General features: G+C 43.8%; 1 protein-coding gene across 1 annotated transcript; it reads right to left on the bottom strand.

Moving 5' to 3' along the window:
• Positions 1–15,778: 15,778 nt before the first annotated feature.
• ISX (intestine specific homeobox) lies at positions 15,779–41,664 on the bottom strand. The gene is made up of 5 exons (XM_054987731.1): positions 41,495–41,664; positions 21,947–21,954; positions 20,629–20,780; positions 17,255–17,371; positions 15,779–16,009 (listed from the first exon to the last, which is right to left on the bottom strand). The coding sequence occupies exons 1-5, from the start codon at positions 41,662–41,664 to the stop codon at positions 15,779–15,781; spliced, it is 678 nt and encodes a 225-aa protein (XP_054843706.1).
• Between the last annotated feature and the right edge of the window lie 30,425 nt (positions 41,665–72,089).

The raw sequence follows: 72,089 nt of genomic DNA, 5'->3' as shown, positions 1-72,089 counted from the left end.
TTTTCTTCAATGACTCTGTGTATATTAAATTGCTGGGCACAGCATATAAAAGGGTCTGCCTTTTCTACTAAGCTTGCACCAATTGCTTTTAACAATAGATGCGACCAACCCAATGCTGGACTGTATTGTCTAGCTGCAAAGGATAAACTTGGATCATTACTACAGTTAAAACAAGCATTGTAGGTTTGCCTTGGGGCTGCCACCCAGAAAGTTAAAAGCCTTTCTGAACACTAGGGTGTTTGCCAGATCAAGAATGAAGCCCAAGGGCTCAGTGATGCCCCCATCCTATTTGTGGGAGGAGGCCAAAGAAAGCATTTTATGTCAAATCTTTAAAAAGGCAGGAAACCATCAATATCTGGGGTAAGGACTAGGTGGGGTGCATAACAGGAAAAACAAGCAGAAAATACAAACAGAAATTGCTGCTTTGGCTTATTAAAGCAACTTCTGAAATGTTTAATTGAATCTGTGAAAAAAAATTGACAAGTCCCTCCCTCCAAAAAGTTTCATTTCATACCTTCCAGCAGCATGGAGGCCCTGGGTTTTTCTCGCAGGGTAGCAGCTTGTTTCCCAGAATAGCAGTCACCAATCAGATCCCAAGGGGAGAGAGCCCTTACAGGAAGAATTAACTCTGTTGGTGAGAAGGGGGAATGAGACCAATGTGCATCTCCCCACCCCCCACCCTGTAGCTACTCAGGAAAAGGCATTTTCTCCCTCCTTGCCAACTGGGCCCTCACAAGGGGGGACCCCTCCCTCCTATCGGCTTTGGAAATGTTTGGAAGGGAGAGTTCAATCATAGCCTCCAATTTAAAAGACACTATTGAATAACATGGGACTTACATCTGAGTAGACCTGTTTAGGATTGCTTCCACAGTCTTTCAGGGCTCTCTCTTTTTCTGAGTCAAATGGCAAACACGTATTTATTATTTATTTATTATATTAGATTTTTAGTCCGCCCTCCCCGCCAAGCGGGCTCAGGGCGGAGTACAACATTTCAATTTACATAAATAACAGTTAAAAACAGATAAAACATTATACAAATAACATTAAAACAACTGTATACAATAAGCTTCTCTTCAGATGGCGACGATAAAATACTGCTTTTCATGCCCTGGCTCATATGTAGGGTGGTGGACAGATCTTTAGTGTGGCCAGTGGGGGCCCAACCTAGCCTCCATTGTATGCCTGGCGGAACATCTCTGTCTTACAAGCCTGGCAGAAAGATAACAAATCCCACCGGGCCCTGGTTTCCTCAGACAGAAAGTTCCACCAGGTCAGTGCCAGTACCGAAAAGGCCCTGGCTCTGGTCGAGGCCAGGTGGGCCTCCCTTGGGCCAGGGACTAAGGGAGCGAAGCATCCTCTGGGGTACATATGGGGAGAGGCGGTCCTGCAGATATGCTGGGCCCAGGACGCATAGGGCTTTATAGGTCAACACCAAAACATTGAACCGGACCCGGTACTCAACTGGTAACCAGTGCAGCTGGCGTAGTATAGGTGTTATATGTTCTCTAATCGCGACCCTTGCAATTACTTGTGCAGCTGCATTTTGGACCGGCTGTAGCCTCTGGATTAGAGATGGGCACGGACTGAAATATGAACCAAAATTAAGCACAAACCAATCCGGTTCATGGTTCACGAACCATGGTTCGTCAGATCCCATTTCTGTCGAACTGTCATGAACTTTTAGGCTGGTTTGTTTGGTTAGTTTTTTGGTTTGTCATTGCAGACAGCCTGGTGCCAATCAATCAGTTTCCTAGGCAACAAGGGATGGACTTCCTGCAGACCTTCTGCTGATCAAGAAGTGAACTTCTGCTGGCCTGGACATGACCTTCTGTTGACCCGGAAGTGATGATTTTCTAACCTGGATGTGCCATTTTCACAAACCAAACGAACAGGTTCGCGAACCAGGGGCAGGTTCATGAAAGTTCCTGGTTTCTGGTTCATGAAATTTAACAAACTATGAACCACATGGTTTGGGATTTTTCTGGTTCATGCCCATCTGTACTCTGGATCAGGCCCAGGGGAAGCCCTGCATAGAGCGAGTTGCAGTAGAGGTGACTGTTGCATGAATCACTGCAGTTAAGTCATGGGTTGATAGGTAGGGGACAAGCTGCCGGGCCTGTCTTAGATAGAAAAATGAAGACTGGGCAACCGCTGCGACCTGTGCCTGCATAGTCAGGGAGGCATCCAGGATCACCTCCAGGCTCTTAACTCTTGAAACCGGTGCAAGTAGCACTCCATCAAGAGCGGGGAGCCAGAGTCCCGGGCCCATGGCCCCGAGACCCACATGCAGGACCTCCTTTTTGTGGGATTTAATGTATCTACTCTGCCCTTTCAAAAACAAACCTGCCTGTCCCCACAACAAAAGGAAAACTTGTGGGGAAAATGTAAGTCTCTTTGGGCAGCAGGGAAGGGTGGGGGGAGGAATTCAGACAGTCATTCTGCCTGCCTGTCTGCCTGCATTTGGGTGATGGAGAAGATTGGCAGTGAGAACACCCCATTTTGCTGCAGAATGCTGAGCGTCAAATGAAGGATTTGGATTCCCCCCTCATTGTGGGAACAAAACTACAACGCACAAGGAAACATAGCAGTAACAGGCAACAGCAGACTGCAAAGGTAATATGGTGTTGGCAGTATGAAAAAAGAAAAAAATGAATATGAAGCAGGATTGTTTTTAGTGTTGCTGCACTGCACTGGCTGAAGGATTCTCCTACTTGGGATTGCTCTGCTGTCACTGCTGCACCTGCCAACACTCACCATCTATGGGTCCATTGTTATTGTGTGTGTGTGTGTTATTGTGCTTGAATTAAAACTCAAGTTGATCAATGGTTTAAACTGGGAGGGGAACTGATGTTGTTTTGGTTAAGTGAGAAATCAACTGCGCTGGATTCTTGTTTCCCCCCTCCCCTTGAAAAGAATAGCGTGCATTTGTGCATGTGTGGCTGACATGTGTGCAAGAGACCAAAACTCATGAAAATGAAAAAAAAAATAGATGAGTGCTGGCTGACCCAGAACCAAGTACTAAACCTGGAACTGAAACTGAAACAGAAAGACATCCATTTGCAGTGAGTATTATGAACTTTGAATCTCCACTGGCAGTTTCTAGAGTGATGTGACACCCCTTCTCAGTTTCCCCCTGAACTGACATCATGCTGTCAGTGACAGCCATCCCCATGTCATGCCCCACCCCCAGTCTGCTGCTAGTTGCGGGCTGTAACCCTAACACCTGAGAAAAGTGCTTTGTCCAAATGCATATATCTCTGGACTTTCAGGTCTGTCAGTGAAGTTTGGCTCTTTCTTCATTAACTCCTTTACAATGCTGAGGTCAGCTATGGCATGGATCAGACCCCACCCAATGGAACTCTTCCTGAGAGACATCCCCAGTAGTTCATTCTCACCTCTTCATTTCCAGATGGAGCTGAATGGAGCAACTGTGGCTTCCCCATCACCAACAGGAACTTCTGTAATCCTGTTGCCAAGGCCAAATGTCTGTATTTGCTTACTTTCTTTAAATTATTAGTATCTGAGATGAGTAAAATAAAACAAGAACAATTGTTTTTTAAGTTCAGAAGCTTTTGACTGCTTATATTGAACATGTTCCTTATATGAATTCATTTCTCTTCAGAACAGTGTTAGAAGTTCTGTGGACAATTTGATAACCAGTTTCTTCAGTATCTCACCACCTTAGCGACACTCACAGTTAAGGTCCTCATGTACTTTCCTAACCTTATCCTGGTGTATTTACCTCTTTCCTTTCTCTTAACTGTCCCCTCTTCTTCTTAGCTTCTCTCCTCCCACCTAGCCTCAAGAACAAGGGGGAGGGGGGAAGCAGAAAAAGCTGTAATATCCAGAATTATTCAAAGTTTTAAGGGACAACCACTCTTTCCATCACATCCTGGAACTTTTCCCAGACTGACACTGTGTGCAATGACTGAAAGCATGAGGCAGTCAAATGAGATTTTCTTTTTTCCTTTTTTCTCCCTTACTTCTTTTTGCAGTGCTTTGGAACTGAGGATGTTTGTACAGTAAATGCATATTCTTTGTGTCCAGCTATTAGGGATTTTAGTACCAGTGTGCTTTTCTCAAACTCTTTCAAGCTGCTCTTTTAACCACCATCGTGGAGAGTTTGTTGGTGTTATCATTGTACTTTACATTCCTGTGTGCAGTGATATTGCTCCTTGACACATACTATTGTGGCCTGCTCAGGGCCGTCAAGGTAATTTATCAGTTGTAGAGCTGTTTGAACGTTTTCCACTCCCTGCCTGGCCACATTTATGATGTTGGTAAAAATTCCCTGCAATTTTAGGACATTTGTAAAATGCTGTGATTTGGGGACTTTCATGGCATTTGGAAAGGGCTATGATTTAAATGAAAGACACGAATTTTCCATTTAATGCACGCACAAAAATGACCATTAAGGGCACAAGCCACACGGACATTCTCTTATGCAAATGCAATTGAAATTCACCTCTGTGCTCTACATTCGTTCTGCATTGTTCTCACATTCATTTCAACAGGGCTGTTTTTGTGTTGGTAGTTACTGGAACCGAGTAGTGGTGGTGGAGAGTACTGCCAAGTAATAGCTAAATTATGATGACCCCTGCTAGGGTTTTCTAGGCCAGAGACTAACAGAGGAAGTTTTCTATTTCCTTCCTCTGCAGCCTTGGTCTTCATTGAAGGTCTCCCATCCAATATACTAACCAAGGCCAACCCTGCTTAGCAGCCAAGATCTGAGGAGATCAGGCTTGCCTGAGCTATCTGAGTCAGAAACTGAAACTGAGTACTGGCATTTTTGAGTACTCCACCAAATCCTGAGCCTTCTGTGCAGGAAAGAGAGAGAGTAGACCTTCAGGAACAGCCTACTGGGGATCTGCAGAGGGAGGGCAGAATCAGTGGGAATCTGTGCAACCTTATATATGAATACTTGCACTTTTTAAAAAGAAAAAACTCTGCATTTCAATAGGGCTTCTGGGTGGATTATGCTTCATACCTTCCCATGGAATGATTCTGTCTTTAATAAATACAATGTCTATGCTTTAAAAAATAATAAATGTCATTTTGTTCTGGCTTCTTTCCTGGGCTCTGTCATTTTATGTCTGCATACCCAAGAACATTTGTTTACGTATTCTGCTATTTAGTATTTTTAATGTACAGAATAGGATTTATTTATTTTACTGATGGCTTTTAATCATGACTGCCTACTTCCATATGAGCAAGTCCTCATCTTTGGAGGCCTTGCACCTGTCATCATCTGAGCCTACAGGTGGCAACTCAAGAAAGTGCTTTGTGGCACCCCAAATGTGGAATTCCCTCCCCAAGGAGATTCATCTGTCACCCTCTATGGTTATCTTCCACCAGCAAATGAAGACCTTTATGTTTTGTTTGCTCTCTCTTTGACCTCTCCTACACCCTCATTGCTGGAGATTGTCTATTGTCTTGGCAATCATTACTATCTTCATTTGGGTCAGTGATGAGATGAGTATTGTATCTTAATCCTCATTGAGAACAGTAAGTCTGCCCACTTCTCCTTGAGAGAAGCAGCTGTGCCTTCTGAAGCCCTTTGTAATATTCCTATACCACAAGAGTTGCCAACTCCAGGGTGGGAAATTCTTGGAGATTTGGGGATGGAGTCTGGGGAGAGCAAAGTTTGAAGAGGGGAGGGAGCTCAGCAGCACTGTGATGCCATAGAGGCCACCCTTTGAAGCTGCCATTTTCTCCAGGGGAAATGTAGTCTGGAGATCAGCTGCAATTCCTGGATAACTCCAGGCGCCATCTGGAGATTGCCAGCCTAATTTTAGGCTATTTTTTTTTACTAGTATGTTTTTATAACACATTTGGAATAATTTCTGTTTCTATATTGTGGTAAACTACCTCACAGTCTTTTTAAAATGGAGAGTGCAATCAAGGCCAGATTAACACATGCTGAGGCCATAAAGTACATCAAGTTTAAGGGGTCATAAAGCATTACCAAAAATAGTAATTTAGTAATGTTATAGGAGTGTGAAGGTGCGTAACTAGGATGTATCTTCTTAGATTTTACCCTTTTTTGATGCCTCCTCATACTGATGGTTGATGGCATTCACCACTGTGCTCATAGAAGTACATCTATTATTTCCTTGTGGTATCCTTTCCAGTTTGCCAGTCAGGCACATTTATCCCTGTTGATTACCAGCCCTCTTTCCCATCCTTGACATTTGGCTTGAGGGCATTCAGCACATCCCCACATCCAAGAAACAAATGCGACCCAATACCATTCCTAAATATCTTTGAAAGGTGCTTCTTTGATTTTAACTTCACTGATGAAAGCTAAAAAGTTCTGGTGTCTCCTCAGGCAAACACTTTTACATTCTGGATCCAGTCAACTAATGTCATACCTTACCTGGTTAATCTCAGTTGGACTTGTTTCTACAGGATTAACTCAGTATAAGTGAACTGAAAGAGTATGCCTTCGGGCAAGGTTCTCTTCTTCTAACTCCGCTACAGGGCTTCCACACAAGCTACACCCTTAAGACCCGCTACCGATGATGATATATTTTTGTAGCAGATCATGCCAACATTTAACATTGAAAGATATGTTAAAAATATTTATATCCTACCTTATCTTCTCAGAGGCTAACACTGTAACAAGTTGCAAGAACACAGAAACAAAATAACACTCCTTTTAAGGAGATTAAAAACAACACACAGGGTTAAGAATGCACCCAAATCTATCAAACAGATTTACCCTCCATTAAATGCCCTCTGAAATAAAACTTTCCCACACCTTTTCAAATGCCAAAAGGCATCAAATGTCAAAGGCATCCTCACACCCACTCTTGTAGGCCATTCCAGAAAAAGCCCATGACTTAACTTTTGCTGTTTAGACAGACAATGCCCCCCTTATGGCTATTAGAATAACTGTGTATAATACCACCCCCTTCGTTGAATAGATTGTACATCTTCTATAGCTGGAGGACAATAAAATCTCTGGCAAGATCGGCCAAACTTACTACTTAGCCAGGTGAGTGAGTGAGTGTGAGTGTGTGTGTGAGAGAGAGAGCGCGAGAGCGAGAGCACACTCTTAACTGTTTGCAGTAAATACAAATAGAAATCTCATGACACTATAAAGACTTAGCCCATTTTTAAATGGAAGCCTATGTTTTTGTAACTAGAGTCCTTCTCCGGTGTATCCAGTTCCTGGAGAAGCCACTTGAGCCTGCCTTCTCACTCAGGGGCAGACTAAGAAGTGAAAATGGCCCTGGAACAAACCAGGCTGATCAGCTGTTGTGGCTCCAACAAACGGCATTGGCTCATCATCCATTTCTTCCTGCTGCAAACTAGCGACAGTACAGGAGGAGCCAGTTGGAGAGCTAACGCCAATCATCATTGCCTATAAAAGGGGCTGAACCTAGTGTCTCCTCCTGAGGCACTGACAGATTTGCTGGGTCTTGCGCCTAGCAGAAGCCCACAGGGAAAGTTCCCTGTAGTTTAAATAGCCAGATGACTCCTGCTCCCACCTCTGAGACATCTGGCTACATAGTGAGTGACCCTGATAATCCCCAGAACCTCTCATCTGATAGCCTCTCAAAGAATGGATTGGTCTGTGAGTCAGGCTGGAAGGGAAGATTCTTATCTAATCTGCAAAAGTTGACAACAAAAACAAGAGCCCCCAAAGTAATTCAACTAAATGTGAAAATTTGATCAGGGAAACTTTCCCATGGGAGCCATCAGCCGGGGAAGGCGGGAGAACAACAGTAGCCCAGACTGATGAAAAATTCAATAAGTGTTGGACTGCCATGGATGCTTTGATCTGGTTTGTGTTTATCTTTTAATTAAGCTGCTCTAATTGGTTTTATTGGATATGCCTTACTCCTCTTTGTCCCCACACATGCTTCATTGGCAGCTGTTCTGCAAGCATGACAAAACAACAACATAGCAACAGGGACCAAATAAGAACCTAGTATCGTTGCCGCACCATGAGGGATCAGGAAGATTTTCAGGGTATAAGCTTTTGAGAGTCTATGCTCCCTTCTTGAGAAACCTTAGAGAGCTTGGAGAACTTTGACTCCAGAAAGCTTATACCTTGAAAATCTTGTTGGTCTCTACGGTGCCACTGGACACAAATCCTGCTGTTCTACTGCAGACCAACAGAGCTACCTACCTGAAACAGAGATTTCTTCGCTGGGCTAGGGGGAATCTTTAAACTGTCTTGTAACCATCTACCCTAACCCTTTCCCTGGACACTTTACCTCCCATCCTAGGGTTGCTGCTGCTCTGGTGGTATCTTTCTCTGTCCCTCTTCTTCCTCCTCTATAACAGCAGCAGCAGAAGCAGCAGCTCTCTCTCTTTCCTCTTATCCTCATTTATGGCAGCAGTAGAGATGGAGCTCTCTCTCCTCCCTCCACCATGGCACCTGGCATGTTGCTACAGTAGCATTTCAGGTATCAGAAGCCCTGCTGAGATATGCCATTTTGAAGAAGCCTTATGTTAGGGGGAAGAGATCTGTTCCTCCATGCTGCCATCATAGAGCAAAACCATTGAGTTCCCACCTCTACCATACAGGTAAGTTAGTGGGAGGGAGTTCTTAACGGCTGGACTGAAGAGATTTCATGGGGCCATAATGCCCACTTTGTATTGATGGTAAGCGTCACAGGTTACCAAACTTTGTATTCCAAGCTAGGGAAATACAAACTATAGTGGCATCATGGCTTGAGTCTACTAGCAGTCCTCCTGAATTCCTGCTGTTAGATTTCCCTGCCTATTCTCCGACTGTCTTATATTCCATGATGAAGTCTTGTTTTGATTCTGTGCACATTGTCCTCTTACTTGGCCTCTTGCTCATGGCTGATTGTCCTCTGATTCCAGTCCCAAAACTTTCCTTCCTCGCTCTGAGACCTGCTTTCATAAATCTGCCCATGACCCATCCCCTGGACTTGGTGATCCTTTCCCAAGAATTGCACTGAATCAGGTGATGCTCATTTATTTGTCCAATGTATGTAGTACAATGTGTTTGGATTGCATTTGAAAGGAGCAGATGAAAACCAGCCACTCAGTCAATCAATCAGAAAAAAAAACCCTTCAGAGATCACATTTGTTCTGTGCAGCAATGGAAAGATGAAGAGAGCCACCAACCCAGAGTGGACATGATGGTGATCGACACAGAAACAATGGCTAAGGGCCCAAAATGTTATGTTTGCTGTAGAAGACATAAATAAAGCATAAAGAACCACTTGAAAGATGGGAATGTGTTTCATGGTGAGAAAAGAAGGGGGCAGGTGTAAGACGGTTAAATTGGCTTTTCTTATTGTTCTGGGAACCATTAAAATAGCCAGGCCATTTCAGCGACTCTCCGTTTCTAAACCCTTTGAAGAACACAATGCCTTAGGCTTGGGGGCTGCAAATAGAATTTAATGAATGAATGAAATTGACATTGATGACACAGTGCAGGTACAGGAAACAAATGAAGAGGAATGAGATGATAGAAGTCTCAGTAAAACAGAGATGATGAGACGCAGTCATAACATTCTGAGCGGAAAGGCCCTGTCCAATCAGCTGGCTTTGATTCTTTTAATAGATCAGTGGGTAGTTGGAAAAAACTGCAACACAAACCACTTAAAATGCTGTTCCAAAGGACCCTGCCCAAGGCCCCTAGCCAATGTTTCATTGCTGTTGTTGCTATTCCATAGGGGTCATTTTCTCCTTGAAATTTTTATGAAAACAAGTATCAGAGCGATAAATTCTTTGCAACTTTTCAGATGTGGAATTTTTATTCGCTCTGATAAAAAAATCTATTTGAGTTTCCTTTTAAAGTGTTTAATCTAAAATCCCCTGAAGATTCAACACTGGGCTCATATTTTGATTGTATAAATGAAAAGAGTCTGTAGGTTGCTCCTGCTTTTTTTTTTCCTTCCTGGAAAAAAGGTAACTCCGGAAGAGATGAAATCCACCAAAAGCTTCTCCCTTCCATTTGGGGTGTGTACAAGAAGTCAACTAAATGAGTTCCCAGTGATTTTTGAGGCTGTGCTTTGTATATGTAGATGCAGCACGGTACAGTGGTTAGAGTAAAGACAACAAAAAGGGAGGGGCAGGGGAGAAAAAACACAGCCCTGCAGAAGAAGGGTAACCAAAGAGATTGGAATAAAACAAGTGAGTTAAATATAACTACGGTTATATTTTGTTATATAGTTATAAATTATTTTTACTTTTTTTGTTCCAACCCATACTGGTTAGAATGTCAGACTAGGAACTGGGAGACCCAGGTTCAAATCCCCTCTCTACCATGGAAGGTTGTTGAGTGACCTTGGGCCATCAGAGGGTTGTTGTGACAATAAAATGGAGGGAAGGAGAATGATACAAGTGGCTTTGGGACCCCATCTGGGAGAAAAGTGAGGTATAAATGAAGTAAACAAACACATACAAGGGGATCAGGAGAGCCAGGGCTTTTTTTCTGGGAAAAGAGGTGGTGGAACTCAGTGGGTTGCCCTCGGAGAAAATGGTCACATGGCTGGTGGCCCCGCCCCCTGATCTCCAGACAGAGGGGCATTTAGATTGCCCTCCGCGCTGCTGAGTCATGTGACCATTTTCAAGAGGTTCCAGAACTCCGTTCCACCGTGTTCCAGCTGAAAAAAAGCCTTGAGGAGAGCCATTGATATCTGGACATTTTTACATTCAGAATCTCTCATCTAAATTGGGTACATATTTGAAGATTTCCTTAATTTTACTAATTTGTCATTTATTGCCCCCCTAAAGTTTTTTGGGGGAAAGATGAAAGAAAATGGGGCAGGGCATCTTGAGGAGTGTGGACTATTGAGAGCTTTTCACAGTTATTGAAAGCTCCAAATAGACTGTCCAGAAGCGGCCCATATGATGATGATGAGAACATATATGGAAACGCTGTACATGTATCTGGAATGATCAGCCAGACTTATGTTCTACCAAATCAACTTTTTAGTCACATGGTTAGCCTATCCAAAATTAATTTCCACCTTACAGAAAGACTATTGTTGAAACAGAACATGTCAAAATTAACCTAATTTGTAATTTGTTGAATGTAAATGCTGTATGGTTTCAAATGCCGTGATACTCAATATTCATTTCACTCATTTGTTTTGACTTTCACTTCTAAGACATTGTGTTGATTTTGAGCCCAAATGCTTTTGTACTTTCTTCTAACGCATATTTGAATCTCATTGGTCACAGACTAGCATAGTCATCAGTGAGTGTAACAACAGCAAAATCCCAGTGAAGGAATTTTTCCTGCATTAAACCTCATGCTTTTACAGTGTGATCATAAGAGGAGTTGTAAGCCCATTGATTTCAATGGGCTTAGAAGGGTATAATTGTATTTAGGATTTCAGTGTAAGGTATTCAAATATTCTGGTTTATTGTATGTGTAAGAAGAGCATGAGTCCACAGCTTTCTGCAAATGTTGCTTTTATGTTTTCTCATGCTGTGTTTATGTGTATCCAAGCATTTGAAGAATTAATCTACTCATGTTCATAATGTAGATGCATGGGGGAACTCAAGTAAATATACATGTTTACTTGTATATGCATATGGTTGTACAAAACTGTCCTCCAAATGATAGCGATAGCAACACAAAGTGATGTACTTTGTCTACTCAGCGTGCACTGCTGATCATTAGCACAGTGTAGTTGTTCTCGCATGCCTGTTTCTTACTTGGTTCCCACTTTGATGCTAACCAGAATACCATCTGGGAAAGCGGTTGCATTTAGATGCATAATTAAATGGTCAGAATTCATAAACAAAGTGAATGTGCATTCACTGAACAGTGACAAATACTAAGTGTTTCTACCACTAAACAAATGTGTACACTGTACTGATTGTTACGTGCATTTGCTGTCATTTCTGAACAAGGCTCAGGTCTTCTGTACCAAGCTGCAGATCCAGAATATATTCTGCCTCTCCTGTGCTTTCATCTTTAATTCTTGGGTGAACATCACCTATACAAACACAATCTATTACTGTTTCGGGAGAGGTGTCCCCGCCAATTATGCAGTAAGTGAGGCAAACACACTTGCATCATGGGGAGTCACCTTCAGTGCCTTCTAGGCATCAGTCTGCTTTATACAGCTCATTATTCTGAAGCGGCTTCCCAAGAGGCAACCTCAAGATTAATATATTGCATGCCCAATTCAGCACAAGTCAAAACTCTTCAGCATAGCATGTGGCTTGGCAAATTCCTCTTTCACAAAATGTGTTCATCATTATTTGTATCTGTCCTTTGGAGGAAATTGAGACTGGTATACACAGGGTTCCTAAGAGATTTCCCATCTGGTTCCTGGTCAGGCCCAGATTAGCTTAACTTGATTTAAAATATGTATATGCCTGCCGTTCTCCTGAGCATCTCGGATGGATCTACATCAAGCAATTTGCAGTGTCATCCTAAGCAGGTCTACTCAGAATCCTACTCAGGTCTGTTCAGTGATCTTTACTTCCAGGTAAGCGTTCTTAGGATTACATTGCTAGGGTATGTCAAGGGGAAAAAATAATAACCTTCCAACAAAGCCCTTACATGCCAGTGAAAGTACATTGCCTTCGGGTCCATTTCTTCTACATCATGTATGGAGAAAAACTCCCATGCTTAATATGAAAGAACCATCGCCCCTTTGCTTTTTCTTTCCCCAACTTTAATATTTAACAGAGCTTATTGAATGGATACCAGTCTTCTTTGGGAAGTGGAAGTGGCTTCTACATTTTCAACTTTTCAAAGAAATCAGTGGAAAACCAGTGATATCCTTTATAACCAACAAAACTTCTAGAACCTGGTTTCCAAGCCCAAGGAGATTGTGTGTGAGTGAATGAAGGATTGTTAGCTTTAGAAATGTATAGGTTGAATAATTATTACTTTTAAATTCAGAAACTTTTACCCATTTAGAATGAATATATTTCTTAAACAAATGCCAGCCCCCAGATTTAACTGGGGGCTTAGTTGCAGGCCATGGGGGTGGTGGTGGAGGGCAGGACGGCATGGCAGCTGCCATGTTGGAGGGTGGCAAGGGTTTCCTGTGGCAGCGGGGCAGTCCTTGCTGCCCAGATTCAAACTGTGGCTGGCCAATCAGAGCAGGCTGGCCAGGGTGAGGAGAGGGTTGCAGACCTAGTAGGCACAGTCTCCTCTCAAGTCCACTGCCAGCCCTGTAAAGGGAGGCAGACCCCACCCGTCAGCACTTGGCTCATGGCTGGCATCCTGCCCATCCCTCCCTTTCATCACAACTTTTGAGTGGAGCAGGCAGTTGGGGCATTGGGCACTGATCTGTTTAGGGGATCTTTTTAGGGGGAAACAGGGCCCGTGAGCTCAGTTTCCCTATTATGGGGATCCCCTTAAGGGGTCTGGGGAGTGCAGCATAGCCAGTGCATGCCCAGCTCGGGGGCTGTCAGGTCTGCCTCACTTTCAGGTGGCAGGGGATCCACACAGGGGTGCACACCCATGTGGTAGCACCCTCATTGTCATCCCATGGTTTTCTCCCCCTCACCTGGGGTCTGAGGGAGTGTGGCGGTCATTGGCTGGCAGGCGGGTCAGCCGATGCTTGGACCTGTGCCCTATGTAGCACCAATTCTCTGTGAGCTGTAACTCAATAAGGTTGTGGTCTCCTTTAACTCCATCATGGTTGTCTTGTGTATTTTGTCGCCTTGCCCCTCTAGTCCCCCCCCCTTGATGCTGGCCTGCAATAACTTTATCAAGTTACCTCCTATAAAAATCTTGTCATGTTCACCATCATTCTAGCTAAGTCTAGCTCCCAGCATTAAGCTGAAGCATCATTTGTGCCTGGGTAGAGGAGTGAGGGCAGGATGACTCTGGGTATTTGGCCCCCAGATTGGCTGTCCTATAAAATTACCCAGAACACGAAGTTACCTGGTATGGTTATTGATGACAGAAGAATCACCTAGGCCATCCATTCTTTCTTTATTCCAGTTCTAATAGTAGGTATTAATTACAGAATTATAACACATGCAGCTTACCACAGGTTTCATTGCACTGAAAAAAATATCACACCAAAAGGATCTTGATGCAATCATACATATGGTCAGAAGAAGAGAAAAAAGCCTCCAATGGCCTGACAGAACTGAAAACTGCAGCAAAATGTGTACGCACTATGCTCTGTATATAATTTGCAAATAAAAAGGAAATGATGGAAGATTCCTACAGCATTTGTTCTGCTTCTGAAAAAAGAGCAGAGAATTTATTAGGGGCATTTCATATGATGGAGTAAACTTGTTGGGTCTGGAAACCACACTCTGCTTCAGATGTAACAGTCAAAAGTGGGTTGTGGGTTTTCCTAACCGTGTTACCAAATTTGAATCCTAACCATGGTGTGTGAATGGGGAAATGGCTTCAGCTCCCCCCATTTTCACAATTTGAAGCAGACCTGAAAAAGCACTATTGGGGGAAACTCACCTGTTGTCTGGAGTGCATGAGGGTTTCTCCAACAAGCCAGATAGTGCGCCCTTAGGAATACTGCAGCTCAGGAAAAAAATCATTGGGGTGGGAGTGGGATGACGGAATTGAGGAGAATCTGTTGCAACTCATGTCTAACTGTTACATCTGACACAGAATGGGCCCCCAGAGTCTTCATAATAAGGACTCCATAGTGTATTATTTAGTCCAGAGAGGAATTTGGAGGAAGAGAATTTCTGAAGATTCCTATTTCTAAAGAATCACATCTAAGCCACATTTTCTTAGCTTAATGCCCTGTAACCTAGGAATACATTTGAGCTGTGCAAATTGAGCAATGGATGAATTCAAATAGCTTTTTCTGTGCTTTCCTTTCAGAGTAACTTTCTTTTTTGTGATTTACTTCTTCTATTTTTGTGGGTTTTTTTAAAGCCCTGAAAAACAAAAAGTGTTTTTCCTCTCATAAATATTTTAATTGTTTAAAGAAATTTCTTAACATTCCAGGCTTGGATATGAAATTTTTCATCCAGTACCATTTCCTCGTCCTTTCTCTATTACATTAGCCATTACTTTGAATTATATGATAACTAAAACAAAAACCCTTGCTACTCACTTCACAGAAATAAGGTTACTCAAAGGTTATATTCAATAATATTATCCCTCCCTTAAATGTGTTTTTTCTACCCTACAAAACAAAACTACTGTGAGAATAACCCAACACCGGAGAAAAATCCAACCTTGTTCAGTTAAGCCATTTGGATCTGTGGAATAGCAGCACATTTCCTTTAGACTACAGTAGCACGTGTGGTCCCCATAACACCAGCATTCCAACCAATAAAATCTCATCACCTTAAGCCATCTTTGCAACAATGGCATCCATCAGTTTTAGGGCTGTGTAAAGCCTCAGTTCTTCAACTGACAGTGCAATGCAATATCCATTAGGTATATTATCCCCCTAGAAGGTTATATTGTTTCAAGGGGAGCACACCATTCCATTACAGAACTGGTGATGTCCTTCAGGGAAAGCAAGGATTTGAAATTTGTGAATGATTATTTCTCATTATGCCAAACTGCAGTCAGCCTTCAAGGGCAACCAGAGGCTCGGTAGGCTTGTTTTTAAGAGACTGTTCCCCCAATTATTGTTATGCTTATACCCCTCCTTTCCCCCAAGAAGTTCAAAGTCATATAGGTGTTCTCTCCTCATTTATTCACAACAATCCAGTTAGGCAGAGAAATAATTACTGTACTAAGTTCAACCAGGGAACATCATGGCCAGTTGGGGATCTCTGTCATCCACATCCGTCATTTTATCCACTCGATCACATTTTCTCAGGAATGATAACGTCTTTTTAGGAAACTAGGACATCGTCTCAAGCACTTCATCCTCTTCTATGTGAAATTGGCACAGATGTGGCTCCAGGCCTCCTTCAGGGGCAGAGAAGGGCGAGTGTATGGAGGGAGGTAGTGAAAGAGCAGATAAGGCTTTGAGAAGGCAACAGGGTCCATGTGCAAGGGTACCATGTTCGGCAGCCAGGTAGCTGTAGAATGACTGTGGCTTGGGGTGTAATACCCTGCAGTGAAACTTGTATCATACAGGTTGCTGGGCATCAGACAGGGGTCCTGTAACAAGGGAGAATAGGAGAAGGATGGAGTGCGGGGAGGTGGGGGAGAAAGAGAGAGAGAACAATCTGAGAAACTCCGATGCAAACCTTTAGCTGGGCACAATTTATGAGCAACACAGGACGTGCCTTATCAATTTCCTCCAGTGTTTAGCAATAAAAACCAACAAAGATTCAGAGACTATTTCTAAATGGAGTCCCTAAAACATAGTGACAGGCAATCAGTAAGCGAGAAAAGAAATCCTTTTCTCCTGGTGTCTGCAAGAGAGACAGAAATCTCGTTTGCCAACCAAATCTCTCTTCCCAATCCAGTTTTTGCAGAAAATGTAACATCAGGATTAAAACAGGGTTGGGATTAGAGTGGAGCAGAGAAACTAATTACATACGAATGATGTTTAATAAATATGAAAAACCAGGTTCCTGCACAATCATGGACATTTCAAACCAAGGCATCACTATCTCGTGTGCATCTACCGTATAAGCCCTGCCCACAGATGACCCTTTGCATGGAATGAACATGTGGTGTAAGTGTCTGCACATATAGGCCCTCCACGCGATCACCAACGCTGCTTTCTAAATGATGCTGATCACAGGAAGGGAACTTAAGGGTGGACACTTCCTCTGCCTACTTATTCTGAGCAAACGACTTGATGATTGTGCAGACGTGGGGGGTGGGGCCAGTGCATTTTCACCTGCTCTCCCACCCCACATGGACAGCCGATGTCGGGATGAGTCATCTGTATAGGGCTATAAAATGGTGTATTTTTTCACACGAAGCCAGGTGAACACTGGAAAGAGAAGGAGGAAGAAATTGTTCCTGAGATGGAAAGGAGTGTATGTTGATGAGGCTTGGGCCTGAGTTGAAACTCATGGTTTGCAGGGAGCCAGTGGTGCCTCTGCTGAGAGCCAGAATGGACAACAGATGTTGAATTTATCATGCTGTGTTTGCTGGCTGGAACTTGCGATAGATTCTCGGATGGGTCTCTGAGGAAAGTCCACGCTAGGTATCTGGTCTAGGCATCCATCTGTAAGCTCTACAAAACGTCCATGAGAAGCCCATCGATCAACAGTGGCACATTGAGCCTTGGTCTAAAAGCATTGCTCAAAAACATAGCAGCGGGGGTGGTGAGAGGTTGCCTCTGGATGCTAATGCTTTTTAAAAATCTGTTTTCTATTTGTTTTTTTTGCAAAAGGCTTTGTTTTTAAAAGGCTATTTCTGTTTTCGTAGATGGCCATTGATACTCACCATGATGTCTGATTTTGGGGCTGGAATGAAATCAACCTCAGTAACATCCTGAAGGCCACCAAAGTTGCCAAATTTTTCATGTTTCCTCCACTTTGCTCGCTGGTTCTGGAACCAGATCTATATGCAGGAAAGGAAGGTAAATGGAGCTCTGAATTGAGAAAAAAAAAGATGTCTGGAGAGATACTTACATCCACAAGCGGCTATATGAGAACAAAATGGATTAGAATTTGCAATGGGAGAACTCCCCTAAAATTTGATTTGTAATGAGCACAAGGGATACATGTTAGGTGGTATCTCATCTGAACACTTGTGGGAGCAAAATGGATGGAGACTGCTGAAATGATTTTGTTTTCATACTGTTCCCATTAACTGATGGTTTATGCAATAATTCTGGGCTAATATGCCCCTAGACCAAGCAATAGTTTGTTCTAAAGTCAAGACGATAGTAGCTCCTTTTTCAGTGAGGAAAGCTGGCCAACCATGTAGTTGTCTTAACAACAACAACAACAACAACAAACAACATTCGATTGAAATAGTGCCCTTCAGGACAACTTAATACCCACTCAAAGCGGTTTACAAAGAATGTTATTATTATTGCCACAACAAAACACCCTGTGAGGTGGGTGGGGCTGAGAGAGCTCCTAGAAGCTGTGACTGACCCAAGGCCACCTAACTGGCTTCAAGTGGAGGAGTGGGGAATCAAACCTGGTTCTCCAGATTAGAGTCCCGTGCTCTTAACCACTATACCAAACTGGCTCTCATATTCCTTTGTATTCTTGTATTCCTTTGTGAATGGATATAGGATTCTTAAAAAGAAAAACAAACCAGATTTTGGGGGCAAACCGCAGGCACACAAGAACAGAGGAGCAACTATGCTGACCCAGGCTGGTGGTCCATCTAGTCCATCTCCTGTTTCCCACAGTTGCCAACCGGATGTCCCTGGAAGCCTACAAGCAAGGCACAAAGGCCCAAGCCTCTCCCTGTTGTTTCCTTCCAGCAACTGCTATTCAGAGGTCTACTGCCTTTGAACATGGAAGTTCCATTTGAACATCACAGCTAATAGCCATTGATAGACTTATACTCTGTGAATTTGTCTAATTCCCTCTTTAAAGGCACCTAAGCAGCTAGAGACTCCATTACTATGTCACACTGCAGTGAGGACTGTAAGTTAAATTATGGACTGTATGAAAAAAGCACTTTCTTTTGTCCTGCCTGAACCTACTGCCCATCAAGTGACATTTGAACCTGCCATATGTGGAGTCCGGACAGTAGCTGATCTTGCTCATTATTGTCTACTGTGAGGGCCAAACTAGACATGATGTTTAGCATAAGGTGGGTCACGTTCCGCTGATGCAGTTCTGCTCTTGAAACAGCCACATGTTGCATCCAGGATAAAAGTTCCCAAAGGTTATTATAGGGTGGGGAATTTCTTTTTTCTGAAATTAACTTTTTTAGATATAGCCATCAATTCCTTATTTTTTTCTGTTTTAAGAGCAGAATTTTTCTTCCATTTCTCTTTCATTTCTATTTGAAGAGAAATCAAGCTGTCCTTTTGTAACCTCAGCCCTTGCAGTTGTTTTTGTAGACTTTGGTATATCTTAGGAATGATCTTGAGTCTGATTAAGGAGTGAATGAAGAGTGTTTATTCAGGAACCACAATTTTGATAGAAAGCAGAGAAACAGAACAGATATTAACTTCCTCACTCAACTGAGAGAGAGGGATTTCAGGGAAGAAACAGGAAGTAGCCTAAGAATACCAATCTGGAGTTATGCAAGAGGGACAGAAGAAAGGCAGAAAGAAGGATCTTATTTTAATAACTGTCAATTTATATACCACTCTTCAGGATAACTTAATGCCCACTCAGAGCAGTTTACAAAGTATGTTATTATTATCTCCATAACAAAACACCCTGTGAGGTGTGTAGGGCTGAGAGAGCTCCTAGAAGCTGTGACTGACCCAAGGTCACCCAGCTGGCTTCAAGTGGAGGAGTGGGGAATCAAAACCAGTTATTTTGCTAACTGTCAGATTTGCTGCCCCCTGCCTTCTCTGTATACAAGAACATTGTATTTCCAACAGTTTTATGTTATACATTCCAGGGTGGTGTTCAAGCATCCAGATAGGAAGGCTTGGGAAAATGATCCTGACTCTGAGCATCTATAGAGTGAAATTCTGCAGAATCTCCCTTCCTGCCCCTCCTCACTTCAAATTTCTCTTTGTACAAGAAAGAATTGGTTAGAAACTTACACCAAGTTCTAAAAAAGAGGAAAAGGACAGGATTATTGGATTTCAGGGAGAAACTGAGTAAAGAGGAATTAAGAAAATTTCTCTTAACAACTCTAGCTGGAGCCCAACTTGGCTCAGGGCAATATCTTCGGCCTTCTCCCCCATGCCATTATCTTGAACCAAAATAGCCCGGGGGGGGGGGCAGCTCTGTTTGCCCCACTGCATGGCTGCACTTGCGCTGAATACCGAGCCAAACAGGGTTGGTGTGCTTGGGAACTGTGTTTCCTGCATGTAACCAGGCTCATGCCAGCCGTCTAGTTTGGCTCTAACTGGCAGCAGTTCTCCAGGGTCCTGGGCAGTGGATCTTTCCTGCTACCAACTACCTGCTATATAGTTGTTTTTAAAAGCTTCAAAGCAGCCATGGGATGGAGGGGGAAAGGAAGTGGATCAAGGCCATAGGACTGGGAGAGAGGAGTTTAGCTCACGTAACTGTAATTAACTCACAGTGAGTGTTTCTGCAATAACGCACAAGCTCCACACTTGATTTACTAGTACACATTTTTTCTTGTACAAGTGATATAGGTGTATAGGGAAAACCTTACCTGACAACTGATCCCTTAGGTACGACCTTTTAAGTAAGAGAGATGTATCTTTTCATCTGATTTAGGTATTTACTGTGCAATTTCAATATGGATTCCTGGGAGATGAAAGGTTGGGATAACTTTTTCTAGACATTTACAAACCTTCTTTTTATACAAAAAGCTTGGCAATTAAACACAGTCATCTCATTCAAAGAAAAATGAATTGAATTCTAATATATGACTCTAGCAACTAGGGAATCAATTTTTTGGTATAATGAAGTTATTTTTCAATTCAACTGAGGTGGCAACAAAAAAACAGGGTTTTCTGTGATATATTATGAATGGTTTATACCTAGTTTATCAACACAATGGCATGTAACTGCTATCATAATCTATCCAGAAGCCTCTAAAGGTAATAAATAAAGGGAACAGAACACACCTACAAAGTATTCTGTTATTAAGTGATCCTCCGATTTCTAAGTTTTGCTAGCCTGTAGGTAACAGTAACGGAGAAACTTGTGTCTTACGGATATAGTTATATATGAGCAGCAGAGAACTGAAGAATTTACCTGGATTCTGGCTTCAGGGAGGTTGATCTTTGCTGCCAGTTGATTGCGGATGTGGATGTCTGGGTAGTGTGTCATTTGAAAGATCCTCTCTAGTTCTTGGAGTTGCTCGGCAGTGAATGTTGTCCTGATCCTGCGCTTCCCTTTCTTCTCATCTGAATGCAACAAGGGAAAGTGTATATTAGGAAAATACACTAATAGGTGAAGGACAAAAGTTCTGATGCAGGATCAAGAAAATCTCAGTTATTTTTTACCTATCACACCTGCCTTTCATCCAAGGAGCTCAGACTGCTGTAAAAATCACAACAGTCTGATGAAATAATTTAGGCTGAGATTTAGGCAATTTGCAGGAAACTACCCCATTCATACAACTGTTTAGGACAAGGACGCTGGAAGAGAGCAAGGACCATTCCGGCAGGAAATTTAGTTGTGAAACAGCTGAGCCATCAAGTTGGTCATGAAAATTTATGCTGGAATAAATGTTATTAGTCTTGAAGGTGTCATTGGGTTCCTGTTTTATCAAGTGTGTCAGCAGATAAACAGAAAGAGTATGATCCTTGATAGTTGCAATAGCACCCTCTAGCCACCAGCAGTGCTGCTGCTGCTGTGCAGGAGACAACAGCTCCCTCCTCTGAAACACAGAGGTTTAGAGAATCTGGTGCTTGATCCCCCAGACTCCTGGTACCTTTCACCACCTGCATACTCCATGTGTGACTCTTCCGCGACTACAGACACAAACGATTAGCAACTTCTCTTCATTAAATTAAAGGAGTATTGTTCCCGATCACTAAGAAGCTTGGGGGCCGCTGAGCTCCTCTCTTCTGTTGTACTTCCTGGATACTGGTGCTTTGTTTTAGAATAACGAGATATGCAGGGGCCATCCAGAATGGGGTCTGCAGGCAGCAGCTTCCCATGTCAGACTATACATGCATGTTCATCCTTTGGTGGCTACCCATATAAAACAGTCTCTTCAGATTACACACCATAGACACAACTTTCATATTACAAATAGGATGGTATTTTTCAATTGAAACAGTTCATACAACTATGAGTCCTTGACTGATATACTTGTATGTCTGAATCAGCCACCACTAGAAGTAGAGCTCCAAAGATAGGTTGTGCGTGGGTGAAAGTAAATGGGAGATGCTAAGCAAACCATCTGCCAGGCACTGTCCAGAAAGGACTTTCAAAGTGGATCTGGATCGGCAGGAATATGACTATTTATTATGATGAATGCTGTCATTAGAAATTCATCTCAAGAGCCAAGGATCAGACTGACTGAATGAATGAAACTTATGTACCAGGAAGTTCCATCTTGAACCCTTGCATCTTTAACTAACAAATCAAAGTAAACCTCATTAGCTGTATCTCTGGCAGTAGCCTCAAGGAGCAAGTGTCAGTCATACTGAGTCATGCTGACACTATTAGGCCAGCAATCAGAAATGAGCAAAATTTCTTCTCATGATTATGAAAGCTGTGAGACAAATTCTTTCAAAATGGCTTTGAAACGAATTTTGTAGCGCTTACGAGTTTCCAAATACTAGGCTGCTAACCTATGTCATGAAGATTGTCCTCCTTGTCTCTATCCCATTTATAAATGAAATGTATGAAACATGTGCTGAGGCAAAATCACTTTCGTTTCTATATAAGGGTACAGTTAAACAGAAGAAGATACAGCTTTGAACCAAAAAATGATGAGAAAATTCCTTGTTTTGTTTCTTATGATATCACTGTATCCAATAGTTAGTGGCTGGTTCCCATAGCAGCCACCAGGAGCAGGTGAGAAGAGGAAGTCAGCATGATCCTGCCTACCTGCATTCCTCCTTTTGGTATGTTGGCAGGGGTGGGGAGATGAGTGGGTGGGCACTGGGCAGGAAGGAGAAGGGACACTGAAACAGGTGGTGCTGGGTGACAAGTTAGAGATGGCATAATGAGAGGTGAATGGGGGAATGCAAGCCAGAGTCCGGGGGGGGGGCATGTCCAGAAGAGGAGGCGGTAAGGAGGGAATAGGCATCCTCCGTGATTTCTTGTGCGTGTGTGCACATGTGTTATATGCTGTCATGTTGCTTCTGACTTATGGCGACCCTATGAATTAACAGCCTCAAAAACTACCTGTCATTCATAGCCTTGCATGTGACTTCCTTTATTGAGTAAAGCCATCTCATTTTGGGTCTTCCTCTTTTCCTACTGCCTTCCACTTTTCCTAGCAGTATTGACTTTTCCAGAGAATCTTATCTCCTCATGATGTGACCAAAGTATGATAACCTAATTTTTGTCATTTAAGCTTCTAAGGAGATATGATAAAATGGGCATAAAAATATCAGGATTGCCAAGGCATCAAGCAAGAGGCCAGTAAAGGCTTGAAGTAGCAGCAGGAAGGGATGATGATTGACATATCCCTTCCCCCTTCTGTGGATAGCCAGAGAGAGAATGGCAGTTGGCAATAGAATGATGAGCTGACAGTTGGTGCTAAATGAGGGGGGGAGGTTGACAGAAAAAACTGAAGAGTTGAAGGGTGGCCTCTGACCAGCTAGGGTCAGTCTGAAAGTCCACTGTCTGAGGAAGAAAGGGAAAAGTATACCCTTACTGTGAAAACACAAAGTTTATGAAGTGCTTTTAGTCTAAGTACTAGAGTGGGACAGCCAGTCCTAAATTTTACTGAGACTCAAGAGTTCTGGGAACTTGTAGTTGGCCCAGGAAGTGGGTAGAAAGGAGACTCCCTTTTGGACAAAGGATCAGAGTTATAGCTTTGATGTAAGTATAACTCCTATTCAGTATCTGGAGAGAGTTTTAACTCAGTGGAGTACCCTGAGGTCTGAAGTAAAAGAGAAGCGGTGCAGTGGGTGCAAAAATTGGGGCATCTGATCTGAAAAGGAGAGACAAAGGAGGAACTGCACTTTAAAGAGATCAGGTCTGATAACATCGACCTCTCTCATCTAAGTCAGCAACCATAAGAAACTCAACCATCTCAAGTGTTTTGTGCCTCATGCGACTGACATAATCTGTGGAAAAACCAACTACTTACTTACACTTCTACCGATCCAGCTTACCTGTGAATAAACCTGCTGTTATCTTTTAAACTTAAATAAGCCTCATGTGCCAGTTTCATTTCTAAGGGAAATGTAAACACCTGTCCTTCCTTTTACTTAAACTGGGCTGGGTAACCTCACAACCTATACGTTCCTTTAGAGTGTCTGGAGTGGTGGTGGTTTTGCCATTAACATGTCAATGTCACTTCCAGCTAAAGCCAGGAAGTAATGCCATTGATACTCTAGGATTTTGCCAATCTCTATGGTAAAATCTTAGGGCCAAGCTACAATAGACGAATGACACAGGTTGGACACTTGTCAGCTTCCCTCAAGTTTTGATGGGAAATGTAGGCATCCTAGTCTTGCAGCTTGGCTCTCTGACTGCTGTCCAATGGACTTTTCAACTGTCACTTGTCCAACATTCCGCCAAGCTGCCTACATTTCCCATCAAAATTTGAGGGAAGCTGACAAGTGTCCAACCTGTGTCATTCATCACTTGTAGCTTGGCCCTTAGACTGTCATTTATGTAACTTCCAGGTTTTAGCTGGAAGTGACATTAACGTGTTAATGGTGCCCCCTCCTCATTTTCTCCTGCCACTTATCTGAGCACCAGCAAGGAATGGGGGTTCTTTGGAGGGGTTTTACCCACCAAAAGCAGACAAATGGCACCCTGTTAGTAAGCTCACATTTTGATAAGGCTCTAAATGAAAAAAAATGTTAAAAATTACTAATTTACTATTGTTTGGGTTATGCTACAGGGTCTCTTGAACATAACACACTTTAGGGCCTCAGTATGTTTTATTCTGGCTGTGGTTATCTTGCTGATAAGCCACTCTGAGTTCCTCGGAGGAAAGGCAGAATATATATGGGATAAACAAACATAATTTTGTGATCTGACCATTGCCATCATGTTGTAATTCAGTGGGCTGGATACAAGGTGCCCTCTGGATCCAGCCCAAGTTGTTTCAGTTAGCAATTTAGAAAAACACATTGTCTTGAAATAAGGTCTGTTCATAGAGTGATAATTTGTATTACCTTGCCAAGCAGTAGGAACAGATATGTGGTGAAATGTGATAGAATGTGAGGTAAAATTGCCTTCAAAGTGAACTTGGATCTTGGTGCCAAACTTATGAGCCTCATCACTTACTCTGAGATTCTATTCTCATCTTCAAAATGCAAACTCTGTATGATAGACCTTCTACTTTTATAACAATTAAGGAGATAAATAAACATTGTTATTTGCCTGGAGCCTTAAGGGTATAATTAAATAAAGCTGAATGTTTTGGTGTTCTGAATAATGCCCAGCAGTGAGTAGAAGAAAGTTCTTAATATATTCGCGGGCAGATTAATATCGGTGAAGGCCCCTAGCAACAATAATTTTAGGTACCCTCCAGGGTATAATGATCCTCTCCTTGCAGAGCATAAGGAACCTAGTTTTGTTTCCCCACATTATGCAATTGCACTTCGCTGCCTCTGCAGCAGCATTTAAGTCTTTGAAGAACCATTAATGTGTCTGAAAAGCCTTCCAGAAAATGCATTACCATTTACTGAACGATACTGAAGTGCACTGTGTAGCCATTTCTTTAGCTGTCAGCAGGTGGTGCTATTGCTTTAACTCCATTTGAGCACTACTTTGGTTAATAGGTTACTGGGAGGACAAGCTTGGTGTGAGCTTCTGGAATGTGAAGGCCTTGCAAAATTGACCAGTTCATCATTTGTAGGTTTGTAAATATGTCATGCTTTTCTTATTAGTGCTTGTGGTGCTTAAGAGTCTATGGCAGGGATGGCAAATTGGCAGCACACAATTCCCAGCTCCTAATATCTGCTCTACAGTGGCAGAATGTGGTTAAAAGAGAAGTTGCTCATAATTTTATTTGTAAGGAAGAAAAGTGTTCATTTTCTACATATGTTTCATATAAAAATATTGTATTGCTATCCATTGTGCATTGTAGAAAAACTATGAGGGCATCTTTCAGGAAAGACTTCTTCCTCGACCTGTTCCCTAATGGATGATTTTATTCCATCCACAATGGCAAATGCAGACCAACCAGGCAAGCACAGAGAACTTCAAGTGCCAGAACAGAGGGAGTGGCCAAACATCATGTCCTTACACATCTTTTCCACTGCTAATGAGAACACCATCCTATATGGAGGGGCCAGCCCTCCATTTTCTATTTTGTGCTGATTTAGTGTCGTTACTAGATGCCACTTTTGATTTGGTTTGTTGCCTTGGGTGTGTGTGCCAATGGAAAGGCAAGATATGAATTTAACAAACAAATGTGTTCTGAATTTGTGGAAGCCCTTAGAGTTAGGCAATGTTAACATTTTAATACAGACTCTGACCACGAAGAAGCCAGATTGTTCTGGCCCTCAGACTTCTTATCTGGAAAACTGATTGGCCCCTAAGAATACAGAAGCTAGCCACTCCTAGAGTGAAAAACCAAAGTAGATAACCTTTTTGGCCTGAGTGTTGAATAAAAATGCAACATCTACCTGTGATGATGACGGTGTGCCTGAAAATAAAGGGAGGGGAGCAGAGACAAGGATTAGCCTTGGATGAAGCCAAACCCTAGTGGCACTGCCAGCATCTCAGTGATTTTTCTTGGACTCGGCTGGTGTGGCTGTGCAGAGCTGGGAAATGATGAGGAGCATAAGCCACACTTGTTGCCTTCTCCTGCACCACTGGCCCGAAGCTTTGCTGCTTGGGCAGATATCAAGCCCTGAGTGCAAAGCCAAAGGGTTTGTTCCCAGGTCAGCATGTGTTACCACGGAATTGCCTACCCCTGTGGGCGGTATGGTAACCCAGATCTTGCACCCTCTTTATTCAAAGTTATTTCCAAACATGCCCGTTACATGAGTACCGCAATGGCATGAATAGCTTCTGCATGCTAGTCTTGCTGAGAGCAGTTTTTCAAAGCTGGAATGCCTCAAATTAAAAGAACCAAATCACCTGAGGTCACTTGCAGGGCCAGCAGAGACTGAGCGGACCAGCTCTGAATTCAGCTCCAAATGAAATTGCAGCTGAGATAGTTACAGAGAGCTAATCAAGGACTTGCCAGTAGAAGAGCAAGAGGGTGCATTTTTGATTAAACTTAATCAATTATTCTGTTTATGTTTCCAAAAAAGAGAGACTTTAAAAAAAATGGCAAGTCTGTGTTAGCATTCACCCCCGCAAGGTGAACATTTCTCTGACTGCAGCTTCGAATATTTGTAAATGCCTTTGGGAGTTCAACTAAAGAGATCCCACAGCAAGCAATAGCATTCAAAATTACAGTCTAATAAAGAATGTGGGAGGAAGATATGAGGCTGGAAAATGTTAAGCATAATGCCAGATTTACAAATTTGGCTCCAGGGTCTCTAGGGAAATATAACTACATTGCTTTCTTGAGATGTTTCAATATGCAAAAGTTGGGGACGTTCAGATGCATTTTTTAAACCTGTGGAGGAAAAAATTCAGAACAAAAGCTTTAGGGATTCAAATTCTTTTTTAAAAAGTGGCCCTCAAAATTTTTGTGGAAACCACCACATTCTCTTGATTTAACATGCAGCAACTTTGCCATATTTGTAGATTTTCATTTGGGTTCCAAGTTCAGACACGAAGGTATTCTGACATGGAGGCTAACCTTGACGCTTGAGGAATTCTTGGATGAGAAAGTGCAGGAGCACTTCCTGCCCCAATTGGCATCTTTAATTTGGGCCTTTGGTCATCTCTGCACATGTTGCTCTTACAAACAAGGTGAGCAGGAAGATCAAGAAGAACTTCCTTAGAGAGGAACTAATTGGGATACCAACCTCAAAATGGGGTCTGGGCTAGACATGGGCACAAACGGAAACAAACCCCCGAACACCCTGTTCGTCATTCGGTGCCATCCACAAACAATGAACAACAAACATGGGCGAACATGGACTGTTCCTGGACATGTTCGTTGTTCTTGGGGGCCAGAACCACCTCCACCCCAACCCCCCACTTAGCCCCCCTCCCCTCAAACTCACTTACCTGGCCCTTTAAAGATCCCTTTAAACTATCAGCTGGCAGGCGGCATGGGGGGATTCCCCCCCCCCCACCTGCCGGCTGATAGTTATAAGGGCCCTTTCCTGCTACGTGCAAGGAGCAGGGCCCTTTAAACTTCCCACAAACTGACCTTCACAATGTCCAATACCCACCAAATTTGCAGGGGACATAGTCCTCACTGTCCTCTGAAGACACCCCAAGTTTCAGAGAGATTGCATTCTGGGAAAGGCATGATCCACGGTTCTCCCTGTTGGCTGTCATTTTCTCTTCACAGTGGCAAAAACGGTACTCTCTGCTGGAAGTACTTTGAAGGGTTAAAGCCAGAAGGAAAACCAGAAGGAGTTCAGACAGAGTTCAGTCCCTCCCTCCCTCCGGTTGCCAAGGGAATTGATTGCAGCAGGCACCAGACTGTCTGTTGAACTGCTGCAGAAGGCAACAAACAAGGCTTTTAACAACCACCTGTTTGTTTAGGATGGGGCCTCACAAACAGCTTGTTTGCAAACAGCAGATTGGGCTGTTCGTAGTTTTTTTCTGTTCGTAATGCTGTTTGTGCCCATGTCTAGTTTGGAGACTTCTCCTGGACCTTCAGACTACAGAGATCAGTCCCCCTGGTGGACATGGCCATTTTGGTGTGTGAACTGTATGTTGTGCTATAGAGTCTAGGAGCAGCAGAAGTCCAAGTGACATCACATCTCTGAGGAACTCCCTCCCCTCCCCAAACTCTGCTGTCCTTAGACACTACCCTCAAATCTGTAGGGATCTCCCAAGCCAGAGTTGGCAATACTGAGTACTAATGTTCTTCTTATCAGATGGATTTGCCCCCTATCTGAAAATATGGCTTACAGGATGTTTGAGTTCTCATTCAAACTACTAAATGTCTACACACATTGCAAGACACAATGTTACCTTTGTATGGTGGCAAAATTATGAGTCCAGTTTGCAATGTTATTTGTTCAGCTTTGGGAGTGGGAGAAGGGAACATTCCATTGAAGGAAAGAGCAATTTTCAGAGCAAGCCCTCTTGGAAATTGTAAAGGTGAAATTACAAAAAAGTGCATTTTCAGAGCAGTTGTTGCAACACTCTGTAACACACCATAATAGGAACCAAGGGCACATTACCCCTTCACATTTTAAAAAATGAAGATATTTATGCCTTTGACATTAATGGACACATTTAATTATTTATAATCGTATTTACTCAAGATGCAATTAGATGAAAACAATGGGTTCGGGTCATGCTGGCAGAGAGATGGCTTAACCCTTTCTCTCATGTGTTTTCCTTATCTAATATTCTCTCCCCCCACCCAACTATTTGCTGCACTGGCAAACTATGTGGGTACTTGTACTTAATTCCCAGCAGGGAAAATACCAACTGGTGAAGAATTTAGATCAGGAAAATGGCATGGATAAGGAGTTAAAACTCACTCCTAGCATTTTGGCTCCAAGGTAGAGAGGTTGTTTTTAAATAAAATTAGGGGTGGTGGGAGGTCAAATAACAGATCTTCTGTGCTCTATCTAGTTATGCCCTCTTTGTTTAGAACCAGCAAGGGGGTTCAGAAATAAAGGGGGAGTCTAGGGGATAAAATTCAGGGGGACCATATCAGTTTGGGGGCCTGTGAAGCCACAGTCAGGCTGCATTGACCAAATGCCCACCAATTTATTTATTTTACTTTTAATGCCATTCTTCACTGATTCCACTAGAGGTGCAGGGAAGGTAGAGAGAACCAGTGTGGTGTAGTGGTTAGAGTGCCATACTAGGATCTGGGAAGCTCAGGTTCGAATCCCTACACTGTCATGGAAGCTTGCTGGGTGACCTTGGGCCAGTCACACACTCTCTACCTAACCGATCTCACAGGGTTGTTGTTAGGATAAAATGGTGGCAAAGGGAATGATGGAAGCTGCTTTGGTCCCCATTGGGAAGAAAGAGGGGGCAAAAATAAATAAAAATAAACAGATAAAAATAAATAATAGCTGTCACATTTTTGCCTGTCACATCTTTTAACGCCCCCAACAATAAAAAAAAAAACACCTCCTCCCTGTAAGTTGATAAATGTGAGAGATGGTCCTGGTTCAGGGGTAAAAGGAAACCCAGAAGAAGTTCTAGGAGAGACAAGAGGGGAGAACCTAAAGTGTACAGTTGGTTAGGATAGCCTGTTTCATAAATTTCTGCTTAGCTTTTTGTTTCAAGTGCTGGAGTTTTTAAAATGAAGGCTGTATAATTGCCCAGCTAAGAACACAACATTAGTACGGCACTGAATAGTCTCTTATTTTTTCAGGATTTCTATAAACAATTGTCATTAGGCCAGTTTGCTTACCCAGGTTATTTAAGTCGTGATCCGAATGGTGTCTGAATGGAGCTGTGAGACTTTTTAAAACGCTGGCCCCAGCATCAAAGTGTAGGTCAGCCTCTTTATTGAAACAAAGCCCAAAATTGCATGTTGGCATGTTCTGCACCAGTGAAGCAAACCAAATCTCCTTGTCTACATAAGGAGATTTCTTCTCTGGGGCTTCTCCTCCAAGCTAAAGAACCCACTGGCCAATTTAAAAGGGCACAAGGACAGACTTTGCGGTGGGAATAAGGCACTGTGGTTAATTTTTATTAAAGGCTTTCCTCACCCCTTATTAAAAGGGAATAGCCTAGTCAGGGCGAAAGGTTCTAATTGGATGCATACAAATTGCTCAGGGTAGAGCCTTCTGCAAGCAAACCTTAGCATTTAGCATCCTGCTGCTATCTGTTGAAGCACTGCAGAAATAGAGCAGCAGGATCCTGGGCTATTGAAAGACTCCATTTTATTCCTCCCAGTCCAGCATTTTCAGACAAAAGCTGCCTCCACCCAGATACCAATCGTTTGCTTTGTTATTGAAGGGGATAGGTGGGAAGAACAGTAAGCGGAAGACTCCAGGCACTCACAGGACAGAAGGCTTTTTTTTTTAAATGGCAGACTGATAATATGTTCCAGTATGCATAATCACAAGGACTTGGATTTTGCCTCCTACCCAAGGGGAGATTGTTCCATCCATGCTAACTGGGTTTGGGGAAGTTCCCTGCTATGCTGATCTAGAGCCGAATGCTAGGCAAAGGAAATCAAAGGAAAGGAAAAGAGATTGAGTCCATTGCCAGTAAAAATTTAGCAGCCCCGCCCTGATACGGTGTGAATTGATTTGCTTCTATAAAGGAAATTGCAACTCTCATCCTGGGATGGACGGGGTAGATCCATGGGGAAGAATGAAAACTAGCAGGTATTTTACTAGTCCAGCCAATAAACTGTGTTTTTGTCAAGTAATGGGGCCTGAAAATCTAGCAGGTTTTGCTTGCCACCCAGCAAATTCTAGCAGTCTTCACCTATGCTGCAGGAGTCTCAACCCAGGCTGTTCCTCTGACCTTGGACTGCCAACTTTTGACTCAATTCCAGCAATGATGCAAAAAATTAGCAGGTGGAACTTGGCATAGAGATAAACATCCTGCCATTAGCTCCACGCCAAACATGTTCCAATAATTAAAAATGGGTAGAAGATGTAATTTAACAGATGCACCTGTTAAAATTCTCTTTTCTACTCAGCTGTTAAAGGTTCAGTACCTCTGTCCTCTACTGCATCTGGCTACCCTCTCTACAGGAGACTGGATGCGCTCATTCAAGGATGAGTGATTCCCAAAGACACATCCATCCTGCACTGAGACACCTCTCTTCTTGTCAATGTGATAGAAGAGGATCTTGAAAACACTCTTGGCTGAGATGCTGGTAATGAAACGTTCATCTGTTCAAGGATCCTGGAAACCATCTAGTGGAGCATCTGGTGAGCCTACCTGCAGATGGTCCTGTTAACTTTTGATTTCAGAAAATGTTGGCCATGTAGGAGTAGCTGGTCAGAAGCAAAGCTCAGACTTAACTTGTCCAGTGAGGAGCAAAACAGAATCTATAAGACCATAGCAAGGGCGCAGTCCTCTGCAGCGTGGCCTCCAACAGCAGCAACTTGACCTGCAACTATTGGCTAGAATACATGACAGTCCTTTAGAGTTGCAAGGTACAAATCTTGATCTTTAAGCCTGGGCAAAGGGGCCACTGGAGCGGGTCTATGAGACTATGAACGGGACTATCCAGGATTTAATTTGAGCTAGGAGGTCTTCTTGGATGCCAGTATCCCAACTTGTAAATTACGCAATAATTCTTAAGGAACACGTTTCTCACTGAGCGCAATAAGGAGCCACAGGTGGTCTCTCATGTATCAGGGGGCAACATTTCAGAGGAGATGGCTTCTATGCAGGCTTGAATTCTGACACCATCCTTCTGACTTATCCACAGGGCTTTTTTTTCAGCTGGAACGCGGTGGAACAGAGTTCCGGAAACTCTTGAAGATGGTCTCATGGCTGGTGGCCCCGCCCCCTGATCTCCAGACAGAGGGGAGTTTAGATTGCCCTCTGCGCCATGCGGCATGGAGGGCAATCTAAACTCCCCTCTGTCTGGCGATCAGGGGGCGGGGCCACCAGCCATGTGACCATTTTCTCCAAGGGCAACCCACTGAGTTCCACCACCTCTTTTCCCAGAAAAAAACCCTGCTTATCCATGATAATCACATCCCTCTTTGTGCATGATTCAACTGAAATCTCATATGTATTAGAGATGCTCAAACACCCACCAGTTCAACTCATGTCTTGTTCACTGGCTGCAAACAGAGACTTCACTGATTGGTTTGATCCGTTTGAATACTCTTCCCTGCTTCCTCCCACCTCCAAACATCTCAGCTTATAAACAGTTACAGTTGTGAATCTGACTGAATGCATTAAAGTATCATTCATGACACCTGTACAGAGAAGTGAGAAATTCACTGGCTGTTGGATGACCTGAAATTTCATTTTCCCTTCCAATTTTTTTCTGGAAACTGATGCTCAGCTTTTTTTAAAAAGTTATTTATTAAAATATTTATTGATCATCTTTCCTTACCTCATAGGCCCAAGAAGGTTTTAAAAAGGGTATGTTCTGTTCCTCCTGGAATGTTTTTTTACCCTATCAAGCAGTTTTAAACTTTTTTCCCCTCTTTCTTTGTCCGTTTACATTTTATCATATTTTTTCTGCAGAGCTGGGAAGGCTAATGAGAAGGCTGAGTTACTGACATGTCCGGGGGGCTTTCATCATCTACAAAGCAGCTGCCCAGTTCACTACGAGATATACAGTGCAATATTAAGCTGAGTTACATCCTTCTAAGTCGGGTTGAAGTCATTAGTTCCTGTTTAGGATTATATAAGTATATAACATGCAAGTACATGATACATATAAATGCTACATAAATTATAACAGAGACTGCACAACACACACACCCAGTACTTCGTAAAAAATGCAGCTGTTTAGTTTGGCTGGTGTTTGTGAATTAGTTATAGCCTTTTAATTGATTTTCCCAGTGTTTACATTTTTGTTTTACATTATAGGGTTGTATGGGTTGTTTTAATTCATGATACGGCCCAGCTTCCAGCACTTGCAGTGGATAGTCTACAATTATTTCAAATAAATACAAAGATCGATAAAGAAATAAAAGGAAGCTACAAAAGCCAATAGCAACAAATGGGGAAATATCTATTGTCAAAATACAAACAAATATTTAAAAAAGAAATAGGACAGGAATCCTAAATGGCTGTTTTTCCAGCACAGTGTAATAATGTAGCATAAACTTTCGAGAATCACAGTTCTCTTCGTCAGATGTGAGAACTGTGATTCTCGAAAGCTTATGCTACAGTAAAGTTGGTTAGTCTTAAAGGTGCTACTGGACTCTTTTTGATTTTGCTACTACAGACTAACTTGGCTAACTCCTCTGGATCTAGTGTAATAATGATGGGTGATTTTGTCTAGTGGTGTTTCCCCTCCTGTGCGAGCTTTAGAAGCAGGACTGCCACAGTTCCCACTATGGTAGAATTTTAGAGCATGAAGCTGTAGGGGCATCACGGAAGAACATTATATTTTGAGAAGTTAGTGGTGTGCTGCAGTCCCCGCTGTGTTGTCCAATTTCAGCCAGAACCTGAATATACCTTCTTCTTTGCTGATGTAAGGTGTTTTCTCTTTAAGTATTTTGCTTTGCAATTTAATATTCACTTGTCCCAAGCACGGTTTGTGTGTGGGGTGTTTAGATTAACACCTGACACAGGGAGGTTAGAAACAATAATCTCTTGGATGCTGGCCAGATGCCTCCTTTATCAGCTGGCCTTGAGCAATTAAGATAGCCTTGGACATTAAGGGCATTCTTGGCCTCGCACCTCCCTTTCTTTAATCATTTTTCCTTTTGAAGAGAATGAAGGTGCCAGATGGAACTATGCAATTCTTCCTGTATAAGTCTTAGAAATCTCTTCGCTAATAGAACCTCGACTCAGAGTGAATTGGTACAGTGCTGTGCAACATTGGCCAAAGGAATCTGCCCACTGTCATCTGGGGTTCTTGTAGGGTTGCCAGGCCCTCTCAACCTCCCGGGGGGTGGGTGGGAACTGGCTCCTGGGACTTACCTCTGGTGGAGGGTGTGTGTGCATGCACTCCCACAAGCGCAATGATGTCACTTCTGGGAAGTGATGTCATCACACCCCCCCTGGGAGCATGCCCACGCTCCGCAGAGGCTCAGATTGGGGCCACTGTGGAGTGCGGGAGCGTTCCTGCCCTCCACAGTGGCCCAAACGTGCCCGGTTCAGCCCAAATTGGCCTCGTTTCGGGCCCGTTTTGGCATGGATCAGGCCCGTTTTGGGCCGCTGTGGAGCAGAGCACCCACCTGCTGGCCAGGTAAGTGGGGGCGGGGTGGAGGATCCCCCACCTTCACCAGGGGTCTAGCATCCCTAGGTTCCTGATAGCTGAAGGAGTGTTGTTGTGACCATAAACTTTCTCTCCTCTCTGTTATTTTATTCTTGCATGAATGATCTGTTATGTTCTTGTATGTATGATTTCTTACTTTGTTGAATTTATGCACTTATTTCTCTTCTGCATTTCACTTGCTTTTGTTTAATAAATTTGTTTTCCTTTCACACCTGCATGTTCATTGCTGTCAATTCCTAAAAGAACCTTTTGCCCCTTAGCAAGACAGATGCCGATGTAGTGACAGCACTTCTAGGTTCGTGCTGGAAGTGATATTGGGGCATCAACACAATACCAATTTCCTATCCCCCCCCCCGCCCGAACTCTCCCACTGGCTCGCAGCAATGAGCTGGCAACCCTAAGAGCTAGCAACACTCCTGGGATCAAGAGCATGCCATTGTATCCTGGGCCCAAATCTGTAAGGATTACTCTGCCATTGAGCTTCTACAGGCCTGCATTTTTGGAACAGAACTACAGAAAGTAATTAAGCTTCTTGTACATTTTCCAGCAAACTGTTTACAAGCTGCCTGTCGCTATCTGTTACAACGTGGACCTACAAAGATTTACCCATCAATCAGGCACTCTCGCTTTTACATCTCTGTTTCAATCAAACTACCTATCCCATTTTCTGTTCCTACAATGTAATTTTGTCATTATCTCGGTATACATGGCCTCTGCTCTCTCCTGATATAGGATAAAACTCTTGTTAAAACGATAGATAAAAGGCATGGCCCCAATTTTCCATCCAAGAATAATAAAAAAGAGAGATCAGATCCTTAGTCAGTAATAACAAGTTCAGGAAAAGCCAATAAAATCACAAAAAGATGTTAAAGAGGACATGATAACAATATTATTAATTTATAAACAGCCTCATAATACAAGGTCTATTTTCAGGAGCTCTACAGGACTCATAATAACTTTACCCAAATGCCTTATAAAATGTGACCAGTGTCTCTAAAATCCTAGGAGATGGGGTGGGGGAAATAGGAACAAACATACAGACAGAGCCATCTGAAATCGTTTTCTCTGCAACTGCCTTTCTGCTGAGCAGCTGTCCTATGCCTTGGAGACCCTGGTGGTCTGAAATGTGGGTATTTGGCCAGTGGTTGGTTCCAACTTTGGCTGTGGGCTTAGGTTTGCCATCCATTCTCCAGCAAATATTAGGAGATTTTTGCAGTGCTGCTTCAGGACAGTGTAGGGTTGCTAGGGCATGGCTGACAACCAGTGTGACGTTTGGAGGTAGTTACATGAGGGTGCCCTTGGAGGGTGGAGTTTGGGGTTTGACACCATTTCCTCTGTGCTCCTCTAGGAATTCTATAGTTTTTACCACAGAGATTGGGGCAATTCCTAGTATGTCACCCAGAAATGACGTCGCTTCTAAGTGTGTGTTTGGGGTTTACATTAGGCTGGCTATGACTTCACTTCTGGGTGATGCTCCATGAATTTCCCCAATCTTTATTGTAAAGATCATTGAGATTGGGGGAAATTCCTAGAGCATTACTATAGATCCCCCCCCCATTTTTCTCCAACTGCTAACATTAACAAGGGCCAGGGACTGGGGGGGGGGCGGGGGAACGGGGCGGAGGAGGTTACTTGGCAACTTATCAGGTTTGTCCACTAGGTAGTGCTACTTCACCAGTGCTCCTTCCTCAGTGCTGTGTTTTAAAAAAAACACAGCAATGGATCATTTGTTTTGTTTGGCCATGGAGTACCCTGGTGCCTGAGTAGTAGTTTCCTCTCCTCCATTAGGCTCAAAGTACATGAATGGCCTGAGGTCACTCAGCAAACTTCCAAGGTACAGTAGGAATTTGAACCTGGGTCTTAGTCAAACACTCTAACCGTAGTACACTAAATTAACTTACAATTTTAAGCAGACACCCACAATGTGCATGTGAAGTCCAGCATTAATGCTTCACTATGTATAAGAAAGGACTAGAAAACTGCTTTTCTTAAAATGAAAAAGCTGATATTCTCAGTAAGTTGAATTCTATATCTAGTACTATATTTTGCACTTTTCCAGCCACAAATCAGGTAAGATACCTGCTCACCCTAAACCTGCATTATGATGATAATAATATTGGCCTACTTTGTAGGATGAGTTTTTACAATAATAATCTACGTGTAGTGCTTTTAACATTGAAAGTGCTATGTAAATTAATATAATTTGTCAAGTATTGAATCATGCCTCTAGTTTGCTCATTTTTTTCAACTGAGCAAATGCAACCATTTTGGGGCTCCTGTGATTTTAACAGGTGCATGACCAGGTAGAAATTCAATAGTGCAAGCTCTCTCCATTATTTTATTCTGGGAAACGCTTTGAGAAGTGAATTTCTTCCTCTCATGTCTGAACAGAAAACCTGCTCCCGCCTGTGCGACTATGAAAGTGTAAAGCTCCCAGGACACGCCCTGTATTCACAATTGACCTTCTGACATTACAAAAATACAAGTCCCTTCATTCATTTTCTGGCCACTTCCCTGCATGAGGTTTAAAACAAGAATATGGAAATGTTAACTTCTTTTGCAGCCCTTAATATATACTGTCTGTAGGAGAGAGGAAAGGGGGGAAAGAGAAACAGAGAATGTTATAGAGGGAAAAGGGGCAGTTTGAGTCAGCATGACATTTTCTTCAGTAAATGTACAGTTTGACTTCCAGAAAGGGTGACATTTTAGACTGAGGGAAATGCTACTAATCAGCAGAGAAATAGTTTTCAGGTCTGCTTCAAATTTCACTTTTCATAACAAGGTAGAAAGATGTAGATAGGCTGGTAGAATTTATTTCTGGGAACACTGATTGAAAGTGAAGAAGTAGGGATGGAGAGCGGAAGTACATTTTGCGACCATAACTGCTTAGCACAGAAAGGCTACAGAACTGTTGTTATTGGAATAGCATTTGGAGAACTAGAAGACCTAGTTAAATCCAAGAGACACATCACACATTCCATCTTGGAGGTTAAGGTAGCAGCTTACATGGAGTTCTCTTAAGGTTTTCTGTTTAACTCTTGCTTAGGCCCAGACTTGGAGCAGAACCACAAGTGACAAAAGGCACAGATTGGACACTTGTCAGCTTCCCTCAAGTTTTGATGGGAAATGTAGGCAACTTGGCGGAATGTTGGACAAGTGACAGTTGAAAAGTCCATTGGACAGCAGTCAGAGAGCGAAGCTGCGAGACCAGGATGCCTACATTTCCCATCAAAACTTGAGGGAAGCTGACAAGTGTCCAATCTGTGCCTTTTGTCACTTGTGGTTCTGCTCTTGCTTAGCTGTATTAGGTGAGCTGTATCATGTGAAATGTGACCATTCCCTGGGCCCTGTTTTAACTATGTACGGAAAATGGTTCATGCGTACAGCTGAGCCTGGCAACTGGCAGGAGAGTTGAGGATGAGGACATGGGAGGGGTGGTGCAATGTTCGTGATGAATGTTGCTATAACAACAACATTCAATTTATATACTGCCCTTCAGGATAACTTAATGTCCACTCAGAGTGGTTTACAAAGTATGTTATTATCTCCACAACAATTACCCTGTGTCTGAGAGAGCTCCAGAGAACTGTGACTGACCCAAGGTCACCCAACTGGCTTTAAGCAGAGAAGTGGGGAATAAAACCTCATTTTCCAGATTAGAATCCTGTCTCCCTTAACCACTACACCAATCCAGGTAGCTCTAGGAATCACCAGAAATTCTATGGTAAAACCATAGACTTTCTGACAAGTCCTAAAGCTACCTTTTGTAACTGTTAAGTGACACACTAATGTTGCTGCTTTAAAAAAAATTCCTGCTGCCCTTCCAAGCAGTGGCAGGTAACAGAGCTTGCCAGTGAGAGGCCTCCTCCCATAGCAGGAGGCCTGACAAGCCTCATGCAGATGCACTTGCCAGGAACTGTTGAGTGCACATCCAGTGTCAAAGCAAGCTATGAAGCACCCAACGGGAAGCCATGTTTGGTTGAAAGCTGCATTTGTCTTGATGAATCTCACTTCAAGGCCTATTTTTAGGCCATAAGGGTCAACCTTCCAATGAGCATGTCCAGTAGTCCATTCAAGCAAAGCCCAGCCAAGATGCAAGCAATTCAGGGATTTACCTTCTACAGGTCTGGGAGGTGATGACAAGCATCAGCTATGCCTGCATGCTCCAACAGCTCGCCCAGTGCCCTGGCTGCATGGACAAAGATCTTGCCCTGGGTGTCAAGCAAAATGGTTTGATGTGCCGCTGTTGGCACATATGCCACAGGCTGTTTACTCCTGGTCTAATCCATCGGCCTTTAACTCGATACCAGTTCTAATTGTTATACCTGTTGGACATTCTACACAGGATGAATACAAAAGGCCTGAAACACCATTTTCCTCTCCACCCCTATTTTTTAAAAAATAACCAGCCCTGATGAAATGTTCTTAGAGAATACAAAAACTTGGATGTCATTTTGTGTCATTTTCGTTGGGCTTAATAAACGACATTACACAGCAATTGTAATGGAAAGGTTGTAACTCGGGACTTGTTGCAGCCTGACCTAAGCTGGGTCAGGACACTGATACAATTAGCACTTAAAAAAAAAGCTTGTTTAATAAAAGGTGAAAGGCAGAGTGGAGCAAGAGTATGAAAAAGACGTGGGAAAATATTTATTAAAGATTCTTTTAGCAGGAGTTTCCCCTAATGGCATACGGCCCATCATAGGATCCATTTGCTCCCAACATTTCCTGTTATTGCAAACGTCTAGATTTTTTAAAAATCTAACTCTCTCTTGAACATCTTTTCATTTTCAAGATACTGAAAAAAAATGTTGGTAATGAGCTCCCAATGGGAGAAAGTCCAACCGTTCCTTGTTAGCTTCACAAACAGCAAGTGATTTTGGAATGATCTGAAAAAAAATGTTGGTTGCATTGCATTTTAAAATTATCAGCTTGAGCACAAAGTATTATTCTTATATAAAAAGTATCTGACGTTATCCTAAACTGTGTTGGCAATAATGTTTATTTTGCACATGACAAAAGCAGAAAATCTTCCAGTGGATCCTGAGCAGCCTGAGCTTTTACACAGCTGATGAAATTTTTATGGCTCATGTTTGTTTTCTTTAAACAATAGAAAAGTAGCTTTTTATAGCTTGTTTACTCATGGCCTTTGCCTTTACTAACAAAGCAGAGGAAAAGGGCCAGTGTTCTAATGCTGGAGAGAAATTTGGGCTCGAGGATGGTTTTGAGGATTTCTCATCCTTGCTGCATCTATCTAAAAGTCCCTGTTTCAGTTCCACTTCTTGCTTTTGTTGACTGGGCCTGTGCTTCTTCCCTTTCCCCCCTCTCACATATTATCCACTCCTGCTTTTCCCCTTGGCAGCAGGGGGCCACCATTTTTGAAGGATTGCCTTCTTCCATGTGTTCCTTATCCTTACCTCTCAAGCTACAAGTGACGTCTGACACAGGTTGGACACTTGTCAGCTCCCCTCAAGTTTTGATTGGAAATGTCAGCAGCTTGGCAGGATGTTGGACAAGTGACAGTTGAAAAGTCCATTGGACAGCAGTCAGAGAGCCAAGCTGCAAGACCAGGATGCCTACATTTCCCATAAAAACCTGAGGGAAGCTGAAAAGTGTCCAACCTGTGTCAGGCGTCACTTGTAGCTTGGCTCTCAGATAGGGTTTTGTCATGGGCCCTGCTTTGCTTGCCATTTGTAAAGCAAAAAGCTGGACCATTTTTGTCATTGCCCCCTTGTCACGTCACATCCTTCCCATAGTTGCCCATCTGGCACAGAATCTGATAATTTCCAGCATCAGGTGAAGATGCATTTGCTTCGCCTGACCTTTTGTTAAACAGCTCCTTTCATTTATTTTGCTGTTGGGTATGTGTTGCTCGTCTTCTTTTGTTGATTAGTTCACTTATATCTTAGTGTTTATTATTCCTGATCTGTGGCACTGAGATCAATGCACCAATGCTAGTTTGTTGTTTGTATGTGGTAGAAGACAATCAGAGAAATACTAAATGAAATTGCTCCCTTCTAAAACCCATGAACTTCAGGGAACTCTGTACCTCTGCTTAAGATTGCACCGTGCCATTGGTGATAGTTTTTTGCCACATATACACTAATCCTTTGAATCAGATAGATACATCTGCTATATATTACGTACACATAATTTCCTATAATGTAGTAAGAAGCAGCCTAAATTAATTCATCTCCAAATCATAGAGATCTGGGGAAATTTGCCAGGACTATCTCCTGAGGAAGCCTCACTGAAATAAATGGGAGCATCCAAGAATAGGGTATAAATTATACTTTACTTCTTCGTCTTATATGTATACCAGCTACTGCCTCATTTCCTCTAGTATCATAATATTTTAGCTTGTATATTTCAAGGTTGCCAGATCAGGATAGCACTGTCAAACCATGGGCTACTAAGTGCCAGGGATTTATGGTGTTCTAAAATAAAAGATATCCAGTAAGCTGTACGGACTTGGGAAGTCAGACCTTGGCAGTCCAGTGTGTGCCCCTTAAGGAACATCATGCACTTAATTTAACTAAATTTCTATCCAATGCAAGTTCAGTGGAGTTGAAAAATGACAAGCTAGAATATGCAGGATTGATTACAAGCTGGCCTTCAATAAGAGATGAATGTTTCATAGTAAAGGATAAGATTTCTCTTTTAAAATAGAATTATAAACTGTAAGGTCACCAGTTCATACCTAATTTCAAGAAGGATCAATAGCAAAGATGCAGCCTTTTGCCATCCATGCATTTCCATCCTGGGAAAAGCTATACCTATTGAATTTCTGCCAGTCATGCTGTTGTTAATGTACAGTTTCTATCTATATTAAAAAGCAGGAGCTTTAGGTACACTTTAATCTTTCCCAAGCAGGTTATCAATGGGGGTATTCATAACTTTGAATGCTCAGATTTTTAGAACTGTGTGGAAGTAAATGTGGCTGATGGTTGTCAAAAATAATCAAGCTTTGGGAATTTGCAAGGGCACGAGAAAATCTAGGTTTGTGTACGTTTTGTGAATGAAAAGAAATAGTGCTTACCATTTGACATTTTAAAAAGTTGTTCCGATCCCAGGTTTTGGGTAGTCTCTGCATGGTTACCGCAGACTGTTGTACGGTGGAGGCAGGACTTGGTGGAAGGCTTCTTTAAGATCTCCTCAATAGAAAAAGACAAAATGGGCTTTTCCTGGCTGTCATATTCCTTTGAATTGTTCAACATTATGAGATTAGAAATTCAGCCTTCAGTCTATTTTCAGTGATATACTATTTTTCACACTTCTTCTACTGTTCATTTATGTAGGAGAAATACAAGTAGCTGTTTATGTCCACACCTTGCTGACATTTACTCATAGTAATTCAAAGACCAAAGGAGAACTGAAGCCCACCAAAGTTCCAACAAATCTGGAACTTTTTAGAGTGACTACCATATAGAACCAGTGCATCCAGCCAGAGCAAAACAATGCCCTCCTTACTGTTTAAAATGTTAAAGATCCTTATGTTTTCATTGTAATCCCAGCTGGTATGTTTTTAGCCGATCACAGAAGAACCTGCTACAAAGCTGCTTGATACAGGTATGTAAGGATGGCCAAGTGAGCTCTGTAATATATTTGGTGGAAGTTTGTAAAATTCTTGAAAATCTTCAACACAGAGAAGCTTCTTGGGGTCATCATGGTTATCCTTTTTGCAGTAATTTAGAGATTACAGGCGAATGTTTCCATATCATTGTCTGGCAAACAGGGTTTGACAAAATGGCAGCAGCGAATAGGAGAGCTTTTTGGAATTTCACAGGGTGGGGAAAGAGAAAAATCTTTCTTTTCTTGAATCCTTCAGCAGAGCTTGTTGAAAAACATCTCAAAGGTTAGGTCCTCCACACCATATTAAATGTACAGCAAAATCCACAGGGAAAGTCTTCAGAGATTTCTCTCTTTCTCCCACTGCATCTGGTTCCTCTTGTTACTTTTTATTTAACGGAGGTGATACTGTAAAATTACCTTTCAAAGCACACCTTGGTATATTCTCTGAAGGTTTCTCCCTCACCTTTGAATGTTATCTTTCTGACTCCTTTTTTGGCTTGTTGCCCTTTGGAGTCTTTCACTATCTTTCTCCTGTAATTGTACTGGCAGGCCGTTCCTTGTTTGTCCAATTACTAGACAATTGTAGAACTGATATCCCATCATATGACCCTTTGTAAAGCTGAGCCTCACATTACTGTGTAACCAGATGGCAATAAAGCATGCCTGATAAGATGAAAGATTTTAAGTTTTTTCCAAGGACTGGAGAAGTGTATGGACAAAGAAAGGCAGAGTTTCAAAATATTATAGTCAATGATGACAGAGAGAGTATGTTTAATTATATGAATAAATTCATCACAAAGTTCTCTTGAGGAGGCACAATAGGTTTACAGCCAACTATTAAGCAGATAGTCAAAATGAAGCTGTGCCTTTTATAGGTGGTGGTAGCAGTGGAAATTGCCATCAAGCCATAGCTTTAATTTTGTTCTTGAGTTGCTGTTCATTTGTGATTTTGTGTATATAAGCATATGGTTCCACAAGATATTCTGTGAACTGTGTATATTATTTTTTGCTTTGTTATTTATTGTTATAATAATTACACACAACAGAGGTCTTAATAAATTATTTAGTTGGAAAAAGGTTTCACATAGATAACTTGGAAAAATTTTGAGTAGGCTTTCAGGAGTTAGCCTAACAGCCTGTGAACAGGTTTGTGTATACAGTTTTTATAATTTCACGCCGTGGTCCTTTGTTTTGGTTGATTGTGGGTAAGATTGGCAGCTGCCTTTTTACGTGCATTCTCAGTGGTGACTTCCACCTTCTGAAATAGCCTGCCCAAGGAAGTCAGAAAGGCCCCCACATTTCCGTCATTCCACAGAATGAACAAAAAAGTGATGTTTGAGAGTGCATTCAAAAAGAGATCAGAATTGCAGTAGAAAGAACAGCGCAGGAATATGGGATGCAAGCAGAAAGCTACTTAGTGTAGTGGTATGCTGAAGATAAACTTCACTTGGGGAACGAAGGCAAGCAGATCAGGAACTCATTTCACACTTAATTGAGGGGGATTGAACTAAGTAAATTCACCAGTTGATCACATCTGTGTTGAAGTTTACAGCCTACCTTATAAGAGCCTCCCAGCAATGCTCCATGAGAGCTGCTGCTGCTGCTGCTGCATGTCGAACCTCTGTTCAAAATCTTGTTCTTTGCAGATGCACATTATTCTGTCACTGACAAGATTTTTGATCCAATCAGCTCTTAATTTAGTTGATGCACTGCAAAATATACCCCCCCCCCGTTCAATCTGGGAAGAATCTGGAAATATAGCAGGATTGGGAAGTGATAAGCGCCCCACTCTCCTATACACACACATATACAGAGGTATGCTTTATCCCTTGAAGAATGTATTTGCTCTCTTCTTTTATGATTCTTGACCTGTTTTAAAAGGCCAAGGAAAATGATCCTGTCCCCTAAGCTCCTTTGTTGATCCCTGTCGATGTCTCATTTGATGTCTCCTGTGCCATCTTTATCTCAGTTCTTCAGGAAACAAAATAAGTAATCCTAAGAAAACTGGAAATGACTAGAATGGAATTTTAATATCTAATCCACATGACTCCATCAGTGTACTGTGGTTGTCGGAGATGGGATGCAGCATAGGGTTGCGTTTCCACTGAGATCTGGGCTGATTCCGCACACGTTGGATAATGCACTTTCAATGCACTTTATCAATCGTTTGAGGTGGATTTTTTGTTCTGCACACAAAAAAATCCGTTCCAAATGATCTATAAAGAGGATAAACAGGGTTTCTCACCTGTAACTGTTGATCGTCGAGTCTCTTCTGTGCAGACACACATTGGGACTGCGCAGGCGCAGGCCAGCCGCGGAAAAGATTTTTCTAGCTTTTAGAGATGTGAAGGGGACGTTCGGATCCACCGCGCATGCGCGCCGGTGTTCCCGCCAATTTTGAATGCATATATATCCGAACGTCCCCAGCATTCCCTCAGTTCACCTGAGCCGCCGGAGAAAAACTCAGTTAACCAAGCACTCACAGCGGGGTAGGTGGGAGGGAATGTGTGTCTGCACAGAAGAGACTCGACGATCAACAGTTACAGGTGAGAAACCCTGTTTATCGTCTTCGCCCTTCTGTGCAGCCCCACATTGGGAGAATAACTAGCATCTCACCAATGGGGGCGGGTGTGAGTGTCTACTTGAACAAAGAATGCAGGACAGCCGTGCCAACAGCTGATTCACGTCGTGCATTCACGTCCACAGAATAGTGTTTGATGAAAGTGTCTGCAGTGGACCATGTCGCAGCTTGGCAGACGTCCCGGAGCGGCACTCCTCGCAGGAAGGCAGCAGAAGCGCCTTGCGCTCGAGTGGAATGAGCGGTAACCAACAAGGGGCACTGGACTCCAGCTTGCTGATAATAAAGTTTAATTGTAGACACAATCCAGCGAGAGATGGACTGGGCAGAAGCAGGTGAGCCCTTGCGAGGGCCAGAGTAACAGAAAAACAGGGCAGGAGATTTCCTGAAACATTTGGTGCGATGTAAATAAAACAATAAAGCACGCTTTACATCCAATGTGTGTAGTGCTCGTTCCCCTGGGGATGAGGGTGTTGGAAAAAAGGAAGGGAGGACCACCTTTTGCTGTAGGTGAAATTTGGAGACCACCTTGGGCAGAAATTCCATGCTAATGTGGAGCATGACCATAGCAGGGAAAAACTGCAGGAAGGGAGGGTCACACCTCAGAGCAGACAGCTCCCCAACATGCCTAGAGGACGTGACTGCCACCAGAAAGGCTACCTTCTGTGTGAGTAAAGGCAAGGGACAGGTGAACAGGGGCTCGAAGGGCCGGAGCATCAGTTGGGAGAGTACCAGGGACAGGCTCCAGTGAGGAATCGGTGGGGCCCTAGGAGGGAAGGTCTTGAAAAGGCCCTTTAGGAACTACTTGGAAAGCCAGTGTGTAAAAACGGTCTTTCCATCAATCTGCTCATGAAAAGCAGAGATCGCAGCCATGTGGACTTTAATGCTTGAGAAGGCAAGACCCTGTGAGCACAAATATAGGAGGTAGTCCAGAATGATAGGTAAGGGGCAATCAAAGGGAGAAACCCCCTTGGGGGCCAACCACCCGGAAAACCGGGACCACTTCTTCTGGTAGGACAGCCTGGTTGATAGCTTCCTGGCATTCAGAATGACCTTAAGAGCCTCTGAGGAGAGGCCTACTCTGGAGTGCACAGGAGCCAGGCGGCTAGACTCAGAACTGCCACATTGTGGTGTCTGACCCCGTCCCTGATTAATAGGTCCGGGGCAGGTGGCAGTGCCAGGCATCGTCCCTGCGAGAGGGAGAGCAAGAGAGGGAACCAATCCTGGCGTGGCCACTGTGGGGCAATCAGGATACAGTGGGTGTTGAAGGCCCTGACCCTGGAGAGGACCTTGTGCATGAGCGGGAAGGGGGGGGGAATGCATAAAAGAGCCCTGGGGACCAGGGTATCTGAAAGGCATCCCCTAGGGAGTGACGGCCAATTCCGGCCCGGGAGCAGAACAGCGGGGCCTGCTTGTTGTGGGCCGTGGCGAAGAGGTCGATGAGCGGTGTACCCCATGTGCGAAAAACCTGGTGGAGGTAAGCCCTGTTGAGGGACCACTCGTGTTAAGGCAGAAACACCCTGCTCAGCGTGTCTGCTGCGGTGTTGAGCTCCCCGGCAATGTGAACGGCCCTGGGAAGGACGTTGTTGACCATGGCCCACTTCCAGAGAGTCGTTGCTTCCCTGCAGAGCTTGAGCGAGACCGTCCCTCCCTGCTTGTTGAGGTAATAGCAGGCTGTGGTATTGTCTGACAGGACCTGAACCCTCCTTTTCCGAATGACATCTGCAAAAGAAGCAAGGGAGTAACGGATCGCTCTAAGCTCCAAAAGGTTAATGTGCATGGATGCCTCAGTTGGGGACCAGACACCTTGGGCTGATAGCTGCCCACAGCGCCCTCCCCATCCCAGGTTGGAGGCGTCAGTAAAGACGGTGACCTCTGCCAGGAAAGGGCCAAAAGGACAACCTTCGGACAGGTTCTCCGGGACAGTCCACCAGGCCAGGGAGCGCTGCACCACCCTGGGAATGGAGAACTTCTGATGCTGGCCCATAGTGAGGGGGTTGTACCTCCGGATGAACAGTTTTGCAGAGGCCTCATATGCAGGCGTGTGAAAAAACTACCCCTGTGGAGGAGGCCATAAGGCCCAACAAGGTTTGGATCAAAAGGGCAGTTTGGAAACGGTTATGCAGGAAATGACGGGCTAAGGAGGAAAGCCTGGTCAGGCGATCCGGGGGCAGGAAGGCTCTGCCCCATGGAGAGTCGAGATGAACCCCAATAAACCTAATGGCTGTGCCCGGAGTTAGGATAGACTTATCCCCATTAACCACCAAGCCCAACCTAGCCAGTACAGACAAAGTGAGGGCAATATGGGCCTGGAGAGAGTCAGCTGAGGGTCCCACCAGGAGACAGTCATCCAGGTATGGGTAGATAAAGCATCCCCTGGACCGTAGATATGCCACCACGGTGGCCATGCACTTCGTGAAGACCCTGGGTGCAGAGGCCAGCCCAAAGGGCAACACCGTATATTCATACACAGAATCCCCATAGACAAACCGCAGATATTGTCTGTGGCCCTCGAAAATGGAGATGTGGAAGTAGGCGTCTTTCAAGTCTAGAACAGCTAGCCAAACGCCAACCTCCAGGAGCTCTATAACCCGTGCCAGGGTCAACATCCGAAATTTCTCAACCCTTAAATAACTGTTGAGGCCCCTAAGGTCCAAAATGGGCCGGGAACCTCCATCCTTCTTATCCACCAGGAAGTACCTCGAATAAAATCCCCAAGGGGAAGTAGCGACATTGACCACCCGGACAGCACCTTTGTTCACCAACTCTATAACATTATTGTGTAACACAACATCACAACATGGAGAACAATGGGGAGGGAGAGAAAGGGGAGGTGCATCAATAAATAACAATTTGTAACCATGGGCCACAATGGACAGGACCCAAGTGTCAGATGTAACAAGTTGCCAACAGGGCAAAAAAGGCCGAAGCCTGTCCAAGAACCGGGCAGTAGAGGGAGTGTCCTCAGAGGCCAACAGGGGAGCGTTCAGGCTTAGTCAGAAGACAGAGGGCTTCTGCACGGAGGTTGAAGGCTTGGGTGAAGAGGGCTGTTGCCTGCCCTTGGACCGGCCGGAGCGCCTGGAAGAATGACGCTGCTGGGTAGAATAGGATCGGTGACCATAGGACTGGCCCGAGAAGAACCGCCCTTGACGCTGCTGGTAAGGCTGATAAGGGGTCTGGTAGGATCGGAACCGACCATAACGATACCTCGGACCCGACGGCTGAGCTGAGGGGGCGACTCCCAGGGACTTGGCCGTTTGCTGATTTTTCTTCATCAGGGAAAGGGATTCATCCGTCTTCTCCGAGAAGAGCTGGGGCCCCTCGAACGGGAAATCCTCCACTTTCGCCTTCTTCTCTGGCGGCAGGGCCGTGGACCAGAGCCAGGCGTGCCGACGCAGGACCACCGAAGTCGCCATCGCTCGCGCTGCAGAGTCGGCGGCGTCCTTACCAGCTGTCATCTGCTGTTTTGACAGCTTCATGGCCTCGGCTTGGAGGGCCTTAACCAGGTGGCGGCGATCCTCCGGGAGGTCGGAGAGGTAAGAGGACAGCCTTCTCCACAGGAATAAATTATAGGATCCCATTATAGCTTGGAAATTTGTTATACGGAATCCCAAGGACGCGGACGAGTAGATCTTCCTGCCCATGCCATCCAGCTTCCTGCCTTCCCGGTCTGCCAGAGCCGAAGAGGAACCGTATCGGAACCGAGCCTGACCTTCCTCCGCCACGATAGAAGAGGGCTTAGGGTGAGTGAAGAGGTACGGGCAGTCGTCCTGCTTCAGGTGGTAGTACCTCTCGACCTTCTTTGCCATCGGCGGCAGGGACGCTGGTGTCTGCCAGAGCGCAAGGGCATTGTCAACGAAATCCTCCACAGGGGGGAACGCCACCGACGCGGGGGACCCGGAATACAACGCCTCTAGCAGCTTGCTTTTGGGCTTGGAAGTCGTGAAGGAAACGTCTATCTCCAGCGCAGCGGCCATCCTCACCATCTGCTCGGCGAACATTCTGTAGTCGTCGTTTGGGGACGACGAACGAAGCTCACCCACGGTGTCATCCGGGGAAGGGTCAGAAGCCACATCTGAAGAGTATTCCAACGGGGAAGCCAGGCCCTCCTCATCCTCGGAATCTGAAAATTCTGCCTGGGTTTGCGTCGGAACCAAAGTCCGGCGATCGACCGGGGCTGAAGGACGGGGCGCAGGAACCAAGGGATGGACCAGCACGCTAGCCGCAGGAGTAGCAGGCGCAGGGTGCACGATCGGCTGAGCCAGAACGGAAGGCTGCGGAACCGAAGGATGCTGCAGGAAGGGCACGGACTGCTGGAACCAGGCCACGAAATCCTGCCAGGAGGCCATGTTCCCTATCCCTGGGACAGACTGGCAAGGAGGTAGAGGAGCGGGCACCGGGGCAGGCCAGCGAGACGGTGCCAGAACCGACGAGGTGGACGGCATCGGAACGGAGGACTCCGAAGGCGCCGGGGCGGACGGCAGGGAACGCTCGAATGGCTGAAACGGATCCGAGAAAGGCGGGAACGGCAGGAATTCCTCTGGAACCGACGGAGGAGGCGTGCAAGGAGGTGACGGGGTGTGGAGACTCACCTCATCGTCAGCTATCAGGACCGGTCTGGGCGGAGTACCGGGTGGCACAGTTGGAGCCGGGGATGGTGCACGGCCCTTGGCTTTTGACTTGGCCTTGGCCTTTTTAGGCGGGGGCTCCGAAGAAGCCTCTGTGGCCGAAGCTTTGGACGAGGGCTTCGATTTGGATGACGTACACTTCTTGGCCTTCCGGCTCGAAGGACGATCCATGGAACCGGAGTCCGATCGGGCCTCTGGAACGGGTTGCCCCGTCGGTTCCGATGGGAGCGGCTGTGGCGACTTACGAGACGGCGCCGGTGATGGAGCGGCGGAGCAGGGCCTATCTCCCGATGAGCCCGATGGCTTGGGGGGGAGAAGGTTGGCATCCCACAAGAAGGCACGGAGCCTGGCCTTTCGATCGCTCCTCGCTTTCGGGGTGAAAGACATGCATACCGCACAACGCTCCACGACGTGCCCCTCGCCCAGGCAGATGAGACAGAGCTCATGGCCATCCGAGTGTGTCATTTTCGTGCCGCATTTCAGACACTTTTTAAATAAAGATGTCTGAGACATTTTGAACGGTATCTCCCAACAGATGACACAGGAAAATACCGAACAGCAGAAGGAAACGATCAAGAAACTCCGAAGAGACGCTGAGAGACAAATAACGCTAGACAATAAGAACCTTTTCGACTGCGGCGAAAAAGGAACTGAGGGAATGCCGGGGACGTTTGGATATATATGCATTCAAAATTGGCGGGAACACCGGCGCGCATGCGTGGTGGATCCGAACGTCCCCTTCACATCTCTAAAAGCTAGAAAAATCTTTTCCGCGGCTGGCCTGCGCCTGCGCAGTCCCAATGTGGGGCTGCACAGAAGGACGAAGACGATTGGAAGTGCATTATCCAACATGTGCGGAATCACTCCTAAATTGGAATTATAAGCAGGGGGGGGGGAGGTTCTTTTAAGGAGAAGTGTCTACAGAATGTCCAGGGAAACCTGCCTTTTGATTGCAGCAGTGAAGAGAAGACTATTCTAACTCTGATGCTGACTAGAGCAGACCATGAGCGGCTAGGTAATTTGCTCCACACCCATCCTTACAATGACATCAATGAGGGCCAGTCAACCTGACAACAGCTGGATGTAAATGCCTGGTAAGCAATTCAGCATTCTGTCATTGTCAAAATGAGCTCTCTCCCTTTCTCCTTCCACTCTGCTTCTCTTCTGTATCTTGTCATTTGGTTGCATGTGTGAGGGCAAGCCCAAGTATCTTTCATTTATATACAGAATCGGTCAACAGCACTGGGTGCTGAATGTTAACCACCTTGGGAGACAATATTTTCCCGGAAAAGTGGGATCAAAATATAACAAGAAAGAGTTTTGATAAGACAATGTGAGGAACTGAGGGAAAAAATGATTTCCAAATCTCTCTTGCGTCTTTTAGGATTCCATGAAAACCAGGCCATTCCCCCTTTTTCTTTTGATTATTTTGCAAAGTCACATTTTTCTGCATAGATTGGGAGTCTCCTGTTTATGTAGAAATCCCTGCCTTGTCTGTGGGTCCCTCCATTTTGCAGCTTTAGGGTTGCCAGATTCCTGCTAGGGCTGGGAATCCCCCACAGTAGTGGACCCTTCCCAATGTGGCTCACCTGGGTGGTGGAGGAAAAATAACAGAGAAATGAGAAGGAAGTGACAGGCAGTGTCCTGAAGCACTGATGTTCCTTCTGGCATGACTGAAAGTGATGTCAGTATGTCTCCAGGTGATGTCACTTCCAGATTCCTAGCTGGAAGTGATGTTGCAGCATTGTACAACACTGTTTTGCCTGTCTCTGCCCCTCAAATTCTCCCAAATGCCGATGGGGCTGGAGCTGGCAATCCTAGCATAATGTTACCATTAACTGAGTATGGTAAGGGAATAATCCATGTTAGAAAAAGGAGAAAAAGCAGTGTATAATTGGCATCAAGGATGTGCAGCACGTTACCTGGTTTTTCCATTTTAAAAACATACGACATTGGTCTGTACCCTACCACTCTGCTCAGCAAAAGCTGAAGCTGTCCTCCAGCCTAAGGAGCCTTCCTGAAACTTAAGCTGCTCTTCCTCTGGATTTTCCTGCCTTCAGGTCTCTCTTTCTATTACTAGGTACAATTTATTTTGCTTATACTCTAAGACAATAATCTGATTTGCAAATACTGTGTAAGGGGAAACGGGGAGCTTTGCAACACACCCTAAAGTGATTTATAAAAGGATGACTTAAAGTATTAGCCCCTGAGAGAACAGTTTCTGTTTTTCATTACTTTTGTTATTTGTGTAAAATTGTGGCTATTTGTGCAGCCTGCCCTAAGGATATGTAATAGGAATACATAAAGTGATAGTTACATATTGATGTCTGCTGCTACAAGAATGATCTGTAATTATTTCCCCCACCTTCCCACCCCTGCTATCATAGATAACTGCTGCTATCCTCTTGCATCAAAATGCTTTGCCTGAAAGCTCAGGTGAAGATCTGACTTCAGGAAAGCATGGTTTGCCCTCTCTGGCTGTCGGTCCTCTTGAATGATGCTGAATTCTTATATTTCTCCCTTATAATGGAAACACAGGAAGATCTGGCAGGTCTTGCAAAGCACTGATCCTTGCCATTTGCAAAGGAACTTAACAGGTTTATTTAAAAGTGGGGCCTAGAGCCCATAGACACAACAACAAATACAGTGACTGTTTGGTTGCATTATACAGTTTTTTGTTTCTTTATCTGGATTGTTTTCTAGTCCATGGGCACAGACCTAAATACGAACCAAAAAAACCCCATAAACTAGCCTGGTTTGGGGTTCATGAACCAGGGTAACTTCCACGAACTGGACTACTGGTTCGTTTGGCTCGTATTAAAAGTCCAGTTTAAATGGCCATTTCCCTGGGGGAAATGGCCATTTAAATTTTTCCTGCCACTTGCAAGTGGCAGGTCCCTCTAAACTATCAGCTGGCAGGTGGCAGGGGGGGGATCCCTTTAAATGGCCCAACTTTTAAAGCCCCCCACCCCCAGTCCCACCCCCAGCCCCTCACCCCCTCCCAAGCCCCAGCCCCAGCCCCCCACCTTCCATCTGATGCTGGGGTAGCGGAGGCCTCCTCCACTGCTCTGCAGGCCCGTGCGGCAGTGGAGGAGGAGGAAAAGGGCCCTCCCACCTGTCAAATGGCTGGGGATGGGGCTTGGGGGGTGAAGGGGCTGGGGCTGGGACTTGGGGGGTGAAGGGCTGGGGGGCTTGGGGATGGGGATGGGGGCTCAGGTTTGGGCCATTTAAAGGGCCCTGTCTTGCAAGTGGCAGGTCCCTTTAAACTATCAGCTGGCAGGTGGCAGGGGGGATTCCCCTGCCTGCCAGCTGATAGTTTAAATGATCCTTCCCCTTGCAAGCAGCAGGAAAGGGCCCTTTAAATGATTAAATGCCCTTTTCCCTGCTGGATAGGGGCATTTAAACCCCACGAACCACAAACTGGTTCGTAACTGGGCCAGTTCCATGCCAGTTCATGGTTCGTGAAAAACCCACGAACTATGAACCCCATGGTTCGGTTTTTTTTTCTGGTTCGTGCCCATCTATGCATTGCCTTGTTTATCATCAATCTTTGCTATTGACTGAGTTATTTTTATCATAATTTGGTGGCTGCCTGCTGTTAATTATTTTTACCATATTTTATAATTTGCCCTGAGTATCAGTGAGAAAAGTGGACTAACAACAACAACAAAATGTCTAAACGATATCAGCATAGACAGGCTAATAACTGAACAACTACAAACACCCACACTACATACCACATACTAAGGCAATACCTTACTGGCTCCTAAATTCTTAGATAAAACCTCAGTTGGTGAAGGACCAAGAACTTCTAGCCCAAACATCTGGTGGGCTGTGGTAACATCACATGACTATTACAACAATAACAACATTTCTGCTCATTATGATCATAAATCTGCTCCCCTCTCTAAGTCTAAAAGTACCAATTTCAGACATTAAAAAATGGACACTGCAGCAAGTAGTTCACAGTCTGACAACTGAAGCTGAAAGAACTGCAGCAACTTTACAGCATAAATAGCTGCTTTACAGACAGAAAGCTGTTTGACACAGACTTCAACGATTACTATAGAGGAGCTTGCTGACATATACTCAAAAGTATGGAGCAAAGTAAGTTCTCTTGGCAACCACGACCATGTTGGCGTTCACAGTAGGCCTACTACTATGCACATGCTTAATGAACACATAAGTAGAGTGCCCTCCCAGGCTACTAGTCTCTGGCTTGCTGACTGAACATGCTCAGGTGCTCTGTACAGGCAACAGACCGGTTTGAACAAGACTCTATACAAGTGTAAAGCTGCAGGGGGAAGTAATTTTGCTTCACCAGCGTCATGCTTAAATGAGGCCTTAATCTAGTGAGTTACTTGCAGTTGGGTGCTCTTTGTTCTTGGAGCTCTCTGCCAGTGCCTTGGTTGCTTGGCTGCAGACCTGATCCTAGGCACCCAGCAAAATGGTCTGGTGCGCCACTCTTGGCATGTAGGCCGGGAGTTTCTTCCACCTTGAAAAACCCTTTTGCTTTCATCTCCTTCTGCCTCTTCTGTTTCAGCTTCTTGCTTCCAGTTCAAGCCATTGACCTCAGGGCTGAGATCTGGAAGACTGAGATGATTGCCCTGGACAAGTGCTAGAAACTTTTGGTCTTGCTTTACAGTTAAAGATGATTGGTGGATCCAACTATCCCCTAAGGAGCATTCCTCCAGCCTAAGAAAACTTCCTCCAATTTAAGTGGCTTATCCATTGGAGGAAGAGCCACTTAAGTTAGAGGAAAGATCCTTGGGCAGGAAGAAGATTCACACTTTGCCCAGTGGAGTGGTGGCAGGATAGTGGAGTGGTGGTAGCTTGGCACAAACAAAGAAGGAGAACAAAAACTGTACCTGTGCTTCAATTTCCTAAGCATGACCCACTGCAGCTTAACAGCTGTGGTCCTCCGTCCTGAGCCCTAACTGTATGCTGTATCCAGGGCCAGTTTTGATGACCTTTCCCAAGTTTAACAGCCAGTGACAATCTCCTAGACGGCTCATTCAGCCTTCCTTTGGGATTTATTACCTTAGTAGTCTCTTCCCAATGAGCCTGTAAATTAGAAATATTAATAAAATGGCACTGTGGGTTTAAACCAATAACATTTATTATGCTTTTTATGGCATAATTATTATCAATTGACATTTAAGACAGCCTTGTAATCCATCAAGGTGAAATGGCCTCAGAAAGCTATTACTTCAAGATAAAATAATAACAATAATAATTACCATGGATTAGGAAGCACAAAGGAGTGGGCAAGAGAAAAGGTAAATGGTTTGAATCTTGGTCATCGATTATACAATATTGGCAATAGGCTTTAGCGGCTTCAGTAGTTGATGGGTTAGAAATTTAATTTATGTTTGTAATTGACGACATTTTTGCTCCCAGCACTTATTGTTTTAGAAGGGCTGGGCAAACAGAATGGCTAATTAGTTTGATCCAGACTTTTTGCTTGACTCCAGCTATTCACGGTACATCCTCTTTCTAAAGGCCTCCTCTCATCTTAATGAGGGTTGTTCATTGGTAATCTGTATTTGTCCTGCTGACATTATACATGTCAATGTGTGACCATGTCAGACTTCAGGAAATGTCTGCTTGAAAGAGAAGCACCTGAATTACTGAGGTGAATACACTCTTGAATATTTTCCACATTGGCATGTACACATAAGATATTCAAGACTTCTGATTCATTTCTAGAATAAGCATCATCCATGTCAGCGACAATTTACACTGAGAAGGGCTGGCATTTGATAATTGCAGTAGATCCCATCTGTAATATGTGGGCTATGTATCCTAACTGGAAGTCCTTGGAAAAACCCAAATAGGATTGTGAATCAACTCTAGGAGAAAAATGACCTGTGCATTCCCCAGTGGGCTGATTAATTAATCTACTTCCTTATTTTATTCTCCTAGGTACCTCATGAGAAGGGTTAAGTTGAAGGATATGAGCTTAACCGAAGCTTTCTTGCAAACATGACTGAGGACAGATTTGTACCAGGGTCTTCGTTTCCAACCTGAACACTCTAACCACTGTATCGTAATGCATTTTTGAAACTTTATCTCTGTCCATTCCATGGGACAGAGATAAAGGAATGGAGTACATGGCCAGGAACCACAGCCAACTGTGATTTCTCAGTGAGGATTTATTACTTGTTCCATTTCCTTCAAAATATATGTATTCCATGCACTACTACAAACATAGAAGTCATACCTACTGCTGTGAATTGGCCATAATATGGCTCAGCCAAAAAGCTGAGACTGCAAGGTCTGGAAGCAGCTCCACTGATTCAGTGCCTATACTCTGCAACAGATGCCTATATCATTTCCTCCCCTACTTCCATATATAAAATGGACAGAGTATGGGGAAAGTTGGGTTGTTTTGTAGCATCAGTCCTGGAACTTGGTTCAGGTTCAGTACCAATGCCACAGAACCATCAAAGCCAATTTTAGTGCTGTATGAGATTGGAATGATTGAAAGCTCTACGAAGGGAGCTGTAAGAGTTGGTGTACATCAACAAACAAACAGGCCTTGCTTTCACGCTCTGTGTTTCCAAGGGCTGCAATTATTTCACATGCATAAGCAGTCTAAGAACAAACAAGAGCGCACTTTTAGCAATTTCACTAGTTTTCCTTACAGAGATAGGAATTTAAAAAAGAGACTTCTTTCTAAACCTAGACAATGCATTGATATTTCCAGTATGCACCAGGCAATACTGCATCTAGCTGACAGAGCAAGGAGATACATTGACATTTGGCAAAACCTTCATGAGAATTTTGTGTCTCTAGGCTTGAATCAAATAAAAACAGCATATCTGAAAGGCAGACCACAAAGAAGGAAGAAGAAACTCTTGTCACATACAAGTTTGTCTCTCATATGTTCCCCTGTTGCAAGGAATATACTACATTTACTTCTCTTTTTGAAGCTGCCCACCCCCACCTCTTCCATGCTGTGCTCAAGTCTCGTAGAACTCTCTGTGGGAATGCTCATGGCACTTGAGGGAAGAATGCATATTTGGTGTTCTGTTTTTTTTAAAAAAAATATGGTCTAGCTTGACCTTCTGCTTAATCCATTCTAGAGGAAGACCTTTTTAATGCTTCTTTCTAAAGGAAGCAGGTCATGAATTATACGTCTGACTATTTCCCCACTCCTCTTATCCCTCTGGGGCCTATTAAGCAACTTCCTTGTCTTTGCTCTCCAAAGACTGCCTGAATGCTGAAGCTGAAAGTCAGCTGAAGAACAGGGACCGTTGCTGTTCGGGGAACTTTAATGATGCTGAAAGCAAACACTGACCCCATTCCAAGGGACAGAGATAAACAGAGACACCTCACCTGGGAAAAACAAGTTTAAGATTTACTATGAATTGTTCTGCTGCACCCTGCTAAGAAATATAGCTTTGCAATAAAACATAGGTTATGGTTTAGTGAATCGGATCAAGATTATCAACTCCTCTGAGCTGTATCTCTCCAAAGAATTTTTCCTCATTTCTGCAATCCTAAAAGCTTACAGTTGGCGATGGTGGAAAACGAATCGGGGCTTTAAAATCTTTAGTATGTTGTATGTATATTATTTCAGAGTGGTAGTCCCTTCTTGATTCATTTGTCTGGAGGTCCATCTTGGTATGTGAGAGGGATGATCAGACTTCCCCTGCTTAATTGTCCAAATTGTAGCCCAATCTCTCTTTCCTTCTTCAGATTTGATCTAAGGGTATTCTGTTGATCATTGATAAACCCAGGAGTTAAAAGGAGTCCTCCATTTTTTAACCCTCTCTCCACATATCCTTGAAGACTGTCTTCAACCTTTGATTGTGCAACAAAATAAATTCCAAATCCATCTTTGCCCATCACCTCATCTTTACTGCTGGTTGGCACAGTGGAATTGGGTCTCATCACACCATCACAGAATTGAAAAGTATATGAAGAGCCACTCAGTTACCCAGGAATGCATCCAAACCAATGGGTCATGATCAGTAAGAATGACAGATTGACATGCTATAGGAACCATGCATGACTTGAAGGTATGGCAGGCAGGCAGCCTAGGGCAGCTGAAACCACAATGGGAATTGCAACAGAAGACCACTTGATTAGGTTACAACAACTGCAAGTAAACACTTCCACTGCTGAACATGCAGCGTATAGTTTTAGAAATTGCCTTTCTCAACAGCTAAGTTAGTTCCAAGCAGAGGTACACCTCTCTGTGCCCAGCTTTTTAAAAAGAGATGTAATGATTGAAATTAGTTCCCACCGAACACAGCAGCTGCCACAGCATCTGATGAGACTCCTGTCACAGATACGGAGCTACTTAGGCTAAAACAAAATTTTCTCCTGCAGTCTGACAGAACAAAAGGCAACAAGGCTTTGTTTATGTCCCCAGCTGTGCTTCTCCCAAGGATGTTTTGTGCATTTTACACAAGACATCGCAGGCAAAGTCCTCTGCAAATCTCCACATTAAACTGCTGTGACACATTGCAGTGCCGAGCCTTAAGGAGTGTGGCATGTTCAAATTAATACACTGTGTGTGATAGTGTCTCCCATTATGCAATTGTAACTTGTCAGTTATCATGCCTGGCCGCTTGACCAGGCTAAACATGGAATATGGGAGACAAACAGGCAGTGAGGTTATTGAGGAAATGGAGTGGAGTTCTTTTTATGAAGTCCCTCTCTGTCACTCTCTAGACAGAAAAAGCACTGTAAGAATTCTGACTTCTGTTACTTTTTTTTTAGATCTCAGCCTTATTTATTGTAAAGGATAGTCTTTGGGCTAGGTTAAATGTTGTGTATATTTGCAATGTACATAACCAAAATCCATTCGTTAACTTTGGAAGAGTAATGAATTTGGAAGGAATTTCCTTCAGCTTTCAGACCTGAACTGGTTAAGCTACATTTGGCTGCTCCATTCTGCTTTCGTTCCCTTCTGCCCTATGCAGCCTTTGAATTTTTGTTTCCCAAGTTGATGAGAGATAGGAGAGGGCTAGCGAGAGGAGAAAGTGACTCCACAGATATGTGCTCGACAAGAGTGCCATCCATCCAGAAAGCTTAGCCCATGTTCATGACACACAGGGTCATTCCCAGTTGTTTCTGTGTACAACCTTTCCCCCAGTAATACTGCTGGTTCAGAAATGCAAAATGGGAGTAAGGGCTTCTATCATCCCAACAATAAAAAAAAACACACAATCCCCACCCCACACAACTGAAGGATCATCTTTCTTTCCTCTTCTAAAGCTGACCTGCTTTTAAGGACTCAATTATGCACTCATCTGTTTATGTAGAAAATGTGTGTGTGTGTGTGTGTGTGTGTGTGTGTCTATCTTTTGGAACAGAAAACACAGGTGAGGCAAACAAATCCTGCTCCCCTTGCCTCACTTCATTACTCTGAACTCTTGGCTGATTGAAGCATCCCCCCCCCCTGCAATTGGCCTGCAAATGAGAATTTTATTTGCTGCTGGAATGAGGATACTTTCTCCTACCTGCCTGAAAGTTGGAAGGGAAGATACCTTGGATGAGGGGTCCAGTCATGAATAATTTCATTTCAATTGGCTGTGTTTCCCATTAAAAACATCATCTGTCTAAAATAACTTGAAATGTATTCAAGAATCCAAATACATTTGGATCATCTTGGAGCTTCAAGATGGGATCTGCATAGCCTAGAAGGTTCATATCCCACAGTGGGAGATTCATGACTATATGTTCTGACTTTTTCTCTTAAAAAAAAAACAGCCATGATGAGCTTTTATTTTTGACCAGAGCAGCTCAGGGAGGGAGGGGGATTAACCTTATCCCCATGTTGTTCTTCTGATTTAAACCAGCCCTTCCCAATATAAGCTCCTCCTAGACAACATACACAAATAGGGGCACCGGTGCGTCTCCCACCACTGCAGAACTAATAGCACATGTGGATGCAACGTAATTAGGAAAGCAGTCTGAGAGATGGAGTGCACTCCCCTTCCACTCCAGCATCACTACTGTGCCAATATGTTCCTTTAAAAGTTTGAGGTACATTCTCATTATAAATATTGCTGTGGGCAGCTTTAGAAATTGCCCAGTATCATTGGAAAAAAGATATGCAGGTTCTCCCATTTTAAAAAAAATAGAAGGTCCTACCACAAACAAGAGAAATGTAGGCTGAAGTTTTCTCTCTGGCTTGCTTGTTTTTTTAATATCTGGAGATGGGAGAATTCTAACACAGAACTCTCTGCCTGCTGCCTGAAGTGGTGTACCTAAATGCTTAGTTCTGATTCTTCTGAATGTCTATGGTGGCTCTTTTAGGAGCTTCTGCAGAGGATGAGGGCCTGCTGCCAGCCTGTTTCCCTGGTAATGCTGAAAAGACAAAATGATGACATCACACTTGACTTTTCTTTGCCTGTGTGAGCGGGAAAACACTAAATGCAATGTGATCACATTACATATTTAGTTTACTAGATATTAGGTTGCCTCTGGTACAAAATTTTCCGCTTCTGCTGGAGCTCTCGCACAAGCAGAAATTCAAGAAACGAAACCATTGTAGCTGCTTATACAAAGAAAAACATATTGCATTCCCAATTGTGTTTCTGCTTGCACAAGGTCTTGTGCAATCAATTTCTGGGAACTATAATACATAGGCAGGAAAGCTCTGGGTGTCACACGAGATCTTGCACAAGTAGAACTGTGCTAAATCTGTTTATGTTTTCACTTGAGCATCACCAAGCCATTCACAGGAAGCCATTCTCAAGAAGATCCACATAATCACGACCACTTTGGCCCAGCATTTTCTCATATTTCTCCCCTTGTTATTAAGACCACTCAGATGCAAACAGGCACGCTGATGTTTTTACTTCCTTTGCTGCTTCAGTCACAAGATACCTCTGTTGCGGTCTGTCTCTGTGCTAGCTGCTTCCCTTAGGAGACTCCCACCATCCCATTGTCTACTGCAACAGATGGAAAACGGGAAGGGCAGAAAATAAAAGTGAGAAAGGGTCCTTCACCATAGGCAAGTTTGTATTTCAGAACCATAAGATGGAAGCAGAAGCACCCTTTGGATTGGTGAGGTTCAGTGTCTGTCAGCTGTAATTCATTTCAGCACCCCTCCCTTCACTTTCCACTGAGCAATTCGTTTACTGCTCAATCTGTGATTAATTAAAACAGAATTTCAATAAATATGCTGATGCTAATTCATTTAATCTACCCTCTCTGATTCAGCCACGGATGAGAGAGTTATGGTCAGATGTGTGCTGTTTCTAGAGCTACAAAGAGCCAGCAGAGGGGGCTGTGTGCACAATCTCCAGCACACCAAAAGAAAGGACTGCAGAAAGGAGCCTCAGGAAAGCACAAAGGGGAGTCCAAATTACTAGGGTGTGCATATATGTGTGTTTATGCCTGTAAGGACCTGCAACTGGAAGTAAATAAATCATCACTGGCTAATTTTTGTGTTGTTAACCAGGAAAGCAGAATATGCAATTTAAAAATAACCAATAGAAGTAAAAATAATTAAAAATAATTCAATAGAACCATCTAGAGAATTTGAGACAGGGTTGCGCAGTGCATGGAAAGCTGCCATCTGAAAGACCTGTGTTCCAGTCATGCTTGGGAAGGCAGCCCAGGGATCTGTTGTGTTGTTGATGCATGCTCTCCCTCTTTAGATATCATTGTGATGGTTATTTCTACTTGCTCCTTGGTTTCAGGGGCTCATTCTGTGCAGGCTAAGTTTGCAATATGTATGGTGAGAATAACAGCAAGTAGTAGGAAGGTTGTCTGGGGAGAAGTTGAACTTTCTCCGGGAAAGGAAATGTTCCGCCCTTTCACACCAAACTATGTAAGGTTTTCCCTATGTTTGGGACCAATTCCTACAGAATCAGCCCTGCTGAGACCTCATTACTTCCAGTTTAAACTGGGAGTGATGTCATCAGGACAGAGCCTGTGGAGTGTGTGCTTGTGCCATAGCGTCACATCCTCTGGACAGCCTCTCCACACCTGCCCATCCCTGCTTGCCAAGTTAGTGGTGGCAGGCACAAAAACTCCTGAGCCAGGGCGCAGCAGGTGCACTCCCAGCAGTCACAATGGTACCACTTCCTTAAGTGATGTCATCATGCCTGGTGCGATGATGTGCGGAAGCATGCCTGACATTGGGAGCAATGATGTCACTTCCAGAAGTGACATCATCACACCTGCTTGGAGTGCATGCACACAGAGATCAACCAAGTCTAAGTGCCAGGTTTCTCTCCCTCCTGCTGGGAGGGTCAGGGAACCTGATGCCCCAACTTGGTTCCTCCGGACTCTATGAGCCTCTCCATATTGTAATCCCATTAGCTGCATGCCACTTTGTCATAGCTTCCATATAAAGTTTTGTGAATTGTACTTTCATGAGAGGGCTAAGCGTTGTTTGTTAGAATTCCCTGTCTCCCCTCCCCTGGTCATCATAGAGCTACAGTTGCCAGGATTCTCTAGGAGGGGGAAACCTATTCACCTGTTTAGGTCTGTAGTATAGCTATACCCTATAAGTGTATGTTTTCCACAGGCAAGGTATGTATTAAGCAGACATTATTTAGCAGTAAGTCACTTGTATGGAGAAACCTATAATTTGACAGAGCTGTCAAGTGTGTGCTGAAGCACACCATACTTTAATGCTGCATTAACTCACTTTATCTTGATATTCTAGCCAGAACAGATCTCAAAATACAGGTCTTGACAAGTGTTCTGCATTCAGTACAAGGGCTGGAACAGTGCAAGAATCCAGGTATATGTATAGATTTTTGGTTATCAAACCTCTGTTCCTCTGCTGTGTCTCAGCATCTTGCATATAAGTAGAGAAGAATGGGAGATGTGAGAGTTATTTACTCTGCCTATCACTTCTTAGGATTCTTTTTGCAAGCTGTAATAAATGTAAATAAATGTAACATATAATGTGATCCCTGCCACTTTATTACATCACAGTTCTGATTAATTCTGTGCTCTGAGAGCCTGTTTTTGCAGTTCTTTCTTTTCCCTAGCCCTTCCTTTGAGTAAGTAAAACTCCCTTAATTGTCACACTTTTATGATCTGGCCACTAATAGCTACCCAGTGTAGTGATTAGAGTGTCAGACTAGCATCTGGGAGAACTGGGTTCAAATCCTTGCTCTGCCATGGAATCTTGCTGGATGAGCTTGGGCCAGACATCTACTTTCAACCTAACCTACCTCACAGGGTTGTTGTGAGGATGAAATGGAGGAGAGAAGAACCATGTAAGCTGTTTTGGGTCCCACTAGGGAGAATAAATAAATAAATAAATAAATAACATTAAATAAATAACATTTTTAAAATCTTAACATTTTTGGAAAGTGCTCAGTGTAGACATTTGCATGTACTGAGATCTCCACAGTTCTGAGACAGCTTCTAAGTATGTCTCTTTACTGGGGTCAGTTCACAAAGTTGCTGTGTGCACATTTGAGTACTGGGCCCCTACCCCCGCCCCCCCAAACTATATATAGGCATGAGAAGAGTTAGCATATTCACCCACAGATTTGCTTACACTTTATCCTACACAATGCAGCATATGTGTGATGGGAGAGAGAGTGCACACAGGCTGGCTGTCACACTGAATATGCAGGATTTGGGGTTAGCGGTTGTGCAAACAGATTCCATACACTCTTGCTCTCGACACATAGATGAAATAGTCAAGAAGGTAAATCATTTCATCTTAGAACAGGGATCAGTTGCTAGCAACCCAAGGGGTAATTCTGCCTTGGGCTTCCCCTCACCCCCACCCCACATACTGGCATAGTCTCTAATCTCAGGATCAGTTTTTTTCTACTGCATGAACAGAAGAGGCAAAGCAAGGGTGTATAACCTGCTCTTCCCTTAGTCTTTCTGTTTTTGTATGGTGAACTTTTTTACATCACTCATTTTACATCACTCATTTTCATTGCTTTGTGTTCCTGATTTGGTTGTTTGTTTTATGGGGTTTTAACAGCAATTTTACATAATGCCTATCTGCCATTTATACACAACCAGCACAAAAAATGTGTACTTTTAATAAGAAAAATTCCACATGAAGAAATAGGAAACAGCATGAAAATAAGGACTCAGGGGCTTGAGTTACAGAAGGAACAAGTAAAAACAAACGAGATTTTTGAGTACGGACAATGGAAATGCAAAACTTGGTATCATCACTCACGAGGAAAATCTCCCTGTGTTCAAAGGAACTGCAGTTCTATCAGATGTTTCCTTTTATGCATCTCAGCTGCCCACTCTCATCTGTGCCTGGGATTCAGAAGTTGAGCTACATAATAAGGGTTCTGCCAAAGTGTCTCTTGTGGCAGAGTGGAGAAGCTTAAAATACCTTGGTCTGTGTGAACTCACCTGGCCATGCTGATCCATGCTTTTGTAATCTTGCTGTGATGAGTGCTCCATGTGGGGCTACTCTTAAAGACAACCATGGAACCTCAGTTTTTGAAAAATGCAACTGCTCAGTTATTGTCTGGGGTTAGCTAGCAAACACCTGTTGATGCCTGTACTGGAGCGACTTCATTAGCTGCTTGTTTATTTCAAAGCTCAGTTTAAGGTGCAGGCTCTTATCTTTAAAGTCTGCATCTCTGAAAGACCATTTCTCCCTATGTGAGCCTATACTCCAGTGAACTGGTGAACCAGAGAGTTAAGATCCTCATGTTTTCCAGTATGATGCAACTCCAAATTATGAAACTGAGATCAAACCATAAGCTGCGTTAAAAGATATGTAACTCACGGAGCAATTGGAATAATTCCAAGAAGAGAAAGCGTCCTCTTTTTTTGTTTGCTAATATTTTGCCCACCTGCTTAAAGGACATTATCATAATTATCTGCCAGTATCAGCACATCTCAGCTAAAGAACGTAATTTTTATCAAAGCAGCTTAAAGAACCACCTGGTGTTTCAGTCCAAAGGGACGCAAGCCCTTGAGATGGCCTGGGCCATGCTGATTTTGACAATAACGCAGATGGTGGCTTTCTTTCCAACTAATCTGCACTTTGGAGAGTCTTCCATGTAACAGTTGCTGCAGATCACAACTGTAGGAATAACAACCAGAGCCTAATCCTATAATCACTCAGGCCCTGAGTGGCAGGTAGCTATCTCTCTACTAATCATCTTTACTTGTTACTAATATTTGTTATGCATGGAACAGGTAAAGGATGAGAAAGAGAAAAAATTAGAGTTCAATTAAAACAGACTAGCAAAATATCTTAGTAGCATAAATCACAAGCAATTTAGCAGCTGAGAAAGCTTTTGTAAACTAGGAGATTCCCCCCCCCCCCATCTTTGAAACTATCCGAGTATCACAAATGAATCACAAAGGTATTATTTGAGCAAGACAGGCAGTAACATTTTTTGAACTTGTTTGCAAAGCTTGGGTGAAAGGTAGTGCAAAAACAGACATATAAACATGAGGCATTTTTTCAGGGACCTCATGATTCTTTCAATGCATCTAAATCCTCCATCCTCCATATAGTGCCCTTCTTTGGCCTAGACTAGTCCCCTGCTTATTTGCACCCAGAGAGGTAGAATTGCATGGCCAGGAGCAATGGCAAAGTTTCCAGCAGTAGAACAGCGATGGCAAGACAGAATTCCTATCAATCCTCTTTTGTCCAGTCCCCCCACCCCGGTAGTGTGCTAACAAAGTACACTAACATTTATGTATTTGTAACTTAGGGAATTTAGGCATGATTTAAATGTGATATCGATGAGGAAAAAGCGCTCTCCCATGGGACTTTCCCATCACACAGTAACTTGTCTAAACAAGGCTGCTACCTGTGCAAAGTAGCTGTACATGATTATTATGCATGCCAGAGATCTACAGCCCTTGCAACTATTGTGATGGTGTGTTAACTGAACACTTGTTGCTTTGCACAGAGAGGAGGAGAGTTTAAACAAGATTCAGAGCGCATGCAAAGTCACAATGGTAAGTTATTTTGTGTTTCCAGCGACTTGTCTAAATGAGGCTTTCATCTTACTGCCCTAGCATTTGCTGTCCAAGGTGCTGAAACATCCATGGCTCTTTTATTTTAGATATATAGCTTTGCTATACTTTCTTGCAGTGAGCTGTCCCTGTCTTCACAGAACTCCCTCTCTCTTGGCCACAGTGGGGGTACATAAAGTACATCGCTTGGTGGTGGATGCTTTAGCCAAAGTAACTGCCTTTTTTAGCACCAACACTCCATGGTGCATCTTTAGTAAACACCCTTGGTTAACCTTACTAGTAAAGACAGTCTCATGCCCAACACAATTCTTAAAAATCCTCTTCTAACTCTAATGTTTTCTAAGGATTTATTGTGCATCCCTTTCTTATTACTTTTTTTTTAACAACCTGCCCTTCCCAAAGGAGCTCAGTGTGCTGCATATATGCAAAAATGGTCACAAAGGGACTGTGAAAAAGATCAAGCTTTATCTCCTGCCAGGTTTCTGCAACAAGAGTCATCACAGACTAAGATGACCCTAAAGAAAAATGAAAAAGTGGACAATGGTTATTTCAAGGTCACGTGTTGAATAAGATGTGGTTCACAAAATCAAAACCTGAAGAAAAACAAATCCATCATCCTACTCCCTGCAACAAGGCAGGATGAGCCAATAACTCCCCTTTGCCAGCCATAAGCCCCTGAAAGTCAGTGAAAGGCCGTAGCTCAGTAATGGACTATACACTTGCATAAAAAGAGTTACAGCACCAGATAAACACCAGCACCAGATAAAACACCAGCACCAGATAAAACACCAGCACCAGATAAAAGAATCTCGGGGGGGCATCTTTCTGAGACCTTGGAGAGCCACCGACAGTCAGTGGGCTAGACAGACTAATGGCATAACATATGTTCATATAGTCCTTGCATAGTTTTAAACAGCAGAGAGCAGAGAGAGAGTATTAAACAGAGAGCAGAAACATGTTTTTTTAAAGCACATAGATTGAACACTAGCTCACGTCCAGGTCTCAGATGTAACCCCTCATTGATGCCGTCCCCTTTCCCTCTTAGCATGAAGCCAGGGCCACTGCCACAAATCTTATTTTAAATTAAAAATGTATATTGTTATCTATAATTATAATGCTATAAGCCACTCTAATCATTTACAATGCAGCTACAGCAAATGATTTAATTGTATGGGACCTCTCTGCCCCTCGCAGTAAGAGCATAGCTCCCACTGCAGCTAATAAGAGTTATGTGCACATAACTGTGTGAGAAATGAATAGACCCCTTTGATTACAATAAGGTTATAAGCAGCAGGAGTCCATTATGATTAGCAGTAAAATGAAGACTCCCCCATAAATCATAAATGTTACCTTATAATTTTCATTCTTCTTTATCTCCTTTCCCTGTGTGCATCTGTGAATTTATATTTTTCTTTGTATTGTTTGTATTTTGCACTTTGCATTGTGCCAGAAACTAACTTCCATTATGACAATGTGCTAGGGTGTCTGCTTCCCCCCCCCCCCAGATTTCTCAGGAATCCATTTTGGAGAACAGCTCCATTCTTTTCCTTTCCTTTCTTTTTCTCAAAGTCTCACTAGGGTACAATTTCAACTCTTATGCTTACAGAAATAGCCATTGGCAATAGTCTCTCAGGACATTTGCATTTCTGTACCCCAAATGTTTCCTTTCCCACCAATAATAGATGATAGACAATTCCAGTTTCACAAGTATGAGGAAAGCTTCTTTATGCAGACATTTACAAAGCCTTCTGGGAGATATTGGATAAGTCACATTATCTCAACCCAAACTCTCTCACAGGATTGTTGTAAGGATAAAGAGTGTATGTGTGTGCACTACCATAATCTCCTTAAAGGAAGGGCAGAATAGTTTGATATTATTTTTCTTTCCTGGTTTTATTGATTGTAAATTTTAAAATTTCATTTTTGTCCTAGATTTTCAGTGCAATCCTGAGGGAAGCCATTGCAGAGGTAGCCACAGCTTCCCTCAGGATTGGCACTAGTCTTTCTGGAGAGAAATATGGTAACAGACAAACCTAGTCAGGCACAGGCAGCCGGGCAAGCACCCAAGACTCCATAGAAATGCCAGCAGCATCCACCAATCACGCAACAGCTGCTGTTGACAGCTCTGTAAGTGGCAGATACAGGTTCAACCAATCTCTGGCTGTGAATGCAGCCACTGCCTCTTAATGCCACTCCCCCTCCTCAGAGACCCTGTGGACAGGGGCGGTGCCAAGGTTTCTGATGCCCGAGGCTGGAGGCAGCGTCAGGTCTGTTGCTGCCCCTATGCATGCGCCCCGGACTGTCTGATGACATCGCTGTGTGTGACATCATCATGCAGCAAGCTGCCCCCATTGGTGCGGCAGGCAGCCAACCCAGTTGGGCATGGCGGGTGGCTGGGGAGGTGCGTCTTCCCAGCCCTCCTGTTCTGTTGTTCCGCATGCCGCCCCGGACACCTGCCATGCCTGGCTCGCAGCTGCTGCACCCAGCCAGGGGTGTGTGTTGGCAGCAGCATGGGGTGGGAGGGCTGGCAGGCTGCTATGAGCCAGGCTCAGCTGGTGGCCAGGGTGGTATGCGGGCATCTTCCCATTCCCTCCTGCTCAGCCGCCAGCGCTGCCAGCTCCGCGGCATGTGCCCCCATGTTCGGCACCCTGTCCAGCACCCCCTTTGGTGGCTCAGCACTCAAGGCGGGGGCCAGACCTGCCTCAATGGGCGCACCGGCCCTGCCTGTGGACAGGGTGGAAAGCCAGTGGCACCCCAATAGAAGCACTTGGCTTAACAGGCCCTTTCCCCCATCTAGAGGGGATACCCACCCAGCAGCAAATAGGGCATCCACCCCATTGCTTGCAAGGCAACAAAAGCACCAACCTCTTGCAAACCCCCCTGGTCTGAGCCACACAGCCCTTCCCCTGGAAAAGCAAAGGGACCAAGAACACCTAGCCCCTGACTCTCAGGATCATGCCCTGGCCCCAGGACAGGAGGTTCTCAAGAGACATACCAGCCTGCACTAGACACCCTGCTGCAGCTCTGCAGCACTAGACACCGCCTGCAACATGGGGACAGCAAAAGAGTATCAAGCAGATAGGCATTCGGTCAGGAAAGCTCTCAGTCTCCTGGTTTTCTGCAAACAATGCAAAACTGAATGATTCAAGATGGCTTTTTACTCAGATAGGGGGGCTGTACTGTAAGGATGTGGTCTCAGAGAGCTGCATCAGTAAAGAGATAGTGACCATGGAGTATACTACTGTTTGCTACCATATACTATCTGTTGCTTTAAGTAGGATGCTCCTGGTAGTTTTATGTTGTTTAATATCTCAGTCTTAGAATTGCTTATGCTCTGTTTCAGGATTTTTCAACTTTGTATTGGAATTCTGCTGTTTTTAAATCTTTGCAAATGCGCTTTTATCTACTCATTGAAATGTTTTTCCAATTGACACACACTGCATAGACTGTAAATAATATAAATAAATAAATAAAATCATACCCATCCACTCTGGTCTTCTTCAGAGGCCTTGCTTTGGGTGGCCTGCCATCTGAGGCCAAGTAGGTAGCAACCCTTCTCAGTTGTGGTGCCAAAACTTTGAAACTCCCTCCCATGGAGATTCATCCTTGTCCCTTTATCAGTGTCTTTTGCCAGTTGGTGATGTTTTTGTTTTGTTTGGCATGCCTCCAATAACAGTTATTAGCCTTTCTCTATGGTTTTGAGGTTATGTGTTTATATGTTCTTTTTACTGAATTTTTTATATATAACATTTTAAATGCTGTTTTAATGTTCAAATGTTTTGATGTTAAAATGCAACCTTTGAGACCGTGTGTGAGTGGAAAGGTAGCATAAAATGTTTTAAGAAAATAAATAAAAGGTATTTATGTTGCTGATTTATTAATGTTGAACTGGTGTTTAAAAATGTGTACATGTTATGGCAATTGGGATTTGGCAGTTGAAACACCATGGGTTCTCATGCTCTCCACATGCAAGTAGCATGAAAAATAGTACTTGCATTTAATCTAAGATGTGTGCATGGAAGCGTCAGCCACTGGACTCACCTGGGGGGCAGTTTGCAGCCAATGGGAGGGGAAGAGGGTCGAGGCATGGCAGCTGTCATGTTTGTGGCTTGCCCAGCATCCCCTGAGCAAGCTGGCAGCCAATTGGTTTGAAATCCCTGGCTGCCCTATCAAGAGCAGCCGGGGACATCCTGCCAGGGGGGCAGGGCTTGGCTCTAGACCTCAGGGAAGCAGTTTTCCCTTCAGTCTGGCAGCATAGTATTTATTCAGCTGCCACCCCCGCTTCCCCCGCACTCTGCTCTTGGGCAGCGAAGACCCACCCTCCTCTCCCCTGTTATTATGGTACTCATTGTTTCTTCTGTCACAACTTTGTCAGGCAGTTTGTCATTGGATTGGATCTCTTTTGGGGGGAGCCAGGGCCTGCATGCCCAGGCTCCTCTTGAAGGGGATTCCCATAAGGAATCTTGGGAGTGAGTGATGGAGGTGCATGCCCAGCTCGGGGGCTGCCAGGGCACACTCACTCCCCGGTGGCAGGGGAATCACCCAGGAGTGTACACCCAGGTGATCTCCCCCTTAATGTCACTTCTTGGTCCCCCCTCAGCTGGGGTCTGAGGTGGTAAGGGGTCATCAACTGGCAGGCAGGTCAGTTGATGCTTGACATCCGACTCCCTTCACGCTATATTTTAATAAAGTTCTGGCCTTATTTCACTCCAGCTAAGCATTTGGGTCTGTTTGTTCACCTTGTGTCTACCCTCTTCCCCGCTCTCAGCATAGGCTGCAATGTTATGCCAAATGGATTATTGGTTCCTCCTATAGTAACAAGTTCCTTGGGTGCCCTTTGAAGCTAGCTATACCAGCTCACCAAGCATCTGAATTTTACAGGGGTCTAAACTTGTGTTAGGAAAAGCAAAAGGTTCCATGTTTCTGTTATAAGAATAAGATTTTGTTGTTGCTCTTGCAAGGAAAAAAACCCCAAACCAAACAAAACCAGTTAGTGCCTCGGTACTTCAGCTGTGTGTATTTTTCCAGCAAAAAAAGAGCTGATATTTTCTTTCCTGAATTAATATGCAAATTAGCTTAATCAACACATCCCATGAGCAGGTTTGGAATAATGCATTGTGGTATTATGTGCTGAATGTTTATTTGGAACTATTCTTAGCACTTTTGCTTTTGCTCTTGTCTGAGGATTTAAAAAAAAACATCTTCTACCCACAGGAAGACAAAATTCATGAGAAGATTTGTGCCACTTCTTCACCTTGAGAAAAAAGAGTTTTGGGTGTACCAAATGCCAAAATGAATCACTATTCACTTCCTTACATAAAAGGTGGTTTAAATGCTCTTGTGCATTGTGACAGCAATCCTCAGTGCAGTCTATTTGTTATCATGCCTACACAGGAAAATCATAAAAAGTCTCTACTAAAATCCATTTAAAGCTTTTCTATAATTCAGCCTATTTACATTTATTGTGTATGATTCAGAGGTCAATACACACAGCCGTGAAGGTAGTGAAATGTGGATTATTTGACCACCAGCCCACTGTCTCATTGAAATAGATGGAAGTTTGTGGATGGAGGCTCTTCATTCCCGGCCATTGCTTCAGCACCTTTGGCCAAGAAAGCTGGTGATTTAAATGTGTGTTTCCCAGCAAATGTGAGACATACTTGGGGTATGGACAGCAGGCATCTTTGTGTGTGTGTGTGTGTGGGGGGACATTATTTGGGTTTTTATTTTGTATGTTTTAAATTGGAACTGTACATGAAGGAAAAATTAGCCCTTGTTTGGACTGGAAACCTGTGACACGAGAAACACATTTGAAGGAAGATAGTCAACCGCCACCCCCAGTTCCTAGTTCAGGGTTGATGAAAGACCATATACTCCACTGGGGTCAGTTGAAACAATGCTTGAGGCTTCTGAATAATCCAGACAGGCCTGGTTTCATTTACACATTTGCTAGATCTTAATCTCTCATCAAACAATGTATCAGAGAGATATGATTATTTACAGACCAGCCATTAAACATCCTTAAGGTCAAAGTGGAAGGACTAAGAGCCCTTTGACCTTCTATTTTTCTAAATAGTATTGTGAATGTGTTGCACAAGTGACTTCTTGAACTGCTTTCTTGATTCTGCTCCCCACCCTTGGTTATTTTTTTGCTAAAAAGTGTGTGTGTGTCTGTATTCATGTATAAGATTGTGCCTGTTTCCACCAGTTGCCCCTCAGAACTTGGAAGAATCCTGAAAAAATGTGCCAGTACTCGGTATAGCTGAATATTGTGGGGGGAAAAGCCCTGCTGTCCCCCACCGATCCTGTCTGCCCCATCCACCCATTAGGGAAAATGTATCAGCTTACAAAAGTTGTGCTTTCCTGGGCTGTCTTGCTAATCTGACAGTTAAAATTAATGGCATTCATTGATCTTTGATACTGAATACAAGTATTGAGTATCTTTAATATTGAAGTGTGAATTAACTGAAGTACTGCCTTATTCTGGAAGACATTTATTATTATAACATCAGAGGGAAAGCAGCAGCTGTCTCTTCCCTACTCGGCTCCCAGAATATTATGAGATTTCTAGTCCTGGGAGGAGGGGGCTAGAGAGTGTGTATTCCGGCAATTACTGTTTCAAAGCCACCGATGGAATGCCATCAGAAGCAGGGCATTGGGGGATATTATATTGGAAATGGGTTGGGCAGGGACTGAAGAAGTGGATATGTGCTGTGTAGTAGTTAGAGTGTCCAGCTAGGATCTGGGCGACCCTAGTTTGAATTCCCACTGTGCCGTGGAATCTTATTGGGTGACTTTGGAACAGTCACATTCTCTCAGCCTAACCTACCTCACTGGTTTGCTGTGAGGATAAAAGGGAGGAGAGGAGAATGATCTAAGCCATATTGAGTCCCTGTTGAGGAAGAAAGGTGAGGAATAAGTAAAATAATAAATACTGTATTTTTAAAATGTTGTA

The sequence above is a fragment of the Eublepharis macularius genome, chromosome 9, assembly GCF_028583425.1.
Source record: "Eublepharis macularius isolate TG4126 chromosome 9, MPM_Emac_v1.0, whole genome shotgun sequence".
Classification (NCBI taxonomy): Eukaryota; Metazoa; Chordata; class Lepidosauria; order Squamata; family Eublepharidae; genus Eublepharis; species Eublepharis macularius.
Note: the sequence above shows the minus strand (reverse complement) of the source record. Positions and strands in the feature narration are given on the sequence as shown.

What these genes read in the sequence shown, in the direction of transcription:
- ISX (XM_054987731.1), bottom strand. Translation starts at nt 41,664, where the DNA reads ATGTTGAACAATTCAAAGGAATATGACAGCCAGGAAAAGCCCATTTTG. An exon ending in TCCCTGAAGCCAGAATCCAG is followed by an intron (nt 17,372 to 20,628) that starts GTAAATTCTTCA and finishes TCCTGCATATAG; the next exon opens with ATCTGGTTCCAGAACCAGCG. An exon ending in CCCCAAAATCAGACATCATG is followed by an intron (nt 16,010 to 17,254) that starts GTGAGTATCAAT and finishes CCCTTGTTACAG; the next exon opens with GACCCCTGTCTGATGCCCAG.